The sequence below is a fragment of the Vicia villosa genome, linkage group LG2 (genome assembly GCF_029867415.1).
Source record: "Vicia villosa cultivar HV-30 ecotype Madison, WI linkage group LG2, Vvil1.0, whole genome shotgun sequence".
Lineage (NCBI taxonomy): Eukaryota > Viridiplantae > Streptophyta > Magnoliopsida > Fabales > Fabaceae > Vicia > Vicia villosa.
Genome location: NC_081181.1, coordinates 198,899,501 through 198,971,589, shown reverse-complemented (window position 1 = coordinate 198,971,589; position 72,089 = coordinate 198,899,501). Strand labels below are relative to the sequence as shown.

General features: G+C 32.8%; 5 protein-coding genes and 1 pseudogene across 6 annotated transcripts; all 6 read left to right on the top strand.

Moving 5' to 3' along the window:
• Positions 1-18,129: 18,129 nt before the first annotated feature.
• Positions 18,130-31,486, top strand: LOC131653543 (uncharacterized). Its single transcript, XM_058923717.1, has 5 exons — positions 18,130-18,300; positions 19,175-19,428; positions 19,802-20,013; positions 20,105-20,366; positions 20,464-31,486. Exons 2-5 carry the CDS (start codon positions 19,177-19,179, stop codon positions 20,752-20,754), a joined length of 1,017 nt encoding a protein of 338 aa, XP_058779700.1. The 5' UTR covers positions 18,130-18,300; positions 19,175-19,176; the 3' UTR covers positions 20,755-31,486.
• Positions 31,487-42,274: 10,788 nt separating this feature from the next.
• Positions 42,275-45,777, top strand: LOC131647901 (putative calcium-transporting ATPase 13, plasma membrane-type). The gene is made up of 3 exons (XM_058917717.1): positions 42,275-43,660; positions 43,758-44,444; positions 44,586-45,777. The coding sequence occupies exons 1-3, from the start codon at positions 42,352-42,354 to the stop codon at positions 45,629-45,631; spliced, it is 3,042 nt and encodes a 1,013-aa protein (XP_058773700.1). The 5' UTR covers positions 42,275-42,351; the 3' UTR covers positions 45,632-45,777.
• A 1,472-nt stretch (positions 45,778-47,249) lies between these two features.
• On the top strand, positions 47,250-48,887 carry LOC131651057 (uncharacterized; annotated as a pseudogene).
• A 5,549-nt stretch (positions 48,888-54,436) lies between these two features.
• Positions 54,437-56,309, top strand: LOC131647900 (uncharacterized). Its single transcript, XM_058917716.1, has 5 exons — positions 54,437-54,704; positions 54,788-54,979; positions 55,136-55,347; positions 55,417-55,678; positions 55,821-56,309. Exons 1-5 carry the CDS (start codon positions 54,594-54,596, stop codon positions 56,178-56,180), a joined length of 1,137 nt encoding a protein of 378 aa, XP_058773699.1. The 5' UTR covers positions 54,437-54,593; the 3' UTR covers positions 56,181-56,309.
• Positions 56,310-59,041: 2,732 nt separating this feature from the next.
• On the top strand, positions 59,042-61,257 carry LOC131651056 (uncharacterized). Its single transcript, XM_058920736.1, has 4 exons — positions 59,042-59,296; positions 59,944-60,153; positions 60,262-60,717; positions 60,772-61,257. The coding sequence occupies exons 1-4, from the start codon at positions 59,042-59,044 to the stop codon at positions 61,255-61,257; spliced, it is 1,407 nt and encodes a 468-aa protein (XP_058776719.1).
• Positions 61,258-62,769: 1,512 nt separating this feature from the next.
• LOC131647899 (ABSCISIC ACID-INSENSITIVE 5-like protein 1) lies at positions 62,770-64,977 on the top strand. Of its 2 annotated transcripts, none has more exons than XM_058917714.1 (5): positions 62,770-62,993; positions 63,370-64,166; positions 64,242-64,313; positions 64,420-64,449; positions 64,677-64,976. In XM_058917714.1, exons 1-5 carry the CDS (start codon positions 62,978-62,980, stop codon positions 64,761-64,763), a joined length of 1,002 nt encoding a protein of 333 aa, XP_058773697.1. In that variant the 5' UTR covers positions 62,770-62,977; the 3' UTR covers positions 64,764-64,976. The 2 variants fall into 2 exon arrangements, with proteins under 2 accessions (XP_058773697.1, XP_058773698.1); XM_058917715.1 differs by lacking the exon at positions 62,770-62,993 and adding an exon at positions 63,123-63,276 and having other exon boundaries at positions 64,677-64,977.
• The last annotated feature ends 7,112 nt before the right edge of the window (positions 64,978-72,089 follow it).

Here is a 72,089-nt window from a genome sequence, read left to right as displayed (position 1 = left end):
TTATGTTGATTGTAAGGCCATATAAGGGGGAAAATGCACAACAAAACACTTTGAGTGATTTATAATCATTTAACCTGTTATTTAAGGAAAAGAAATGTGATGATAATTCAAGAAGCAAAGTTGTAAGGAGCATATTAATAAGATAAATAATTGTTATGGAACTACAGTCCAGAATTTAACTTGCAAGAATGTTTGAGAAAGCAAAGGGAGGCCTATTTCAACTACCGGTATGTGCTTTCCCTTAAATGTTCCTTTTTTATGAGAAGTATGAGATAGAATTAGCCTATGCACAATGCAAAGTTCATTAAGATACTTGGTGAAAGTCCTGAACCCCCCCCCCCCCCCCATGTTGGACATGTGACTTCGCTCACAAGACAGTGGTGAATTGTGTGTTTCAGAAAAATTTAAGTTTGAAAATAAATTGGATCAAAATCATAGTTTAAAAACATTTTAGAAAAGTTTTCTATTTAAGAAGGGAAAAATAAAATTACAGAAGATAAAATACGAAAATAAAGAGTTTAAGGGAAGAGAGAAGACACCAGGAATTATATAGGTTTCAGTCAAAAACGACTTAGTCCTGTCCCCAAGATTTGAGCTCACAAACCTAACCTTGGTTTTATACCGAGCTAACCAAGAACCTGTGAGATTTTACCACTGGGTTGATCTTGAACCTAAACAAGCTTTTATCACTGGATGAGGTTTAACCGAAACTTGGTTTTATCACGGACTAACAAAGAACCTATGAGATATTATCACGGGCTAATTTTTAACCTTTGAAAGCTTTTGTACAAGCTAAACTTTCGAGCCTAAATGGAGACTTGATCACACAATCCCTAACTCAAAGCTTTTTATGGGTTTAGATTTGAACCCAAATAAACAATCCCTAAATGGATAAGTTGTTCAACCAAGGTAAAAAAAACTCTTGTTGAACTTTACAAATCTACCCTTCCAGAATCACAATTTCCTCACTCGCAAAATCACTTTCTTGAAAAGGCGCTACTAAAAAATTTTTAGTGAGAGAAAATAAACAAAAGAATTTTAAGAGAGAGAGTGAGAAGTGAAATGAAATCACATTTTCTGGATAATAAAATACGTGGGAAGGGACCTCTATTTATAGCCTAGAGTTTGGCACAAAAAAGGAAAAAGTTTTAGGGCCATTTATGACTTGCCAATCTATTAGCAACATGCACCAATCGATTCGTAAGCCTAAATTAATTGATTACCAAGCTTAAAAAGGAAAGGAAATATATTTTATCCATTGTCCATCATTAGGGCTCTGTCCTAATTGCTTAGGGCTCATTTTTAAATTATCCCAATCGATTGGAATAAGTGTCAATCGATTGGCAAGAGCAAAAACTTGCACAAAACTTTTCTAACAGCTCCCAACTCATCAGGCACAACTACAAGGCATTTTTTGAAATGTTTTCATGCGAAAAATAAGTTTTAAAACTTCTTTATGTGTGTGTGTGTGTGATTAGCCATAGAATTTTACGAGAAAGCCTTTATGACTTTTCAATATGTTGATTCAGACGTGTCGAGGAAGGCTTTCACATACTTCAAGTCTTGTCAGACATTTCTATCTTGTAGACACTTGCTTGAGTTAACTTGAGATAAGGCTTGATTTAGGTTCCATTTGGTTGACACCATCAAAGAGTCAAGTCCATCAAACGCTAATAATTTGGTTTGCATCTTTAACCTTTTTAGCCACTTTATGCTTGACTTTAGTTATTGTCATCAAGGACCAGTTGTCACCATTAGACATTAGTTGTCATCATAAAAAGTTGTCCTAATTAAAGGCATATGGCCTAGAAGTAAGCTGTAAAATAAGATTCCACACCCCATAATCAGATTAGATAGCTTTGATATTGTCATTGAACTAAGTTTCAACATAGCTTTGAAATAATTTGAACGCGGGTAAAACATCAACGTTATATTTGAGTAAATAGATCCAAGTGTATCGTGTAAAAGCATTTACTAAAGTAATATATTAGGAATAGCCACTAATAGAAAGATTAGGATATGGACCTCACAAATCAATATGAATTAGTCCAAAAGAACAAGCATATTTAGTTTGAGACAATAGAGCATGAAGTCTATGTAATTTTCCATGTCAACAAAAACTACAAAATTGAGTAAAGTTTTTTTTATTGCTCAAATGTATATTACACAAGTTAAGTATGCTATGAATAACTCTAGGATTTGTATAATCTAAACTAGAGTGCAAAATGGAAACATTATTGGGAATTAAATCTACATCATCGAAGTTAAAAACAACAGTAGTGTCATTTATAACCGGACCCACATTTTGAGTCATATTTTTATGAGGTTGCTTGAGGGTTATAAAGTTGGATTGGTGAAGAAATACAATCATGTATCATCAATAAATACTTAAAGCAACACCAAGATAGATGCATGTGATTTTACATAACACTTGTTACAATGAAATTCAAAGAAAACATTGTTACCTTTGGCAAATTTAGACACAGAAATTATATTTGTTGTGATTCTAGGAACATGAAGCAAGTTATTTAACTTCAACATAGAATTTGACAAAAGTTTGGATATGAACTTTGAGGAACCAACTGACTTGACTGCCAGTTTATTACCATTACCAACAAGAACTTTATTTGGACTTGCACATTATTGTCTATTTTTTAACTTTAAAGTACTAGATTTAATATGATGAGAAGCACTTAAATCTGTAAACCAGACTTGAGACTTAAGACCTTGAGGCTATGTTTGGGAGTTTGGAGGGGAAGGGAGGGGAGGGCTTTGAAAAATAGGAGGAATTTGGTGAAAATGATAAAAAGAATTTGGGTAGGAGGGTTTTGGAGGGTTTGAGTTTATTCATAACACCAAAAACCCTATAAAATGGGGGAACTAAAAAATTGTATTGAAGGAGGGTTTTGGAGGGTTTTGAAGGGCTTACATAAATTTTCCAAATATCTTTTAGGTTGTTATATACTTTTGAAAATTAAAAATTTAATAATTATAATAACTCTTTTATCATTCTAAACAAATTCATTTTTTCAAAAAATGTCAAATATTTTCTTACATTTTTTTAAAATTTTGATTTTGGAAGCCTTCCCCTCCCCTCCCCTCCAAACTCCCAAACATAGCCTGAGGAACTTAAAGATTGTTTTGATGAGTTAATACTCCAGTTGCTTATGCTGAAGTGTAAGCTTGATTATTATGACTTCATGAGCATTAGTAGAACCATTTGAGGAAGAGAAATGTGTTTGAGGCTTCAGTGGTGGAGGTTCAAAGTGCATATGATATCTTTGCAAGTACTTAGCTACTGAGTGACAATATTAGTTGTCGAGTTGGCAAGATGGTCGACTAGTTGTGCTATAAACCTGTCTACCACGCCTCTGCCTCGAACTTATCATGCTTTACCCCTCGGTTATGTAAAAACCATGGGGTAAAGTTATCTACACATGGGTTTGATCCTCAGCAAAAGCTTTTTTATATTTTCAAAACTAGCGCCATATACCTCTCGATTTATCAAAAAAACTGAGGGGTAAGATAAATTAATAAATTAATTTGTTTACAAACTTCATTGGTTACACAGAATATTACTTTATTTACAAAGATTATTAAAGTAAAAATTAATTTGTCAGTGCAGATAAAATGTTTGATCTTCAAATCATTAAATCTTGGGGAAGATCAAATGCTGGATGAGAGTATATTCTCAATGGCATTTACTTGTATTTGTTTCTGATATAAAACAAAAAAAAAAGTTAGATAAATAAATGATTTTCTGATCTAATAAATGTTTAAGAACACAAACCTTAAACCCAAATAATTTTATGTTCTTCCAATCCATCATAGAGAAATTTTCATGAAAAATGCTTTCCCAAGAAAGAGAACAAGATATATAGTGGTATATGTAGATAGTTTCAAGTACTTCATGTTTCATTATCAATTTTTGTTTTCAGAATGCTTTATAATGGATGTCTTTTAGGTTTTACGCACATCACTAATGGTAGAGTCTTGAGCGTTGATACTAATTAAATGGACGAAAAACATTTGTTTAAGGACAGTGAGTATCCTCAATAAACACGCTTAATTATCCCCTCAATTATGACAAAATCTGAAGTAAAAAGTATTTCTTTCCACATACCCCTCCGTTTCAATTGAAAACTAAGCTTTTATTTTTTTTAATTTTAATTTTAAAAATTACATTGTTTACACAGAATATTAAAATATATTGATTACAACAAATCCCGATTCATCATCGTCGCAGTTATTCTTGGAGAACAATAAATCTTTGATGTAGTCTAGATTTTGTTGCATACCTTTTGTGCGTATTCTTTTCAAGTTCAATTATTTGCATGCATCAGACTTCTAATAACTTATTTGTTCCAACCATTAAAAAATATTTTTCTGCACTTGCAATCCATCATAGAGAACTTTTCAAAGCATCTTTAAGGTCCAAGATCTCATTATCTTGAGCAATGCTATTTTCTTTTATTAACAACATAGGAAGGTTATTTCAAAAATACAACAACCAGGGCCGGCCCAAACAATTGAGAGGCCCTGTTTCAATATTTTAAATAGGCCTCTAATAAAATAAAATATAAAATACATATTAGTATTTCTCTTTAAAAAATATAGAGATTTTATTACTAGTTGATATATTAACATGAAAGAAATTAGATTTGTGAAAAAATCATAAAATTTTATAAATATTAAAATAATTAAGGAAAAAAGGAAATGCACTTGACCGTGTAAAGTATTTTTATACTGTCAACCAATGAGAGACATGCATCAGAATAAATCTCATTTTTAATTTTAAAAAACTGAAATTACATGACAAGTTAAAACATTTTGATTAGCTGTATGTGTAAACTTGTTTTACATTGACAGTGCACTATCTTTAAACTCATTAAATTAAGTTAAATTAAATTATTCAATTTTTTTTAAAGTTATAATTTATTTAAGAGTTAAAAGGTAGTGCACTGACGGTGTAAATTTTTTTTACACTATCATCAATAGAAACATTTTATTATGTCATATCATATCAGTAATTTAAAATTTACAGTATGACTTGGCGCTTAACAACGTCGTGATTGGTTGACAGTGTAAAACTTTTTTACACTTTCAGTTTATCACCAATTTTCTCTTTATTTAATCGTAATGACTTAATTAAAATCAATAATAATTTTGCAAATTTTGTAATATATTATTAAAAAGTAAAATATAACAAAAGTGTTTTTAAAAATAATATATCCTTTTATAAAATTTAAAAAAAATAATAATAATAATAGAACAAACTAGTGTATATAATATAAGAGAGAAGTTAAAAAGTTTTAAATTAAATACATAAATATATACATTAAAAAATATATTAGTTTAAACGGTAAAACTTTTTTTTTCAAACCATAACACTCAATTGCTATGCTATTTTACATGAATTTTTTTTCAAACCATAACACTCAATTGCTATGCTATTTATATGAATTAGTAGTATAACATATATTTTCATTTGGGGCCCTTATAGAGTTGAGGCCCTGTGTTGTGGCTCTTGTTGCACATGCACAGGGCCGGGCCTGACAACAACAACACTATTATGTGAGATACACTGCAAGTGCATAAAAAATGTTTTGTTCGAGATAGAAGAACAACATACAACACAAAACATTGAAGATTTTTTTCTATCTTGCAATTCATCCCAAAGAATGATGCATACGAGTTTGGGAAGACTCTATATAAATTAAGACTAGAGTAAAATCTGTTTAACAAGTGCTTTCATAATAAAATTTGATTATTTTATCCCTGAGTTATTACACAAATTGAAGGGATAGATCATTTAGTTTATAAAAAAAAAGGTTTCACTTATAAAAAATAAAAGCATAAACTGCATAAGCTAGGATGTGAAGCATGTTCCGAATTGTTTTTTCCTTTGATTTTATTAAAAACTGAGAAAATATGTGATTTTTAATTTTTAAACAAATAAAATATGATGCGCTTTGACATTATACCTCAATTTCTTGTTGAATGAGATAAAAAAAATGTCATAAAATATATTATTTATAGTAGGGTATACAAGATCTCCGTGTATTTGGTGAATAAGTTTATTACAAAGTATGAAAATGGATATGTTGCTCTAACTAACTTTATTAAATGATTGTCAACAATTTTAACTAACTTCCCAAGAATCTTCTTTTAAATGTATTGAGAGCTTGGATTGTTGTGTATCATGAGAATGTTTACAATTTTTTTATATGAAATTGTAGTTAATAATTTTATAATCTTTATCATTTAAAAATTATATATTTAAGAGGATTACAAATTACAATTTTAACATAACCCAATTTTACAAAAATAAAAATAAAATCTCAATGACCACAAATTTAATGAAATATTTTTGTAAAGGTTAAAATTAAATAAAAATTTAAAAAGATTAAAACAAAAAATTATTATTATTTTTGTATCACAGACAAAATTTAGGTGATTTGAGTGACGTGGGTTTCATTAACTCACTAAAAAGAGTTGAATTGAACATACGATCTTTTGAGGTATGAGTCAATTTTTTTATCAATTGAATCTTATTTTTTTAACAAAGTATATTTATATACTTTTAATCCATAATTAAACCTTTATTTTTGAACTATTGCTTGACTCTGAGAAATTAAGGTATCAAACGAATATATTCGTAAATCGAAACCGATAGTGATTCCCAAATTTTCTATTATTTCACATGATTGATCCAAAGGGGAAGACAAGGTGAATTTGAGGTGCCAAGGAATAAATTGTCGAATATATACATTTTTCAATAACGGTATAAAAAGGTCAGAACCTTCCTTAACTAAATATATTCATGGTAATGTTCTAATTATAAGGATACTTTAAAGAAGAGTTTGGAGTATAAAGGTATCCCACACTCACAAATTTACAGCCACAAACAAAATCTGAGACTAAGTGGTGGTGCCTTTGAGGTCACTTCATATGAAAGAAGAATCACATGCCAATAGATCACTTTTGATAATGAACTAATGAACTGTATTTGAATGCTACTATAGCAAGAACGTCATGAATAATAATGAAATTATTGTCCTTTTTAAAGTAGCTAAATTTGTTTTGACCATGCTATCAGTTCTGAATTGGACCAAGGCCCAAAATCCTAAGAAATTCAAGAGTTAAACCCATGAGGAATCTATCTTTAGAGCCCACGACCCCATTTACCCCATACTTTTATAATTTTTATAATTGTACTTTTATCAATACAAAATATAAAAAATATAAATTTATTCTTTTTAAATTTAAAGTTATATATCCCTATATTTTCAGGTAATTTTAAAAAAAGATTTCGGAAAATTTACTTGCCGCTTATTCATGGGTAAACCTAAGTATTTTATAGTAAAATTGCTTATCGTAAAATTTGTAAAAAAAAAATTCCGAAAACTTATCTATAGCCAGGGCCGGCCCTAGGGGTAGGCCACCAAGGCTACCGCCTAGGGCCTCATATTTTTATTGTATATTTATATAATTATTTTATTTTATTTTTTAAAAAAAAATAAGTTTTTCAATTATGTTATATATCAATTAAATAATAATAAATTTAATAATATTATTGTTTGATTTGTTAATTTAAATTTCACATGTGTATAAAATAATTTTTGGAGTTTTTTTTAATATAATAGGAGATTTGATTAAATTTTTTTAACAATTTTGACATTGTTTTTAATTATGATTTTTTTAAATAATGAGAAGAGTATTTAGATGAGTTATTTTTATTATCAATTAAAATAAAATATTAAATGAAATTAATTATGATAATTTAATGACTTTATATCTTTAAACATCTAAATTATATTAATTTTAAAAGAATATTTTTATTATATTAAAAATATAAAATTTTGAATTTCGCCTTAGGCCTCGAGATGTGTTGGGCCGGCCCTGTCTATAGCTTATTCATGGGTAACTCTAGAGCTGTCAATATGGACTATCCGGCCTTAAACGGACCGACCCTAGCGGGTTTTGGGTTTTTTAAGACTGAGTCAAAAAGATCCTGTATAATATGAGCTCGAGATTTACTACCCAAGCCCGGCCTTAGAAGGGCTTCGGGCTACCCGTCTTAAATTGGCTTTTTTATTTAAAAAATTAAAATAAAAACTCCATAATATTTATTATAAATAAAATTAAAAATTATGTTATTTTAAACATTATACATTTTTAAGTACTATATTATCTCTTATAAATACTATAATGTGTTTCTAAATACAATATATGTCTAAATTGTATAAAATAATACTTGAATATTTATTATAAGGGAAAAAAATAATATAATATGATGAAAAAATATTGATTATATTAATGTATAATATTTAAAAGAGAAGGATTGAATAAAATAGAGATGAAATTTAGTGAAGTGAAAAAAATCAATATGCTATTTTGGAGTAAGATAATATAAATATTAACATATTTTTTTAAAATTTATAACTATGCAGGCCTATTGGACTACCCACGGCCCATATGGGCTAGCCCTATTGGGTAGCGGACTTTTCAGAAATGAATTAAAAAGACCCTAAAAAATATAGACTCTAATTTTAAGACTCAAACTCTATAATTTTTCGGGCCTGGCGGGCCGGCGCATATGGGCTAATCTATTTTGACAGTTGTAAGTAACTCTATGCCTCAATGGATAAAACTATACATTAAGATACATTTAAAAAGCACTTAAGAAAATATAATAAAATATAAATTTATTCAAGAAAACCACGGTAAATTATTGGAAATCTTTGTTTATACTTATCAGTTATCCGATACACAATTTTAGAAATTAAATAATGTGAGTTATTCTAAAAAATAGAGTTTTACCTTTCGGATAAACTATGGATAAATTTTCGATACACAATTTTATCCACGAATAAGCCGTAGGTAATTTTTTGGAATTCTTTTTTACATGTTTTTTGATAAAAAATTCTGAAAATTTAATCTATTCTGACAGTTCTAAGTAACTCTATGCCTCAATGGGTAAAACTATACATTAAGATACATTTAAAAAGCACTTAAGAAAATATAATAAAATATAAATTTATTCAAGAAAACCACGGTAAATTATTGGAAATCTTTGTTTATACTTATCAGTTATCCGATACACAATTTTAGAAATTAAATAATGTGAGTTATTCTAAAAAATAGAGTTTTACCTTTGGATAAACTATGGATAAATTTTCGATACACAATTTTATCCACGAATAAGCCGTAGGTAATTTTTTGGAATTCTTTTTTACATGTTTTTTGATAAAAAATTCTGAAAATTTAATCTATTCTGACAGTTCTAAGTAACTCTATGCCTCAATGGGTAAAACTATACATTAAGATACATTTAAAAAGCACTTAAGAAAATATAATAAAATATAAATTTATTCAAGAAAACCACGATAAATTATTGGAAATCTTTGTTTATACTTATCAGTTATCCGATACACAATTTTAGAAATTAAATAATGTGAGTTATTCTAAAAAATAGAGTTTTACCTTTGGATAAACTATGGATAAATTTTCGATACACAATTTTATCCACGAATAAGCCGTAGGTAATTTTATGGAATTCTTTTTTACATGTTTTTTGATAAAAAATTCTTAAAATTTAATTATCCAAAAAATAGTTTTACCCGTGAAAATTTAGGTTTACTCATGGATAAACTACAGATAAATTTCAAAAAAAAAAATTTTTTTTAAGTAATTTAAAATGTTTGTATAAGAGTGAAAAAAAAAACTCTAAATTTTAAAAGAGTAAATTGATATTATTTGTATTTTGTAGGAGTGAATGTATAATTTCAGGGGTATAGGATAAAATCTTCACACCATGATCATTTCTAAGCCTCAATGGTTAGAAGCAAACATGAGACGTGGGTTTGACGCATGTTCATTGTGGAGCACATACATTCTTTTTCTTCTTCTTTAAGCAGTCACCTAATATTAGGGTTGAAAATGAATTGACTTGAGACAAATTTAATTTAGTACATCTCGACTTGATAAAAATTGATTCATCTCGAAATTTTATTAGAGATTATTATAAATCCTATAAGGTCATGAAAACAACTCGGGTGAGCTTGATAACTCGAACTCAGTCTGAGCTAAAAAATGAACTCAAAATTTTAAAATTTAAGAAAAAATTAAAAGTTTAACTAGGTACTATATAATTTTCACTAGCTCATTGGACATTTTTCTATAAAAAGAAAATGTCTCAAAACTTTTGGATGTCTTTTATATTTGTCAGCAAACTCTATATATAAGCTCAGGAAGAAAATGTAATGAAGAACCTTTTTCAATGTGGAACTTGAATAGTAAAATTAAGGAGATTTTGTTAAATATTGAATTTTTAAGTGTTGAACTCGTGTAAATAGTCAACTTTAAGTAATACTATGACAACTAAAACAACTAATTTACCTTTATTGCATTCATAAAAATTATAGACAATATTTTTAATTTTAATATAAAACAAGTTTCATTTTAAAAATATTTTTAGCTCAATATCAAGGTATTTAAAACTGGGCCTGAGATTAAAGTAGTATGGGCTTATGTTTATGGTTTAAAGGTTTGACTGAAGTTATATTGGGTTTGACCGATTATGGTAAAATATAATTTTTATGATTTATAAATAATATATAAAATAATTCTTTTTTAAATTATTATCTTAAGGTTTAATGCATCTTTTGATCCTTTAATTTAAGGACTTAATTTGGTCTTTTACTTAATAAAAGTTACTTTTTAGTCCCTCAAAAACTATTTCATTTGTCAACTTATTTATTTGGTTAACTTTTAATTTTGAATGACTTAGGTCGGACAATATTATTGAGCATCCATCATAGATTTTTTATTTTATTTTAATCTTTTGATCTTTTCAACAAATTTTACACATTTGAATCTTTGCGGGCCTATTTATAATAATGATACACCATCCATACCTAACTTTTTTTTTACATATCTTCATCTTTTCCCCCTTCTCCATCTTCATCATTATCTTCATTAAACTTCATTAGAATCCCATTAAATTTCTAGAAAACTTAAAATTAAACATCACAATCAATAGATCCGAAACATAAAAATTAAGGGAGTTGCTTATCATATCCAAAATGGTGGAAAAACACCATATGAAAATTCAAAAATGCACCTCAAATTTCGGAAGTACATTTCCGGAGGCACAATTTTCATATTAAAAATGTCCTAAAGCAAGTCTGCCCTTTTTTCCTCCTAAAATTGAGTCTGGAAATGTATTTTTGGAATCACCTCATATGCACCTCATACATTCCTCATTGAAATACCCTCATTTAGTTAAAACAAAGTCCAAAATATACTAGTCGATTGATCTGGAAATATACTTTTAGAATTTGAACATTTTCAATGTGTCACCAAAACATTGTCTAACCATCTTACAAAGAAACCACAACTTTTGATGATTATTCCAATTTATTATATTTTATAGTCCAAACTAAACTCCAATAACCCAAAAGTTTCCCCAAAATAAGTCTTTTCATTACATTATGATTTTCAATTCTTCTAAGTATATTTCCCCAATTCTAGAGTCACTTTCAACATACGGTGCCTCACCCGATAGGAACAATAAAGTAGGCAATGTATGGCAACTAACTATCACGACGTGAAAAATATCCGAGCGTATCACACGCTCAAAATACAACACAGTCGCCAATGAAATTTATTTATTCCAAAAAAGAAAGAGAAAATATTGATTAATCCCTCAAAGAACCACAATATGGTCATTGCAACCAAATTAGAGTTTGAGAGTCGGTTATGTAAGGGGCAGATATTAGCACCCCTCACTTCTGTTGTATTCAAAGGGAACCATTTAGTTAGTTTTGCGAAAGAATGTTAGCTTATGTTACTTATGATCATTTACTTATCACAAGATATTCACAAGAGAAAGAAAAGATAAACTTTTAGTTTTTTTATTAATGTGCCTGACAAGACTTTGGATCATGCGTATCTCCAGGTGCGATGGAGAACTCAAGGCGACGTAGTTATGGGTAGCAAATGTTTGTGGTTTGGTCAATTTTAGCGAAAGATACTTGGTCTCATTTGAACGAAAAAAACATTGTTTGCTACCCAAAACATGGAGGAGTGAACATTTTCATCGATCAAGAATGGACAACATTATCTGGAATTACACCTATGTATGTTCTCACCATATTCGAGCGGAAAACGTTACTCATTACTCGCACGTGGTAGGAACGGAGCGTTGTTTGCATTGTCTTGGAATAGACGAAACATCTTTCATTTATGAAAAAGATTTGACTTCACACGAAGGCGGAAAATATAGTTTGATTAGTTGAGATTGATTTTAGGTGAGAGGTGATTATTCAAAAGACAAACTATACAATAGGTATACAAATACTAAGGAAAAAGAAGGACATACACCTAACTAGTCTTTTTCATCCCTTTTATTGCAAAAAGTGTTTTAATGAGAATCGAATTTAAGTCTATGGATGAAGGCGAGCATTCAAACGACAAGCAATACAACAGACATCCTAGGACTCAGAACAAAGGGACACACGTTTAATCTTTCCTTCTTCACCACTTAGGGCTCGTGGCATTCGATTGCATGTAGTATGAAAAGATGTGAAAACAACTTGGTGTTGATTAACTGTTTATTTGCGTAGGAAAAGAAACTAGGTGTTGATCAAGGGTTTGTTTTGCGCTTGACTTGAAATTTATTGGAAAAGGTATATGAATTGGCAATGAGATAATTATGAAATCATGTGAGAGTTTGTGAGACATTTTGAAAATCTCTTGATGTTGATCAAACATTTTATTTTTGAGAAAGGTTGATTTTATTTTTTTCTGATTATTTAATTAGTCAATTTAGCTAACTACTATAGGAAAAAAAAAAAGGAAAATAACAAAGTACAAACAAAGGGATGAGGGTACATTTTGTTATATGGGGATGTATAAATTAAAAGCGTAAAAATAGAAGGGAGAGAGCTCACTATCAATACAATATTGTGAAAGAGTAAAACTCTAAATGGACTCAGTGCCCAAGTTCTAAAAAGAAAATAAAACAAAATAAGAAAACTAATAATCGAAGAAACAACTAACAATCCCCAAAACAAGAAATGGCGACAAAAGGGTCCAAGAGAAACATGGGGTGGCATATAAGTAAAAAGAAATAAAAATGGGTTTGGCCCAAAAAAATTAAATGAAACAAAACAAGAGGAAGAGGGTATAAACATACATCATGGGGATGCTAGCTATTAATAAGGCAATTTGTTTATGCACCCATATGTTTTTTTACAGACTCGCACTGAATCTTTAAAATACCTTTATATTTCGGATGTGCATCTCCGAAAAAATATTTTTTTTATAAAAAAAAAGTGATTACGGATATGCACATCCGAAGACACATTTTTTTTTTTTGGAAAAGAGGTGACTTCGGATATGCACATTCGAAATAACCCAATTTTTTGTCTTGGGATTTTTCGGATATGCATATCTGAAAAAAACTTAATATTTGTTAAAAAAATTAAAATCAAGGTGAATAATTGTATTAATAGGATAATTAATTGTATTAATCAAAATATATAATTAAATATATACCATTTTAATCAAGATATATAATTAAATATATACCATTTTTATCAAGATATATAATTAAATATATACCATTTTTATCAAGATATATAATTAATTAAATATTTAAATCAACACATTGTTCTTCTAAAAAATTAATTAAAGAAAAAAATTAATATAAATTAGAAATTATAATGCTTATAAAATAAAATACTCCTATATAAATTAAAATTTTATTTAATCGTTTTATTCCTTATTTATAACAAGTTATTCTTTATTAATAATAATTCACTCTTATTATATTATAATTAAATATTATTTCAAAATAAAATAATTTTTTTTGAAATATTGTGATATTTGGAATATGCATATCCAATTAATCAATATCTCAAATTTCATTTGGGAAGAATTTGTTTGGATGTGCATACCCGAAAAAACACATGATATTTTAAATCGAACGTTTAAATGAAAAAATTCAAAGCGGAGTGATTTCGGATATACATTTCCGAAATCAATAAAAACATAATAAGAATGTCTTCGAAAATGCATATTCCAAGAGTATTTTAGAAATATTATGAGTGTTTTCCACTTATGGGTGCATAAAGAAATTTCCATTATAATACACATAATTGATCCAAGGCCCAAATGATCTTAGCTCTAATTCTATTAGTTTTTAATTAATTAATGATTTTCCTTCTTAGTTTTTAGTTGTTGTATGTAGATGGAAGATGTGTTGAGTGGGTAAGGAGATTTGAGTTGATGCAAGGAGAAGAAGATGAGTTAGTGTGTATTTGTGTTTCTTTACATGCGGAAGAAGATTTGCAGGAAAATATGGGGAAAGTTATCTCTCAGCAAGAGATGAAGGAGACATCCTATGCATCTACGTGTTTTTCTCTTTTTTCATTTTTGAAACTTTCAAATCTCATTGGTCAATGATCATGAGAGAGTACGGGGTGGCGTTGATTATTGGTTGATCATTCGCTGGTTCATTTCTCAATCTCACCATTCAATTTATAACTAACACAAAATGTAAGGCTTTACAAAATTCAAATAATACCCATAATACCCTCATTATTTAATTATTTAATAATTAAAATAAAAATAAAAGTTTAAAATGAAAACTAAACTAACCATAAAGTTTTTTTTGTTTTTTTAAATTTTGATATTCGGCCTTGCGACCGACTAACCATAAAGTTAATTTAAGTACAACTAATTTAAATAAATAAAAAAAGGAACGGGAAAGAACCGAATCAGATAAAAAGCGGGTGGGCACATAATCGAAAATATAAAATGAATTTATCAACGCTACATACGCGTAACGAGTGGGAGATCCTCTCCATTTCTCAAAAGAAATGGAGAGCACAAGTACTAATGTTTGTATTATATACATGTCCAAAATAAATGTCATACATTTCAATATTATATACATTTATACACACATACTTTAGTAATTGTGCTATCCATTTCTTTTGAGAAATGGAGAGAATCTCAACTCACGCGCAACGTAGTTCAATAAAATTTTTCGGTAATGATCAAAATTTCAATTAAAAGTATTTGAATAAAAATGAGATGACTATATAAAATGCGACTGTGCGCGAACTTGAAAAATAAAATGTGCACACCAAAATGTCCTACACGTAACGTAGTTTTGTAAAATTGTCTACTTCATATTAAAACTCAAAACACTTCAGCAGTATTAGGTGGAAGAAGTAGATGAATAATTGTTGAATACTGAAATATACTTTCATGTTAATTCAGAAGTATATTTTCGAACTATTATTTTGATAAAATGAAGGTGTGACTCGCTTATCCATAAATATAGATTAAAATATAATTGAAATTACAATTTTTTCAAAAAAATTTATCTTATAATTAATTTTTATGAATTTTTTCTGAAATGTTTTAAATTTAAACAATTTTTTGAAATTTTAATATTTAAGAAAGTTACAATAAAATGATAAAATATCTAAAATAATAATTTAAAAATAATAAAAATAAAAGGGTGATACAGATTTTACACTGTCAACCAATAACGTCCACGACGTCTATGAATCGCAACACATCACACTTTTATTTTAAAATTTTGCTGACACACATTTGCTTTTTTATTGTATGATATTACACTATAAAAAATAATTTTTTTATCTAAACCCAAATAATAATTTAAATTAATTTTTTATTTAAAGTTTTTTTTTAAAAATGTAACATTATAAAAAAATTATAATTATAAAAAAAAGGGAAAAGAAACTTGCCTTATTTTTTTTAAAGCCAAATATATACTAGTATAAAATAGATTAAAAATTACAAAAGACCGAGGGTCGAAGAACGAAATCAACGCTAAAGGGTATACAAATAAATAAAAAACAACAAAAGTTGGAGTTGGAGTTTTTATCAAAAGAAGATTTTTCTATTCTTTCCAACTCGTTAAGGCTAGATATTTTCTCAATAGTTATTATCTTGATTTATGTATGGCGCTGTTTCAAATCGTGAGTTTGTTTTAAAAACACATTCGTGGCATGACCTTTTTGTCAGCAACTCAATAGTATACATGTGTTTGGAGGTTGTTTTGATTAAGCGTGCATGGTAGGTGTTTGATAAAATGCCTGTTAGAGAGTGATTTCTTGGAGTTTGGTTTGATTAAGCTTGCAAGGTCGCAAGATGTTTGAGAAAATTCTTCAAAGGGATGTTGTTTCTTGTAATGCTATGATATGGGTATGGTAAAAATGGGAAATGTGAGTTTTCTGAGGAACTTTTATGGATATGACTGTAAGAGATGCGGTTAAATGAACAAGTATGATTCCTGCTTTGTTCTCAATCATCAACCAAAAAAAAGTTTGGGTTTGTTCAGAGAAATGTTGAGTTTAGGGGTTAGACTTGATGCCCCTGTACTTGTTAATGTCTTGCTGACATGGGTTTGGTCAAGGAAGGGAAATGGATACATACTTATGTGCTTTATGATAAGATACATCATAGGTCTAGTTTTATTATATCAGCACTTGTTAACATGTATGTTATGTATTTGGTCATGAAATAGGTCGTGAAGCGGTCAAGGTTTTGCTCAATTTGAAAGGGAAGAACTTAAGCTTGCCAATATAACTTTCTTAGGGCTTTTAAATGCTTGCAAACATGGAGGACTTGTGAAGAGGGTCAATTTTATTTTGAAACCATGCAAGTGAAGTACAAGATAGTTCCTTAAATTCAGCCTTGTTGTGGGTGTTTTATTGACCTTCTTGGTAGAGTAGGTAAATTTGAAGGAGCACTTTGGATTACATGTGATATGCCTTGGTGCTGATGTTTTGATTTGGAAGAGTATTCTCAGTGCTTGTTTGAAGCACAATAACTTTGTAATGGGGAAAACTGCTGCCTTACAATCTATAGGTTGGTTCCAGATGATTCAAGTTGTTATGTTTTTTTCTCAAATATCTTTGCTAAAGAAGGTAGATGGGATGAAGTGACTAAGGTTAGATCAATGATGAGAAAAAGGGGTGTGAAAAAAAATTCCTGGATGGAGCTTCATTCTTGTGGATGGTAAAATCCATGAGTTCATTGCAACGAAGGACATGGATATGTGCGGTATGATCAAATTGTTCTATCTAAGTTGGAAGCAATTGTGTCTGAGTTGAAGTTGGGGGAATATGAACTTTATCTACATTTTTTAAGATATCAAAGATGATGAAATAACCGTGCTCATCATTTTGGTAAGAGTTTCTGTTCCTGCGTAAATAATTGGTAATTCTGCCTTATGCTGCGATATCATGATGAGTTCTTAATTCTTGGAAAATTATCATATACCTTATGATGACTTGAAAGGGATATTAATATTACTATTTATTTTAATATTTATAAAGATATTAATATAAAGATATTAATATTTATTTTTTAATAATAAATATTACTAATATTTAAATTTAATAAATAAAAATTTAAATTACTATTAGAAAAATCAATTGACAGTACAAAATAATAAATTTTAATATTAAAATTATGAGTGAATAAATAATTTTATAATATTTATTAGATAACTTAAATAAATATAAGAAATATATTATACGTAAAGGAAAAAATTATTAATAATTAAGAAATATATTATAAACAAATGAAGTTAATATTCATTAATATTTTTTTAAAACTTTAATGATAATTTTATATAATATTAATAATTAAAGTATTTTTTATTAATTTTAATATTAAATTTCTTTTATTTTTTATTTATATTATATTAAATTACTTTTTGTGTCATAGTATCATAGAAGCCACTTTTTGTGTTCATCTAACACTCTTTTCAACATTTACATTTTCAAGATTTGGATCACATGCATTCAAAATTGCATGTATGCAGCCAATACGGAGCTGGTCCTTTAATTGAGATCAGATAGTTTAATTTATTTTTAAAGATTCTTTTAGTCAAACTGCTTTTAATCTTGATCGTTTGATTTTAATCGGACGGCCATATCTATCTTATGTGCTTCTAGTTTTGGCTGCATGCAATCCAAATCCACTCTTTGATCTAATGAAATTTATGAAGGTCTCACCCATCACTTTATGTGGGTCCCATTCCCCAAAAATGGTGAAACATACATCAAATTTTGTGAGGGTTCCATTCTATCTTGTCCTCACTCACTCTCATATTATACTTGTCATCATGTTTATATTCTGAACCTCACCTACATTCTATCTCTCAATTCCAACAGCAGAACTCTGCCTGAAGAATAGTACATCCACAGCCTTTGATTGCAATTGCAGTTACATAGAGTCTGTAACAAGGTATACTATCCTTCTCTTATAAGTCTGTGCTTAGAAATTAAGCTAGCAATTGAAATGGTTTACAAACCAGGTTGAGTTTTCTAGTTTGTTTGAATCTGAAATGTTCCTATTATTACTTTCAGTTTCCACTATACACAGATATATGATGAATTCTAAAATAATAAGACTTAACTCTTATGTTTAGCATAAAATTGACACTGTTAAGTTTGAATCAAAAGTGAAAATTATTGTTTGTGTTTTAAGATTGAAATAAACTTGATCAAGTCCAGAGTTTGTTCACAAAGCAGTTTGAAATTTTAAAAACTGATGGGATCAACTTAAATCTCATAATATGTATTTATATATTTTAGTAACTAATTAATTAAACTTTTACCTGTAGTGGTGGTTTTGTCAATGTATTCATATATTTTAGTAACCAGTTAATTAAAATTTCACATGTAATTGTGGTTTTGTCAATGTAACTAGATTGTAACCACAATTTTGGGCGTAACAATAACATGTTTGGACAATTGTTCCTAACCTTAAGCAACCACAATTTTATTACAAGTTATAACACACATCTAAATTCTTTAGGAAGACAAGTGTTTTCTTATAACCTATTTTTTTTCTAGAACTTTTGATCTGGATGGTAGTTTTAAATAACAATTTTACAGTAAAACCAATAAATAGTTAGAATGCAGCACTTTGATGTCCATATTCTGAAGTGTATGTTCTGTTTCTGGTGTTCATTTCTCTGGATTTCTTTTCTCTGTTCCCTGTTGCTTCTTGTAAATGAATTTAGAATTTTACATTGTTTTCTTGATGATGATGATGATGATGATGATGATGATGATGATGATGATGATATGATTTTTAATACACTTTGTTTTTTCAGCAATGATTAATCGGATAGCAATAGCAGCGGTGGTGATTCTCATAGGATGGGCTTATATGGCCATACAGCCTCCTCCACCAAAAATATGTGGATCCATTAACGGTCCTCTGGTTACTTCACCTAGAGTGAAACTCAACGATGGGAGACATTTGGCTTACCGGGAGTTTGGTTTTCCAAAGGAAGAAGCTAGGTACAAGATCATTGTCGTTCATGGATATGCCAATTCCAAAGATACTCATTTGCCAGTTTCTCAAGTAAGAACTTGCTCCTTTTCTCTAATCTTATGTCTGCTTTAATCACTTATCTGCCATTAGTAATGCTTAATATATCCCGGAGAACTTATGGAAATTTGTTAAAACTAACTTATAGACAAGTTATAAGTTGTTTTCAAATGCTGTCCTAAATAGTCTCACAAGTGCTTATGTTAGTAGATAATCTCAGTGAGTATGTGAATGTTCTGCAGTTTATTGGAGTATGATAGAAACTTGTACCAATAATGTAAATACTTAATAACAAGATTTAATAATTGTTATTCTGTGGTGAATTGATTTTACTCTCGGTCTCTAACTGATTATTTTAAATTTTGATTTTTTTATTTACAGTCATTATGTTTTTGTTTTGATGTAGGAACTTATTGATGATCTTGGGATATATTTCCTCTACTTCGACAGAGCAGGTTATGGGGATAGTGATCCATATCCGTCACGTTCAGTGAAGAGTGAAGCATATGATATTCAAGAACTAGCAGATAAATTACAGATTGGGAATAAATTCTATATCATTGGAATATCAATAGGAGCTTATCCAGTTTGGAGCTGCCTAAAGTACATTCCACATAGGCATGTTAATTTATGACTTGTAGCTTCATTTTGATTTTGATGGTTACTATTATTGTTCTCAGTAATAGAGAAATGACTTGTAGTTCGACAGATTATCCGGAGCAGCTTTGGTAGTTCCATTTGTAAATTATTGGTGGCCTTCTTTTCCTGTTAATCTATCAACAGAGGCATTTCAAATGCTCCCTCAACCAGATCAATGGACATTTCGAGTTGCACATTACACCCCTTGGTTATTCTATTGGTGGATGACTCAAAATTGGTTCACTTCATTGAGTTTCACAAATGCTGAAATGTTCCCTCCGGATGATGTTGAGATCCTTAAAAGCCTCTCAGAAGCCCCAAGCACTGGCCAGGTAGCTTATACTCACAAGACATTCTGTTTTTTGACACTGATATATTGCTATTTGCGAATGATGCTAACTGCTAAGTGTTTTTTTAACCTTCATTCAGGAGAAAATAACACAGCAAGGTGAGTATGAATCATTATACCGCGACATAATTGCTGGTTTTGGAAAGTGGGAGTTTGGCCCAACAGAGATAAGAAATCCATTTTCTGAGAATGATGGTTCAGTTCACATTTGGCAAGGCCTTAAAGATAAGGTGATTCCCTATACACTGAACCGCTACATCTCACAGAAACTTTCCTGGATTCATTATCATGAGCTTCCTGAAGGAGGTCATTTATTTATATTTAAGAGTAATCAATGTGAGTCCATAATTAGAGCACTTATATTATCATAAGGTATTCATATGATATGATAGTGTCTGTTAAAAAACTATTAGTCTACATATTGTCTTGTGCTTTTTGCGTGAAAATGATACTCTTACATGTTAGAAGTTATAATTCAATGTCTTGGATGCAAGCTTGTGTTCGATGTAGGTGTGTTCGGCCTAATCGAAGTAATAGTATTCGACATAGTCGAATACAACATTTTGTTGTTGTGTCGAAGCCAAAATATGTTTTGGGCTTAGGTTGTAAGTTTTGGGCTTAGGCCTTGATCGCTTATAAATAGGCATGCTATTGAATAGTTATATAATTGAACACTTAACAACTTTAGTAATAACAACTTCACATATTCAAAATACATTTTTCTCTCTTTTCTCTTTTCTTCTTCCTCGTCTTTCTTGAAAATCCTAATTGTCCCAACAAATTGGTATTAACAAGCTCGAGTTGTGTTTTAGAGAGAATCTATAATGGCAAACGGGACAACAACATCAACACAATTTCCAGCAAATCTACCAATTTTCAAAGGCGAGAATTATGAGAGGTGGATTGTGCAAATGAATGTCATCTTTTGATTTCAAGATGTGTCTGAAAACTTGAATGATGGAGTACTGGCATTGAAAGCAAATGCAGATGATGAATATAAGGCTGCACACAAAGATAAAGGAAGAAACATGGAAAACTCTGTTATTGATTCATCAACGTGTGGATCCTAACCTGTTCGAGAAGATCATTGAAGAGGAAACGACCAAAGGAGCATAGGACAAGCTGAAGAACGTGTACAAAGGAGATGAAAAACTGAAAAGGGTGAAGTTGTGGACATTGAGAAAATAATTCAAGATGACTCAGATGAAGAAAGATGAATCAGTCTCAGAATTCTTTTCACATGTGGTGCTGTTAACGAACCAGATGAAGGTGTGCGGTGAATCAATCAACGATTTACAAAAGATAGGGAAAGTGTTGAGATCTCTGACTCCAAATTTTGATTACATTTTAGTGTCTATTGAAGAGTCCAAGAACTTAGCTGAGATGAAGTTGGACGAACTTCAAGATTCATTAGAGCCTCATGAGATGAGGCTGAGGTTGAGGAACTAAGAAAAGGATAAGGTGGTTTAATATGCGCTGCAAGCAAGATTCATCAAGAAGTCTCGAAAAGAGAAGGTGAAACATAGAAAGAATCTTGATAGTGATGAGAATTCAAGCAAAAACTCAAAGAATCACACTGATTCAACCAAAAAACACATGGGCAACAAGTACTCGAAAAAGAAAGTTGACATGAAGGAGGTGCAGTGTTACGACTCTCAAGGATTTGGCCATTATGCTCGAGACTATCGAAGAAAGAAAGAAGCAAGAGAAAAAAGATGGTGATGAAGTGAAATATGCTCATGCTGGAGATAGTTATTTTGAGGATGTGCTACTAATGGAAAATACGCAATCGAGCAATGAGCAAACCAAAACGTGGCACCTAGATTCAGGATGCAGCAACCACATGACTGGTAATAAAAACTGGTTCACCAAGTTAGATGAATCAGTCAAGAAAGTGATCAAGTTTGCAGATGGCAGACACGTCAGATTAGGTGGTAAAGGAAACATATATGTGGTTAGAAATGATGGTCGAAAAGCCAACATCATTGATATGTTGTATGTACCTTTGATGACAAGTAACTTGATAACCATAGATCAATTGCTTGCGAAAGGGTACAACTTGATGGTAGAAAAGAATTAGATGAAAGTATAAGATGGTGATGGAATATTGATTCTGAAAGCACCATTGGCAGACAACAAACCTTCAAAGTAGAGATCAACACGGTTGATCACAAGTTTCTTGCTTCAACTGCAGAAGAAAACAAGAATTGGCAATGACATCACAGGTATGGGCATCTAAACTTCAGAAGTTTAGGTATGCCCAACCAGAAAAAGATGGTGTATGGCTTACCTCAGGTGAAGGAACCAAGTCAGGTGTGTGAGGAATGTTGCAAAGCAAAGTAGGCTAGGAAAGCATTCAAGCATGACTTGCCCATGAGGTCGAAGGAAAAGTTAGAGCTAGTTCACTTTGATGTGTGTGGACCTTTTGAAGTAAGGTAACAACTATTTCTTAACTTTCATAGATGGATTCACCCAATACATGTGGATTTACCTTATTGAACGGGAAAGTGAGGTATTCATACGGTTGAAGAAGTTTAAACTGCATGTCGAGAAACAAAGTGGATGCATGTTAAAGAAATTGAGAATTGATGGTGGAGGTGAATACACCTTTAGAGAATTTGCTAAATTATGCAATGAGGAAGGTATAGAGCATGTGGTCATTGCACCCTATACACCTCAGCTTAATGGTATAGATGAGAGGAGTAATCGAAGTATACTGAACATGACAAAAAGTATGTTGAAAGCTAAATAAATGCCAAAGAGATTTTGGGGTGTGTCATACCCCAATTTTTGACCCTAAGATCACACATCATTTGCATACCAATCATCAATCAAGAAGTTTTAACTTAGAGCTCTACTTGTGGTGTTATGCTCAATTCATCTGCAAGGGAATCATCAAGCACCCATGTTTAGTCTTGTATATATTGTCTTACTAACCAAAATACCAAAAATATTGCCTTGTGCTTTTGTATGTTTGTGTTTTGTAGGTACCAAGTCAAAGTATCCTTCAAAAAGAGCATTTTTCAACATTTTCACTATGCAAATCGATTTGCATAAGGTGTAAATCAATTTACACAACTGTTTCTGCACCAAATTTGCTTCTGCCATCAGTGCAAATCGATTTGCATAAGACAGCAATCGATTTGCATAACTGTTTTTGCCCCAGATTTTGCCTTTTTCAGCAATGTAAATAGATTTGCATAAAGTGTAAATCGATTGCACCAGTGCGAATTTGAAAAAATGAAGGCAAATTTCAGATTTTGAAAGTGTTGACATCATTTGCAAGCATGGGAAGCATGACTTAGCTCTTGTATTTGATTACCTACATCATTTAATCATAAACCCTCATGTGATTGCATCAAGACCATTGGATCTCATTTTTGGCTCCAAATCCTTTTCCCAAGCCTAATTCTATTTTCCAATCCTAACTCCAAGCCACAAAATTTCCCAAGCCTAAGTGCTATAAATTGAGGCATTCCCCTCTTCATTTTTCAAGCTTTGATAGCCAAGAAAACTCTTGCTCTTTCTCTCCTCACCTCTTCCAAACCCCTCACTCAAAGCTCTTTTTCTTCCACACAAATTAGTGAGTCACATCTTGAACCTCACTAATTTAGAGCTAAACCTCAACATAAACACTACTTTTTCTTCATCAATTGTGAGAGATCAAGGCTTGTGGTTGTGTGTTCTTGAAGAAGATTCAAAGCTTGTGAAAGATTTGGTAAAATTCTAGATCCATTCCATAATTCAAGATGTGATCTATTGTTGTTTATGCTTGATGCACCTTTGGTGCTACATTGATGAGTTTTGCTTGCTTACTTGATACATTTTTGTGCACAAATTGATCCGAGATCACAAGGTGTTTGGTTTTATGTTTAAACAAGTTTTCTTCTCTTGATTTGCTGTTTTTTTGAAAACTGTGTTGTGCAAATCGATTTACATCTGGTGCAAATCGATTTACACAACTGAAAAACTGCGCAGATTTGAAAACAGAGTTATGCAAATCGATTTACACTCTGTGCAAATCGATTTACATCTGGGCAGAATGCTTGTTTTTGTGGTTTTTGACTTGTTTTTGGTTCTAACTCATCTTCTACTCCATTCTTTTGATATTTTCTTTGAATCACAAGTTAGAGGCCTAATTTCTCTCTAATTTCAATGGACTTAGGGCGTCGATAGGATGAGAATCCAAATCCGCAATATTAAGTGATTGAAATTATGGATGAAAGGAGCTTTTGAATATGGTTCCATCTTTTATTTCTTTTTCTTTTGATCGATGAAAGTCTTTGATACCTTGAGAATTCTTATGGATTCTTGGTAAAGACTAGATCACTCCTTATTTTCTTTTCGTGCGGTATTGCTTTCGGAGAATGATCTACATATCATTTCTCTCGCATGCATTAGCACATAAAGTTTTGACCGGCCTCGTTGTAGGGTGATTTCTACATAAATCACTTGGCGATCTGCTTAACATAGCGCAATATTTCGTGTCCCGAATAGAAAAAGATCAAATATGGAAGAGAATTGTATGCGGTTGATTTAAGACTTATGGAGGTTTTATCGTGTAGTCGCTATGATTTTATCAAGCTTCTGATAAATGTCCATTGAATTTAAATCCGAGAACATCCTTCACTCACCATCGATCTTAATTACTAACTTTGATAACATACTTGACAAGTTTCAAGATGGTTATCTTTAACATCTAACAATTGACTTTAATTTCTGCACTTTATTATATTGCTCTTTATATTTCTCGCTTTATCGCTTTATTTTATCATTTCATCATATTTACATTCTGCTATTTTCTCTTTGTCTATTTGGACATATGTTTATGCTTCCGCTATTTTTCTTTTGTCCACTTGGACCATACTTTACTTTTATGCTAAAACACTAATAATCAACCAAAATCTAAAAAACACATAAGGTTCTCTTTGGACTATTGGTTACTATCCCTAGCATTTTGGAGATTTGGACTTATGGACTTAGTACCTCTGGACCCTTGTTCTGTTGTTACTCTGCTGTTATTCTGTCTGTCTGGCATTGGATTGTTGTCTGTTTGTATGTGCAGGTATTTCCTTGAAAGCCCTTGATGGTTAATTCCAAGGCATTGATATAAGGATTTCACCCGAAAACAGCCGTTACTCTGCCCGATTTCCGTCAGAATTTTAATGTGCTTAATGCAAAGTGGTGCTAAGATAATAAGTTTCATCTGGATCCCCAAGTGGTAATGTGATTGGTTTGGTATTGATAAGTCCAAAGGATGGGAAATCTACCTTGACTCACAATGTCAAGTGTTGGCTTCTTATTTCGGTTAGACCGTTCTTTTCCTTAGCTTTTATTTTACGCAATAGGATAGCCTCTTCATCTCCTCCCCTTCTTTAATTTTCAAAATCTTCTCTCTTTTTCCAAAACATTCTTATGTTTTCAAACCTTTTCAAAACCTTTTTTTTAAAAAAAAAAATCTTTTGCCCTTAGTGACCTTTTTCTCCAAAAGTTTAGACACTGTTAATTGTCGAAACGAGTGGTTATACCCCACGATTTTGAAATTGATTGATATAATGAGATCTTTTCCGCGTGAGAGAGCTAGTGGCATACTCGTTGATTTTATCCGAGTTGGAGCCCTTCTTTCATTTGCGATGCAAAGAACTCGTTTGTTCTCATGATCAAGATCAATGGCTGAGTATTTCTCTCCGACAACGATAAAGTGTTTATTCGTTTTTTTTTAAAAATGTTTTCCCTTTTAAGCGGAACTACATTAGCTCTGACTTCTCCATTGCACCGAAGAGGTATGTAGGCACAAGGCTTAACGCTTTGCCGAACTTATTTTAAAAATAAAACAAACCCTTTTTTAGCACACACACGACACAGATTTTCAAAAAGGTTCCTGTGGAGTACCACAGATATGAGGGGTGCTTAAAACCTTCCCCTCATATAATCAACACCCGTACCTAAGATCTCTTCTTTTTGTTTTTAAAAACAAACTTTGGGTTTTTTTCCGTTCTTTTCCCTTTTCCTTTGGAAACAATAAAGCACGGTGGCGACTTTCACTGAAATATTGAGTCGAGTCAATCCTATGGCTTCGATCTCAGATTTTCCCCGCTACAGAAAAATTCTTCATCACCTCCCCTTCTTTAATTTTCAAAATCTTCTCTCTTTTTCCAAAACATTCTTATGTTTGCAAACCTTTTCAAAACCTTTTTTAAAAAAAAAAAATCTTTTGCCCTTAGTGGCCTTTTTCTCCAAAAGTTTAGACACTGTTAATTGTCGAAACGAGTGGTTATACCCCACGATTTTGAAATTGATTGATATAATGAGATCTTTTCCGCGTGAGAGAGCTAGTGGAATACTCGTTGATTTTATCCGAGTTTGGGCCCTTCTTTCATTTGCGATGCAAAGAACTCGTTTGTTCTCATGATCAAGATCAATGGCTGAGTATTTCTCTCCGACGACGATAAAGTGTTTATTCGTTTTTTTAAAATGTTTTCCCTTTTAAGCGGAACTACATTAGCTCTGACTTCTCCATTGCACCGAGGAGGTATGTAGGCACAAGGCTTAACGCTTTGCCGAGCTTATTTTAAAAATAAAACAAACCCTTTTTTAGCACACACACGACACAGATTTTCAAAAAGGTTCCTGTGGAGTACCACAGATATGAGGGGTGCTTAAAACCTTCCACTCATATAATCAACACCCGTACCTAATATCTCTTCTTTTTGTTTTTAAAAACAAACTTTGGGTTTTTTCCGTTCTTTTCCCTTTTCCTTTGGAAACAATAAAGCGCGGTGGCGACTTTCACTGAAATATTGAGTCGAGACAATCCTATGGCTTCGATCTCAGATTTTCCCCGCTACAGAAAAATGGCGACTTCACTGGGGATCCAGTTTTAAGTGTGTTAAGCCTATTTTTGTTTATCTATGTGTTTTTTTCTGTATATATATATTGTGTGCTTTGTTTGTTTTTTTTTTCTTTTTGGTGCTTAATGGTTCCTCTGTGATGAGATAAAGTTCTAACCCGGACTTTGGTGAGTAACTTGAGATAGGAGGTGGTAAGACCAATAGTCGCATGTCAGGAGCAATCCTTAGCATGAGCGTCATATGGTGGAACCCCAATCAGTGGATGCCTCATGGAAGGTAGTAGATGTTGTTACGAATCATCGTAAGAACGCTATTACTTTCAATAGTGAGTGTCCGTAGAAGCTGAATGGCCTAGAACCCTTTTAACCCATCTAAGCCTTTTTAGGATGTAGCGCAGAAACAAGGTCAAGTACCAATTTGAGCTTGTTGTCATGCGATGCTACGCTCAGACGAGGTCTTTTTAGGCATATTATTGGCGTCCATGAGCAATTGTGCGTGCCGGTAGTATCCGATAGAAGATTGAAAACTCTGGGAACCTTATTAGAACCCGTTCGGCAGGTACAAAATTCCCTAGTACATACCTTTGTGGGTGGTTCTTAATTTTGACTCCATGCTCGTGACGTCGAACCTTTGAACCCTGTTTATGCGACCATGTGTGATCTTAATTGTGATTGATGCATAAACCATGCATCCATGCATTCATTTTATTTCCAAGGAACTCATAGGTCTTCCTTTGTAAACATCATAAGTTTCATCAAACTCAATGGATCTTGGGTGTTGATGGGGTGAAAACTCTAATCCACCAAAATGGATGATTGATCTTGATGATAACTTGATCAAAGCTTTGATCCAATATAGGATTTACCTCCTTCATGTTTTGATGTTTACAAATTAATAACTTGAATTCCTTGAAAATCAAATAAATAAAAAGAAACAACAATAATTGCATCATTTGCATACATACATCCAGGTTGTCCAGAAAACTTATCCTTATCTGTCTCCATCTTCAGAGTTTGTCTGTCTGCTGTCAAGCTGATTCCTCGACACATTGAACTAGAAGCATGTATCTGAAAAGTATGGAAGAACTTCAACAAGACCAAGAGTTTCTAAGAGCAGAGGTCAGCTAGTTGAAAATTCAGATGAATCAAATTATGGAAATCCTGCAAAGTCTTGTCGAAGAAAGAATGCAACATTCCTCCGATTATCACAAAGCAAGTGAATACTCCTTTAGCCTTTTCCGTTGCTACTCCAACTCAGGGGAAACCATATGTTATGTCATGTGATTCATATTTTGAAGTAGAGAAGGAAACACCTGTTTGCTTTCCTCAATCAGTGCTTCATAGGACTCTGCATCAACATCCATTGTCTGTTCCTTCTCAAGGTAACAAAAAGCAGAAACAAGATCAGAATCGCGATAGGACTCATTTTGATCCTATTCCTATGTCATACACTGAATTGTATCCTACATTGGTCCATAAAGGGTTGATCACAACAAGAACCATGCCGCCTCCTCGAAACCCTCCCTCAAAAGGATTCCGACCTGATCTTCATTGTGAATTCCATCAGGGTGGTGCTGGCCATGATTTTGAAGGTTGTTATGCTTTGAAGACTAGAGTTCAAGAGTTGGTGAGATCAAAAATGTTTTCTTTCAAGGACATGGGTCCTAATGTTGTCACCAATCCTTTACCAGATCAGAGTGGCTGAAGACAAGTCAAAGCCCGTTTTTCCTAAAGCCAAGTGTTTCAGACGAGATAGCTCATCTTGGTTGCTGATTAGTCACTAGGCCTTGATTTTGTACTGTTTGTATTTCCTTTATGGTGTTGTTTACTTTTAGACTTTGTTTGTTTTTGAATGGTGATTTTAATGAAATGAGCATTGCATATTTTGAATTCATTCACATCCACTGTGTTTATGTTTATACCTTCTTTTACAAAAACGTTTTCTTCCATTTGCTTTCTCTATCAAACTTGTGTTTTATGCAAAGATTGGAGGGAGGATGATGACAACGAAATACCCAAGTTGTTGAACTTTATGCTTTCAAATAAAACTCTGCTGATGATGTACAGGCATTGTTTCAATTCCAAAACACTGGAGAAATAAGGAAGTTAATCCCTTGTCAACCCCTCTGAGCCTTTGAAGTTGGTGTTTCTTTCTGTATGAAAAAACCCGCATTTTAAACCTGGGGAAGGGTAGTTCTCAACTAATTTGGCTGTGCATTCTATTTTAAGAGAATCATTCAGTACACCTTTCCACAAAGGTTTCAATCACAAGCTTTCCTCCGCATACATCAAAGAAATGTTGGAGATGTCAATCAAAAGCCAATGATGGTTCATCAATCATTAAGCAAGGCAGTCACTATCTTTAAAAGAAAATGTGTATTAAAAAAAGAATCACATAAAAGCCTGCTAAGTCAAAACCAAAAAACGACTTAGGCAAAAATAAGGGCATCCCGCTGACTGTAAGTGAAAAAATAGACAGTTCAGGCAAAAGTTAGGGATATCAAAAGAAAAAGATGAAAAAAGAGAAGTCAATAAATTCCTCAAGCAACAAAATGTTGTGACAACAAAAAGGAAGAAGTGACTGCCATCTCAAAAGTTCTCTTTGCATATGAACTATCATCATTATCAAAGGTGCAATTCCAGAAGCCTCTTGGAACCTGAATGCATAAGCTGAATTAACTGAGTTTTAGGACTGGAGATCATCACGAAGATGGGGTGGGTACAATCAAATTTTGAGCCTTATATCCTTTGTTTCTTAAACCGTGAACCAGGCCACGTTACAACCTTTAAAAGACCTAATTGAAGCAAGGTTTGTTTGAAAGCATACTACAACAAGGTTGCGTAAGCTGACTCCCATGAGATTTTCCAATCATTTGTTTTGATATCATGCCTTTGCTTTATCTTTCACTTTGAATGTCTTAACCTTTATGTTTTGACCAGTGATTCCATTTGCTTTACATCAATAACATCATTCCAATAATGATTTTGATTTCAAAAATATTCTTTGAGCATTGCATTAAAATTACCATTCTTGAATGAACATTTTATTTGTAAGTAAGCACTCATCTTTCAGGAAGTTCAAACAGTCGAGAAACTTGATTAGTGATCCAATCAGGGGCACGTTACTTCAAGATCCTGTTGTTCAGATGTCCAGTCAAGATTTGTTGATCAGAATATCGTTTCAAGACTTATACTGGGGCAAGCCATCCCAACATGCATATCAAGAATTGAAGCCACGATCAGTTCATCCCTAATACAGTTCAGCTGAAGCCATGATCAGTTAACTTGCAACAATTAGTCAATAAGGGGCAATCTTCTTCAGTAATCCCCAAGCAACTTTATCAGTCCTTCTCAGAGGATCACCAGTCTGATACAGTTACCAATGTGACAAGAAGTGTGTCCAAGCATCTTCTTCATAAGCAGAATTGGCAGGGTTCCCGTGTTGAGGAATCGAGTTCCTATCGTGCCTCACAAAAGAGTCTCCCTCAGTTGTAACAAACAATTGCATTGCATTGATCATATATCATGCATAGAAAAATTCAACATCATGCATTGAAACAAATTTCATACTCATTTGCATTTTTCGAGGTTCTGTTGCTATCAACATCTTCACCTTGAGATCAAAGTCCAACTTACTTGGCACCTATCCAAAACAGATACTTGTTTGTCTTGTCCGTCTATTGTTGTTCCTTGATGTATCCTTTCTTCATTTAGTGCCATTCCTGGATGTTATGATTTCTCCCTCTTCTTTCAGTGTCATTCCTGAAAGATTTCGACCATGTTTTATCTTGATTGTCTCTGATCATGCTTTATCCTGATCATTTACACCATGTTTTATCTTGATTCCCTTCAATCATGTTTTATCTTGATTGTCTCTGATCATCCTTTATCCTGATCATTTACACCATGTTTTATCTTGATTCCCTTCAATCATGTTTTATCTTGATTGTCTCTGATCATGCTTTATCCTGATCACTTACACCATGTTTTATCTTGGTTCCCTTCAATCATGTTTTACCTTGATTGCCTCTGATCATGCTTTATCTTGATCGCTTACACCATGTTTTATCTTGTTTCCCTTCAATCATGTTTTATCTTGATTGCCTCCAATCACGTTTTACCTTGATTGTCATTCGATGTTATCCAATCATGTTTTACCTTGATTATCCCTTAATGACATCCAATCATGTTTTACCTTGATAGACCTGTGATGATTATCTAATCATGTTCTACCTTGATTATCCATTAATGACATCCAGTCATGTTTTACCTTGATGGACCTGTGATGATTATCCAATCATGTTTTACCTTGATTGTCCGTTGATGATTATCCAATCATGTTTTACCTTGATTGTCCGTTGATGATTATCCAATCATGTTTTACCTTGATTGTCCGTTGATAATTATCCAATCATGTTTTACCTTGATTGTCCGTTGATGATTATCCAATCATGTTTTACCTTGATTATCCTTTGACGATATCCAATCATGTTTTACCTTGATTGTCATTCGATGTTGCCCAATCACGTTTTACCTTGGTTGTCATTTGATGTTGTCCAATCATGTTTTACCTTGATATTCATTTGATGTAGCCACATTCATGTAGGCCTCAGATACTCTCTTCTCGAAGTTCAATCATGTTTTATCTTGAAAGCTTCTGTCGACTGTTTCTTTCTTTTGTGAAGTCCGATTCTATTCCTAGATGACGTATACCTTTTCCCCAGTGGAATCCTTTCTTATCTCCCCAGTGGTGTTATACTCCGCTCTATTCTATAATCATACTTGATGCATCCATAAGCATCGCATCATACCTTAGGTTCAAAAATTGTGTGTTTTATATTTAAGTCTCTTCAATTACGTCGAGCTGAGGATTTTAACCCTCACATCTCCGGATAGAAGAAACTTAAATAGGGGAATCTGTCATACCCCAATTTTTGACCCTAAGATCACACATCATTTGCATACCAATCATCAATCAAGAAGTTTTAACTTAGAGCTCTACTTGTGGTGTTATGCTCAATTCATCTGCAAGGGAATCATCAAGCACCCATGTTTAGTCTTGTATATATTGTTTTACTAACCAAAATACCAAAAATATTGCCTTGTGCTTTTGTATGTTTGTGTTTTGTAGGTACCAAGTCAAAGTATCCTTCAAAAAGAGCATTTTTCAACATTTTCACTATGCAAATCGATTTGCATAAGGTGTAAATCGATTTACACAACTGTTTCTGCACCAGATTTGCTTCTGCCATCAGTGCAAATCGATTTGCATAAGACAGCAATCGATTTGCATAACTGTTTTTGCCCCAGATTTTGCCTTTTTCAGCAATGTAAATAGATTTGCATAAAGTGTAAATCGATTGCACCAGTGCGAATTTGAAAAAATGAAGGCAAATTTCAGATTTTGAAAGTGTTGACATCATTTGCAAGCATGTGAAGCATGACTTAGCTCTTGTATTTGATTACCTACATCATTTAATCATAAACCCTCATGTGATTGCATCAAGACCATTGGATCTCATTTTTGGCTCCAAATCCTTTTCCCAAGCCTAATTCTATTTTCCAATCCTAACTCCAAGCCACGAAATTTCCCAAGCCTAAGTGCTATAAATTGAGGCATTCCCCTCTTCATTTTTCAAGCTTTGATAGCCAAGAAAACTCTTGCTCTTTCTCTCCTCACCTCTTCCAAACCCCTCACTCAAAGCTCTTTTTCTTCCACACAAATTAGTGAGTCACATCTTGAACCTCACTAATTTAGAGCTAAACCTCAACATAAACACTACTTTTTCTTCATCAATTGTGAGAGATCAAGGCTTGTGGTTGTGTGTTCTTGAAGAAGATTCAAAGCTTGTGAAAGATTTGGTAAAATTCTAGATCCATTCCATAATTCAAGATGTGATCTATTGTTGTTTATGCTTGATGCACCTTTGGTGCTACATTGATGAGGTTTGCTTGCTTACTTGATACATTTTTGTGCACAAATTGATCCAAGATCACAAGGTGTTTGGTTTTATGTTTAAACAAGTTTTCTTCTCTTGATTTGCTGTTTTTTTGAAAACTGTGTTGTGCAAATCGATTTACATCTGGTGCAAATCGATTTACACAACTGAAAAACTGCGCAGATTTGAAAACAGAGTTATGCAAATCGATTTACACTCTGTGCAAATCGATTTACATCTGGGCAGAATGCTTGTTTTTGTGGTTTTTGACTTGTTTTTGGTTCTAACTCATCTTCTACTCCATTCTTTTGATATTTTCTTTGAATCACAAGTTAGAGGCCTAATTTCTCTCTAATTTCAATGGACTTAGGGCGTCGATAGGATGAGAATCCAAATCCGCAATATTAAGTGATTGAAATTATGGATGAAAGGAGCTTTTGAATATGGTTCCATCTTTTATTTCTTTTTCTTTTGATCGATGAAAGTCTTTGATACCTTGAGAATTCTTATGGATTCTTGGTAAAGACTAGATCACTCCTTATTTTCTTTTCGTGCGGTATTGCTTTCGGAGAATGATCTACATATCATTTCTCTCGCATGCATTAGCACATAAAGTTTTGACCGGCCTCGTTGTAGGGTGATTTCTACATAAATCACTTGGCGATCTGCTTAACATAGCGCAATATTTCGTGTCCCGAATAGAAAAAGATCAAATATGGAAGAGAATTGTATGCGGTTGATTTAAGACTTATGGAGGTTTTATCGTGTAGTCGCTATGATTTTATCAAGCTTCTGATAAATGTCCATTGAATTTAAATCCGAGAATATCCTTCACTCACCATCGATCTTAATTACTAACTTTGATAACATACTTGACAAGTTTCAAGATGGTTATCTTTAACATCTAACAATTGACTTTAATTTCTGCACTTTATTATATTGCTCTTTATATTTCTCGCTTTATCGCTTTATTTTATCATTTCATCATATTTACATTCTGCTATTTTCTCTTTGTCCATTTGGACATATGTTTATGCTTCCGCTATTTTTCTTTTGTCCACTTGGACCATACTTTACTTTTATGCTAAAACACTAATAATCAACCAAAATCTAAAAAACACATAAGGTTCTCTTTGGACTATTGGTTACTATCCCTAGCATTTTGGAGATTTGGACTTATGGACTTAGTACCTCTGGACCCTTGTTCTGTTGTTACTCTGCTGTTATTCTGTCTGTCTGGCATTGGATTGTTGTCTGTTTTTATGTGCAGGTATTTCCTTGAAAGCCCTTGATGGTTAATTCCAAGGCATTGATATAAGGATTTTACCCGAAAACAGCCGTTACTCTGCCCGATTTCCGTCAGAATTTTAATGTGCTTAATGCAAAGTGGTGCTAAGATAATAAGTTTCATCTGGATCCCCAAGTGGTAATGTAATTGGTTTGGTATTGATAAGTCCAAAGGATGGGAAATCTACCTTGACTCACAATGTCAAGTGTTGGCTTCTTATTTCGGTTAGACCGTTCTTTTCCTTAGCTTTTATTTTACGCAATAGGATAGCCTCTTCATCTCCTCCCCTTCTTTAATTTTCAAAATCTTCTCTCTTTTTCCAAAACATTCTTATGTTTTCAAACCTTTTCAAAACCTTTTTTAAAAAAAAAAAAATCTTTTGCCCTTAGTGACCTTTTTCTCCAAAAGTTTAGACACTGTTAATTGTCGAAACGAGTGGTTATACCCCACGATTTTGAAATTGATTGATATAATGAGATCTTTTCCGCGTGAGAGAGCTAGTGGCATACTCGTTGATTTTATCCGAGTTGGAGCCCTTCTTTCATTTGCGATGCAAAGAACTCGTTTGTTCTCATGATCAAGATCAATGGCTGAGTATTTCTCTCCGACGACGATAAAGTGTTTATTCGTTTTTTTAAAAATGTTTTCCCTTTTAAGCGGAACTACATTAGCTCTGACTTCTCCATTGCACCGAGGAGGTATGTAGGCACAAGGCTTAACGCTTTGCCGAGCTTATTTTAAAAATAAAACAAACCCTTTTTTAGCACACACACGACACAGATTTTCAAAAAGGTTCCTGTGGAGTACCACAGATATGAGGGGTGCTTAAAACCTTCCCCTCATATAATCAACACCCGTACCTAAGATCTCTTCTTTTTGTTTTTAAAAACAAACTTTGGGTTTTTTCCGTTCTTTTCCCTTTTCCTTTGGAAACAATAAAGCGCGGTGGCGACTTTCACTGAAATATTGAGTCGAGTCAATCCTATGGCTTCGATCTCAGATTTTCCCCGCTACAGGGTGAAGCAGCTTCGACAACACTATACATTCTAAACAGATGTCCAACGAAGAAGATAGTCGAGAAGACACCTTATGTGGCTTGGACAAGACATAAGCAAAATGTAAGTCATCTTAGAGTTTTTGGATCAATGTGTTTCAGGCATGTTCCTTAAAAATTGAGCAAGAAGTTTGATGATCAAAGTTAGACCGTGGTGCTCATAGGTTATCATTCGACTGATGCATACAAGTTGTATTCACCAAACGATGATAAACTAGTGGTTAGTAGAGATGTTTTAGTGGATGAAAGCAAAGGGTGGGATTGGAGTCATGGGTAGTTTGACAGGAGTCAGATACAACCACAACTGTGTTTGATGAATACCAACAAACTGAAGTCACAACTAATCGAAATGAAGAACCACCTGAGTAGAATGTCAGAAGATCGATTAGAATGAGAACTGAATTGACAAGGATAGATCAAGCAGTCGGTGCAGAGGGTGACTTAATAGAATAAATGACGATGATGGCTAAAGTAGAACCAATCAATTTGGATCACGACATGAATGATTCGAATTGGTCAGCATCCTTGATTGAAGTAGGTTTCACAAAGTGTCTCTGAACATGGAGTGTATGTCAATGATACATACAGGGTCAGTCGAATTATTTTATGCCTATATGTAGATGATTGTTGATTAAGTGTATCGTTTAATTTATAAAAAAATTATTGTAATAGCATAGTTATAATACATAGTCTATTACGTTGGTGTATTTCTAAAAAAACTCAAAATTTACTACGTACAAGGAGAATACGAAAGTGTATATCCGTATTTTAGCACGTAGATGCATCACCGAACAAAATTATGTCAAAATGAAAGTGTCTCAGTTAGAAATGGATGTGCTGCATATATGATGAGTATAGAAGTGCATATCTGGACAAAATCATGTCAAAAGGAGTGTCTTAGTTAAAAATGTATGAAGTGCATATAAAATGTACGAAAGTGCATCTCCAAATTAATTTCTGATAAATAAAAAGATATGGTTCGTTTACTCGTGAATTTGATATAAAGAGGTACATAAAAAAATACTTTCAGATTCATAAAAGTATTTTTGAATTTTCATAAAATGCTACTCCACCACTTAAGATAAGAGGGAAGTAATTAAAAAAGTAATAATAATTCACCTTGTGTAGTAAGTTTTCTCGAAATAATCCATCTAATTTTGAAACACACATTAATGGCCTACAAATGACTCATTGGAGTTTGGGTGTGGTAGATAATGTAAAAGGTCATTCTCAAACACTCCCTCCGTTTTTTTAACCGTCGTTTTAGCAAAAAGTTTTTCAACCAAGATAGTGAATTATTAGAGTTATTCTTCTTATTATACTCTCATTTGTTTTTCTCTTTTCAAATAAATTCAATCATACACTATTTTTTTAATAATTAATTGAAAAAATAATTAATTTTATGGAAAATGTCAAATGAAATTATTGAGAAAGTAAGAGTATAATTGACAAATTATAACATTAAACTATAAAAACGACACTTAAATAAAAACAATTTTTTTTTTTAATTTTTAAAAAAGAACAGAGAGAGGAGGGAGTAATAAATAACTCAATGAATTATTGTCACTGTCAATATCTCATTGACCAATTTCCAATTCAATACAAGAGAGTTTTAAAATATTAGGTTAGTAAAAAAAAAATACGTTTATTTGATCTTAATTTTTAATCAAATACTTCATCAACTTCTTAAATACAATTTGTTATGAATAAATATTATTGTGGATGTCCATATATATTCTTATCTTTCATCTTCATATTCCCTATTAAGTGGTATAGTAAGGTTATGATTTTTCACCTTCCTAATATCCTATAAATAGAGACCACTTTGCAATGTAAAGCTATCAACTTGAAAGAAGATGATAATACAATATTACTTTTTCTCTCATTCATCTTTACTTCATCTCTATATTGTTTTGGTTAATTTCATAACACGTTATCAGCACGATACTCTACAACGCGAGTGATGATATAGCCAGGTTCTACGTTATTTTTCTAATCTTAATATATTTGAACCAATATAATACAATTCATGTTTTTGTTACTATTTTTTCCTTCATATAAATATGTTTTTTTTAATATATTTTGTAGAGAAATTGATTTACCTTGTACAATAATATTAGATCTCTTTAACCTCTCTGAAGGATTGCACAAAGAATAATTTTTCTTGACCGTTGTTTATGGAAATAGTTTGTGATGTGATATTTGTAGAACTAAAGATTAATATTAAACTATCTCCAAATTATTGATCAAAGATTGATTTTAATCTATTATTGTGTTTATTAATAATTGATGAATTCCAGAAGAATTCAACGTCCAATCCCCTTTAAAAGGTCGTATCTATAATATTATTGAATCCAAGAAGGATTTCATTTTTTTTGTATCGATCTGAAAATTCATAATTTGTAATATGCTCATTAAAAGATTGTCATTTGAGAAAAATGACACAAATAATTTTAATGCATCCCAGGAGGATGGTTATATTTTTATTAGATTATTGTTTATAACAAATTATTTATATAGTTCCTGAAGAACTTATCAAGCATCCCTGAAGGATAGAAAAATAAATTATTTTTATAGTTCCTGAAGAACTTATCAAGCATTCCTGAAGGATAGAAAAATAAATTATTTGTATAGTTCTTGAAGAACTTATCCATCCCTGAAGGATAGTAAATCAAATTAATTATATGACGATATAATTTTAGTGATATAATATTGTATGATTAAATATGTTTAATTTTATAAGGGGTAATTGTTTGATAATTATATGATAATATGTTCATATGAATGTGTTTGATTAAAGTGTTTAATAATGAGATACTATTATATTGGTTTTGAATTATATTGGAGGTATCAAATATATTTGTATTACACAACACAATTTGGACAGAAAATGTGTAATAGAAAAGCTACCGTCTTTTTTCCCTCGGGCTTGTACTACACTTATATTAGTACAATTTAAGCACATGTAATTGTAAACCAGTAGTTTACAAATTACACTTAAATGTGTCGTTGGTAAAATCGGTTGGGTCATCTCGGATATAATATGATGCGAATAATTTGTATTGAAGAACCAGAAGTTTCTTCAATCCATTAAATTTTTGTGTGTTTCTAAAGGAAAATAAAAATTTGAGAAATTGCATTTTTATGACATTAACTGTTGCATCGACTAAAATATCATGCATATGTCTCTATTCACAACCAGAAGTTTGTGAAATTATTTTCTCAACTAATTAGACTAAGATCTTATTTTCTGGATTTTTTAGAAATTCATGTATAAGTATCACATATATTATTAAAATTAATATTAAATATCATATAATATATGTTCATAAAAAGAAAATGGACCCGAAGATCCATTCTTTAGACGTCTAAAGTTAATTATATGGTTGATACTTATGAGATCATCAATTCTAAATTATATATTTGAAACACCCAAAGTATGATATTAAGATATTTATTCGCATTAAGCCAACAAGATACTATATCTTACTCCTCCCTATTTATTATAATACTTCTCATCTAAGTGAATATTTGGATGTGTTGTGTATATTCCAATTGCTCCAATACAATACATTAAGATGAGTCTTGAAAGAATATTGGAAAAATATAATTAATATGAATCTCAATTTTGAGGATATAATTTGAGAAAATAATCAAATACTTGATTACAGCCCAGTAGGCTGATTATCACTTGATAAATTAATTTTCCCAATATTAGGGGGAGGGAATAAGCAGCTGAAATCATGAACAAGAAGTTCAAATGAACAACTAAAATCATGAACAAGAAGTTCAAATGAACAATTTAAAATAAATTGTTGTCTTGATCCTCGTACAAATCAATATAAACCAAAAGTTCAAAATATTATTCATTTGCAAAGTTTATGAAATAAATTATCAGCTGATAATACTCCACTCAAAGTGGATTCTCCTATTGGATAATATAATATTGCAAATGAGTTGTTGCTGCGCCTGAAGCGTGGTATGAAAGTCGGTTCCAATGTTAAAAGTCCTCTACTAAGAAAAGAAACTAAAGATGACCCAAGTGAGGATATGAAAATGCTAAGAGCACTTTGATCTAATTTAATTTCCAGTTCCAGAAGAACAAATCAAGTACTTGAAATATGAAATAAAGAGATCTCGATAAATTATGTCATGGATGAAATGGAATGGAACCGGAATTGAGATAACCAAATAAAGTCAATATTGACAATGTCTTTGTATACAATATAGCGCTAAAAGTGATCAATGATAACGAGGATCATGAGTCAAAGTCTATTAAAGATTATAGACTAAGTGAGAATTGGCCAAAATAAATATATTCAATTGAAGAAGAATTAAACTCACTTTACAAGTGACTCGCTTTTGGACCTGTAGTCCGAACACCTCAAGGTGTGAAACTAATTGGATATAAATGAGTTTTGTGAAAAAGAAAAATAAGAATGATATAAAGTTTGATTTATTGCTCAATGATTTTCACAAAGACCTAAGATTGATTTTGATAAAACATATTCACCCGTAGTGGATTCAATCGATTTTTGATGATTAATTAGCCTTGTAACACATGAAGGGCTTAATTTGAACATGATGGATGTAATGACATCTTATTTATATGGTTCACTTAATAGTGACATTTACGTGAAACTCCCTGAAGGGTTCAATATACCAGAGGCACGTAATTGTGGATCTCTACAAAACTACTACATCAAATTGAACAAGTCTCTCTATGGGCTGAAAGAATCTGGATGCATGTGGTATAATCGCCTCAGTGAATGTTTACTAAATGATGAATATACTAATAACTCAATTTGTCCTTGTATTTTCATAAAATACTATGGAAAAGTATTTGCAATAATAGTTGTCTATGTGGATGACATAAGTATTATTGGAACTCCTGAAGAGCTTCCAAAAGCTATAAATTGTTTAAATAAAGAGTTTGAGCTGAAGGACCTAGAAAAGACAAAATATGTCTAGGTTTGCAAATTGAGCATGTGGACAAAAGAATATTTGTACATCAATAAGGCTATATAGAAAAGTGTTGAAATGATTCTATATGAACAAATGTCACATGTTGCCTACTCCAATATGGTTGTTAGATCATTAGATGTGGAGAAAGATCTTTTTAGGCCTCGAGAAAAGGATAAAAATTGCTTGGTCCGGAAGTACCATATCTTAGTGCAATTGGAGTACTAATGCACCTTGCTAAATATACACATCATGATATATCATTTGCGGTCAATCTATAAGTAAGATAGAATTATTCACCTATACGAAGAAATTGGAAAGCGGTCAAACATATACTTCGTTATCTTAGAGATGCAGGTTACTTGTCTGATTCTCACAATGGTAGATCAGAAAGAAGTTATTTATTTACATGTGATGGTACAACCATTTCATGGAGATCTATGAAACAACTCATGGCAACAACTTCATCAAATCCTGCATAACTATTAGCACTACATGAAGTCACTTCGAAGAAGACATTTTAAGCAACGACTACAAAGAATATCGTCACACATATAAATGTTTGCATGAGGGGGAGATATACATATGTTTTGCACTCTTTTTCCCTTCACCATGGTTTTGTCCCATTGGGTTTTCCTGGTAAGGTTTTTAACGAGGCAATTCACATTCAAGGGATATTGTACTCTTTTTCCTTCACTAGAATTTTTCCCACTGGGTTTTCTCTAGTAAGGTTTTAACGAGGCATATCCTCAATGGACATCCAAGGGGGAGTGTTATGAATAAATATTATTGTGGATGTCCATATATATTCTTATCTTTCATCTTCATATTCCCTATTAAGTGGTATAGTAAGGTTATGATTTTTCACCTTCCTAATATCCTATAAATAGAGACCACTTTGCAATGTAAAGCTATCAACTTGAAAGAAGATGATAATACAATATTACTTTTTCTCTCATTCATCTTTACTTCATCTCTATATTGTTTTGGTTAATTTCATAACACAATTTTTTTTTTATGTCTTGGAATTTATCAAGAAATTATTATAAAAATCATTTAAAAAATATAAATTAAAATATTTTATTTAAAATCCATAATAAACTGGAAATAGTAAATAAGCATGGTGAGGAAATTTCCTTGACCAACTAAAGTGGAGAATCCTGTTCCGAATGCTTTCCATTCATTTTCCCTGAATCCTAGGATTGTTTTACACCTGAAATTTCTAATAAAATATTTCTCCGTTTTACAATGAGTGGTCCAACATATCATTTCGCACACATTAAAAAAAGTGTATAAAAATAAAAGAGAGAATAATATTTTTACTATAGTACCCTTATCATGTATTAGAAATAATAAAATTTTTATTAATTAAAGAGTAGAATTGAAAAAAATATATTGGAAATTAAAATGAATCACTTGTTTGGAATACTATTGAAGTACTCCTGCGAATTTTCAAAATATTTATGAATGAAAAGTGATAAAATAAAATTATAAAGTAACTTTACTGTTATATTGGACTACCTGTCGACAAAAAGAGGAAACGCAGCTTCATCATGGTTGCTGACTATGTTGTCAAACATATACAAAATTAAAGCAATATCCCACCACTTCCCAGCAACATCCTCCTTCCTCAAAATAATAACATTATAATCTTCGTCGACAATGTACATATAAAAATCATATCATATCCATATATATACTTACATATTAAGGAATATATTTCATTCATAAGTTACCGCGTAAATTGATACGTTACTCATCTATATATGATATATTACACCATCAACTGTTGTACTTTCACAATTCATTCATTTTCTTCTATCATTCATTATATTCCCTTATTGTCAAACTAATTGCTCTTTTGTTCTTGAAATCATGACATTGACCTTGTTCACTAACATGAACCACATTGACACACTTCTCAATGCACCCAACACCTATACAACACACAACCAAAAAAGATGGCACAATGCTTTCATCACAATCTATTGCTCTAGAGCTTTCAACAAACCTAAAATCACACCTATACCGACTTTCACTGTCCTTGATATCAACTCACCTCACTCTTTCACCATTGATCAACAAACTCTTATTCATCTTGTCAAAGACAAAAATATTGAAACCCTTCATGCACATGCTGGAGGACTTGAAGGTATTGCTTCATCTCTTCAAACCAACACTGAGTTTGGTATCAATCATGATTCTGAAGACATTGCAATCAGAAAACAAGTGTTTGGGTCCAACACATACAAAAAACCACCTTCAAAAAGTTTCATTCATTTTGTTCTTGAAGCATTTAAGGATGTCACAATTCTAATCCTTTTAGTTTGTGCTTCTCTTTCACTTGGCTTTGGTATCAAGGAACATGGAATCAAAGAAGGTTGGTATGATGGTGGTAGCATTTTTCTAGCTGTTTTCATTGTTATTTCAATGTCATCCATAAGTAACTTCAAGCAAAACAAACAATTTGATAAATTGTCTCAAGTTAGCAATGATATTCAAATTGAGTTGGTTCGAAGTGGTCGCAGACAAAAGGTGTCAATCTTTGAGATTGTTGTAGGTGATATTGTTTGTTTGAAGATTGGAGATCAAGTACCCGCTGATGGATTGTTCGTAGATGGACATTCACTCAGAGTTGATGAATCCAGCATGACCGGTGAGAGCGATCATGTAGAGATTAGTAAACTCCATCATCCTTTTCTGTTTTCCGGAACAAAAGTTGCCGACGGATATGCGAAAATGATAGTTACATCGGTCGGTATGAACACAACATGGGGACAAATGATGAGTTCTATAAGCAATGACAATGATGAAGAAACACCTTTGCAGACAAGGTTGAATAAGCTAACATCATCCATTGGAAAGGGTGGTTTGGCTGTTGCGTTTTTAGTCCTTGTTGTATTGCTGGTTCGATATTTCACCGGGAACACAGAGACCGATAACGGAGTTCGAGAATTCAACGGAAGAAAGACTAGTTTTGATGAAGTGATGAATGCAGTGATTGGAATTATTTCTGATGCTGTTACTATTGTTGTTGTTGCTATCCCGGAGGGTTTGCCATTAGCTGTGACATTGACACTTGCTTATTCAATGAAAAAAATGATGGCTGATCAAGCTATGGTCAGAAAACTTTCTGCATGTGAGACTATGGGATCTGCTACTACTATTTGCACTGATAAAACAGGTACTGTTAGAAAATATAGAAGTTAGTTACAATTTGTTACAATTCTCAGTTACCAACTTAAATAAAAGCTAAACCTATTTTGTGTGATTTTTAACAGGTACACTCACATTGAATCAGATGAAGGTGACAAAATTTTGGCTTGGTCTAGAACCATTGGAAGAGGGTGCATACTTAAATGTTGATCCATTTGTTCTTCAATTGATCAAAGAAGGAGTTGCTAATAATACAACTGGTGGTGTTCATGAATCTAAATCAGACTCTGATTCAAAATTTGAGTTTTCTGGTAGTCCAACAGAAAAGGCAATATTATCTTGGGCTGTTTTGGAATTGAATATGGAGATGGAAACTTTGACAAAAAGTTGTTCTATTATTCAAGTTGAGACTTTCAACTCAAAGAAGAAAAGAAGTGGAGTTTTGTTGAAAAGAAATGTTGACAATAAAATGAATGCACATTGGAAAGGAGCAGCAGAGATGGTACTAAGAATGTGTTCAAAATACTATGATGCTAATGGTATTGTGAAACATCTTGATAATGAAACTATGTCGAAGTTTGAAAGCATTATTCAAGGTATGGCAGCTAGTAGTCTTCGTTGTATCGCTTTCGCATATGCTGAAGTTGAAGTTCAAGAGCTAGGAGATGAAGGAGAAAACAGCAAGATAGTGGTAAAAGACAATGGTTTAACATTGTTAGGACTTGTTGGTATTAAGGATCCGTGTCGTCCGGGGGTGAAGACAGCGGTGGAAGCTTGCCAACATGCTGGTGTGAATGTCAAAATGATTACAGGTATTTCAGAAATATCCCATTTATTGATAACTTGCTCAACACTCATAGTTATAACAGCTTGGTTCAGTTTTATCGAACAGTTGTAATAGACCGGCTTAATTCGGTTAACAAACTATTAACTAACTTTATCTCGAATAACAGGTGACAATATTTTCACTGCAAAAGCTATAGCATTTGAATGCGGGATTCTTCGAGCTAATCAAGACACAGATGAAACCGTGATTGAAGGGGAACAATTTCGCAACTTCACGCATGAAGAAAGGTTAGAGAAAGTTGAAAAAATATGTGTGATGGCAAGATCATCTCCATTTGACAAACTTCTAATGGTTCAATGCTTAAAAGAAAAAGGGCATGTAGTTGCTGTAACAGGAGATGGTACAAACGATGCACCGGCATTGAAAGAAGCTGATATTGGACTTTCAATGGGAATTCAAGGTACAGAAGTTGCAAAAGAGAGTTCAGATATTGTTATATTAGATGACAATTTTGCATCTATAGTAACAGTTTTGAATTGGGGAAGATGTGTTTACAACAACATCCAAAAATTCATTCAATTTCAGTTAACAGTGAATGTAGCTGCACTTGTTATCAATTTTGTAGCAGCAGTTTCAGCAGGTGAAGTTCCATTAACAGCAGTTCAATTATTATGGGTCAATTTGATTATGGATACATTAGGTGCTTTGGCTCTTGCAACTGAAAAACCTACTAAGGAATTAATGGATCAAAAGCCTGTTGGTAGAACAAAACCTCTTATTACCAACATTATGTGGAGGAATCTTCTGTCACAAGCTTTCTACCAAATAGTAATTTTGCTGACTCTTCAGTTTAAAGGGGAGGCTATTTTTGGAGTGACATCAAAGGTAAATGACACATTGATTTTCAATACATTTGTTCTTTGTCAAGTGTTTAATGAGTTCAATGCAAGGAAGTTGGAGAAGAAGAATGTTTTTGAAGGGATATTTAAAAGCAAATTGTTTATGGGAATTGTTGGTGTGACATTGGTGCTTCAAGTAGTGATGGTTGAGTTTTTGAAGAAATTTGCTGATACAGAAAGGTTGAATTGGAGAGAATGGATTATCTGTATTGGTTTTGCTTCTGTTTCTTGGCCAATTGGTTTTGTGGTGAAATTGATACCTGTCTCTGATAAACCACTACTCGATTTTCTCAGTTTGAAGAAGAGATTATGAAGATTAGTCCATATTGTTTCAGATTAATTTTCTAGTTAGTTTTTGTGTTTACAGTTAGTTAGATTAATTTCCTTTTTTTATTTGTTGTCAGTTAGGAATGGTTTCCTCTTATATAAGGAACCAATTTTATGTATTTTTTCATTCATTCAATAATAATGGATCTCTTTCTATTTCACAAATATGTAATATGGTATCAGTAGAAATTACCAAACAATCTTCTTATGCTATCCAGAATGTCAAATTGCATTTTAAAGTTCTCATTTCTATACCTTAACAATGTGTTTGGATAAGGTAATGAAGAATGTTTTAAGAATTTTAATTCTAAGCAATTTAAATGATTCAATTAAAATTTATTCATTTATATATATTTTTTGTTTGGATGGAGTATTAAAATGATTGTCGAATTTTTAAGGTCATTTTCATAAATTTTAAAAATTTTGGGCCATATTTAAAATATGAAAAATAGAGACCCATTTACAATTTTTAAAAATTGAAGGGACCAACTTGTAAAAATTTGAAAATTATTAGAGATTTATTTGAATATTTTGAAAATTTTGGAGATAAATTTGAAATTGTCTTAAAATATGAGAACCATCTTTCAAAATTTTAAAAATTTATAATAAACAATTTAACATTCGGATTATAGAGTGAAAAATAATTTTAAATTCTTAACTTTTTGGTTTCATTTAAAATTCCTTAAATTTAACTTGAATTTTTTTCATAAATTACATCATTTTAACAATTCTCCATTTTTTTTTATCTAAATAATGAATTTTGATCAAATTATTTCAAATTAGTTCAAAAAAACTTCATAAATTACATCATTTTAACAATTCTTCATAAATATGATGTTAAAGGTAGTGCACTGTCACTGTAAATTAGGGTTTCTTTGTTTTCTCTATTTAGAGACCTTTGGCGTGACCATAAGGATTATCTTTCATTAAAATAGAATCCAAAATTTTCTTTATTCGTAGTGAACTCCAGAGCTTATCTGACAGGTTTTGCTCTTGCAACCCTGTGTTTTATTATAGATTTGCGCTTGCAACCCTTTTCTTTATTCTAGGTTTAGCGCTTGCTATTTCCTAGGGCTTTCGACTGCGTCAGTTGGCATCAGAGCAGGTTTTCTCTTGTTCTTTTCGTAGTTTGACAACTATGGCAGATCAACTAGTGACCAAAGCAGATATTGACGGAACTACCACCCTTTTTCTACGACTCTAACTGCTTTGACTGAACAGATGAGAAATTCAGCAAATCAGGCGAATGATGAGAGTGGATGAGTTTCTTGATTGGCAGATCGACGTTGGCATGTTCTTCGACGTTATGGGCGTCCCCGAGAACAAGCAAGTCAATATGGTTGCGATCAAGCTTAAAATTACTGCCGTTGTCTGGTGGAATATTGTTGTTCAAAGGCAGAGGCAAAGGAAGGGGTTACACATAACTTGACGAAGAATGAAACATTCTTTATAAGATTTACATCGAGTGTGTTCAGGACAAGAGAACCGTGACTAAATACACAACTAAGTTCGTGCGGTTTTCTAAGCGCAATGAATCGGGAGAATCAGAGAGTCAGAAAGTGGCTCGATAAATCAGTGGCCTAAAGGGATCCTTGCAGGAGAAGATGGGTTTACAGACTTTATGGACCGTAGCTGAAGCATCCAGTTTAGCGTTGAAGGAAGAATTTATGGAAAAATCTCCTCGAAATTTCTCTTCTATTAGAAGGTACTCACCCCAAAGTAACTTTGAATCCGCAGGTGTCAAGGAAAAGAATGCAACATACCGGGATTCCAACCCTGGGAATAAAGGGGCTAGCAACTATAGTAGTGTGCAGCAAGGTAAAACACCAATTTAGAGGCCGAATAATCCTTATACTAGACCCACTATAGACACATGTTATCGTTGTAATGAGAGAGGCCACAAATCAAATGTTTGTCCGACAAGGAGAGTCTCCGCTGTTGTGGAAGAGAGGGAGGAAGATGAGGAAAGAGAAGATCCTATAGTTGAGTACGATGAATATGTCGATGTTGAGTTTGCAGAGGAAAAATATAATGAAAGGGTAAATTTTGTGTTGCAGCGAATGTTACTAGCATCCAAAGACGAAAGGCAACACAACCATTTGTTTAAAACACATTGTTCTATCAAGAACAAAGTGTGTAATTTGATTATGGATAATGGAAGCATAGAGAGTCGGGTGTCGTAGAAGTTGCTAAATTATTTGAAGTTGTCCACAGAACCCTGTGAGAAGCCATACACCATCGGTTAGGTAAGCAAAGGCTCCCAAGTTCGAGTTACACTAGCCTACAAAGTTCCTATCTCCATTGGAAAATATTATAGAGAAGAGGCATTCTGTGATGTTCTTGATATGGATGTTTGTCATATTTTACTTGGTAGACCTTGGCAATTTGATAATGATATCACTTATCGAGGACAAGATAACGTGATCATATTTACATGGGGCACACATAAAATTGCTATGGATCATGTTTTACACTTTGATAAGAATCTAAGAGGAAAAAAGTCTAGTTTCTTGGAGATGACGAAGAGTGAAAAGGAGCTTGATGAGGCTATAAAAGAAACTGAATGTTTCTGTCTAGTGGTGATAAAAGAGTTGATGAATTTTGTAAAAGATGGAATAATGATTCTAGAAGAAGTATTGGAGATCCTTGAGGATTTCAAGGAGTTGACTACAAAGGAATTATAAAATGATTTTCCTCCCATGCGAGATATACAACTTCAAATTGACCTCATTCCGGGATCTAGCTTACCAAACCTTCCTCACTATCGTATGAGTCCCAAGGAGAATGAGATTTTAAGGGAGCAGAATGAAGATTTGTTGAAGAAGGGATTTATTCGTGAGAGCATGAGTCCATGTGCAGTACCAAAGCTTTTAGTCCCTAAGAAAGGAAATCAATGGCGAATGTGTGTTAAAATTCGAGTCATTAATAAGATAACTATTAAGTATCGATTCCCAATTCTCTGTTTGGAAGAAATGCTTGACGATTTGGCCGGTTCTAAGGTGTTCTCAAAGATAGATTTGTGTAGTGGCTATCATCAAATCGGAATCAGACCTGGAGATGAATGGAAAACAACTTTTAAGAGAAAAGAAAGATTTTATGAGTGTTTGGTGATGCCCTTTGGTTTGTGAAACGCCCCTAGCACCTTCATGCGGTTGATGAACAAGGTTTTACGCCCGTTTACTGGTTCTTCTGTAGTGGCTTATTTTTATGATTTTCTGATTTATAGTAAGACCAAGATATAACATTTACAGCATGTGAGGCAAGTGTTGCAAGTCTTACAGAAGAACCATTTGTACATTAATCTGGAAAAAATGTACATTCAACACCTACAAGTTACTTTTTCTAGGCTTTATTTTTTTGGAGAAGAAGGAATCCAGGTTGATGAAGATAAGGTGACTACTATAGGGGATTGGCCTGTACCTAAATCTGTGACTGAGGTATGTATCTTTCATGGTCTGGCCACCTTCTATAGGCGGTTTATCAAATATTTCAGTACTATTACTGCACCTATTACCGTATGTTTGAAGAAAAGGAAGTTCAATTGGGGGTTTGAGCAAGAGCAGAGTTTTGCACTGATTAAGGAGAAGCTATGTACCGCACCGGTATTAGAACTTCCTGGTTTTGACAAGTTGTTCCAAGTTGAATGTGATGCTAGTGGAGTGGGAATAAGAGCTGTGTTATCTCAGAAGAAGAAACTTGTAGCCTTTTTCAGCGAGAAATTAAGCGACGCCCGCCAAAAATGGAGTACTTATGATCAAGAATTCTATGCATTCTTTAGATCCCTACATCAGTGGGAACATTATTTGGTTCAAAGGGATTTCATTCTATTCACTGACCATCAGGCTTTGAAGTTTCTACATAGTCAGAAGGTGATAAGCAAGATTCATGCTCGGTGGGTGAGTTTTCTACAGAACTTTCCTTTTATTATTCAGCATAAGTCCGGGGCTCTTAACAAGTGAGTGAATGCATTAAGTAGGAGGGATATTTTCTAATTACCTTAGCGTATGAGATAATAGGTTTCGATTTCCTGAAAGAGCTGTATGAAATTGATGTTGAGTTCAAGGAGTCATGGGCCAAGTGCAGTGGAAAACATCCTTGTGCAGATTTTCAAATTCGATATGGCTATCTTTTTAAAAGGCGATTGACTATGCATTCCCTGTACCTCTTTAAGAGAGAATCTAATTCGGGACCTACACATGGTGGTGGTCTTAGCGGTCATCTGGGTAGATACAAGACTAGTGGTGTTCAAAACCAAACCGGCCCAATAGAAAACCGCAAAGTCGAACTAAACCAAACCGAAACTATAAAAAACTGCATTTGGTTTTAATGTGTTTGGGCCATTTTTTAATAAACCGCGCGGTTCGGTTTGGTTTGCAGTTTGAATTTTACAAACCGAACCAAACCACATTATGTTACAACCCCAAACTCCACTTAACCTATATCCAACCCAAACTCAAACCTATTATGTCTTAGCCTTACGATTACAAATGATTTTCTCTTCCCCACACTTAAGGTTTTAGTTTAAGTCTTCTCAAATCTCTCTTAGCGGTATTACGCATTCTTCTCATCTTTTTTTCCAAGTACATATCACCTCTTCTTTTCTAGTCTTTCATCTCTTAAGTTCTTTCTTTTTCATCTTATTATTTTTATTCTACTGTTCTCTCTTCCAATTATGTTTTTAATGTCCCTCTTCTTATATAATCTCTCCTCTCTTCTGCTCTTTTTTTTCATCTTCTCTAATCTTTCATCTCCTCTTTTTTTCTATTTCATTATAATGTTTTTTATATTGTTTTATGCTACTATTCTATATTTTTTATTCCACTTTTATCTAATCTTATTTTTGTATATTAAATAGAAAGTTTTTATCCAAATTTGATGAATTTTGTTGTTAATTGATAACGTATAAATGACTAAATACAAAGTTATGTTGTCATCTATCTGTGTATGTATGGCTCAATAAATATTTGTAAAAAAAAACCGAACCAATCCAAACGACATTGATTTGGTTTGGGTTGGTTCGGTTTTATTTTTAAAAGTCAACCGAACCAAATCAAACTGCACACTTTTTTTCTCTTGCGGTTCGGATGATTTTTTAAGTCAAAACCGCCCAAACCACACTGCAAACGCCCCTAGAAAAGACCATTGTTAGCCTGTAGGAGAGATATTATTGGCCACACTTGAGGAGGGACGTTGGTACTATAGTCAAGAGGTGTTATACTTGTCATGTTTCTAAGGGTCAGTCTCAAAATACTGGTCTTTATATGCCTTTACCTATTCCTGATGATATTTGGCAAGATTTACAATGGATTTTGTGTTGGGCTTGCCTCGTACACAATAAGGTGTAGATTTCGTGTTCGTTGTAATACACAGATTCTCTAAATGATCCACTTCATTGCTTGTAAGAAGACTGCTGATGCGTCTAACATAGCCAAACTGTTTTTCAGAGTGCGTCTTCACGGGGTTCCTAAGTCAATTACTTCAGACAGGGACTCTAAATTTCTCACTCATTTTTGGATTACTCTTTGGAGATTGTTTGGAACCGTGCCGAACCGGATTTTTACAAATCATCCTCAAACAAATGGACAAACTGAGGTAACCAACAGAACTTTGGGAAATATGATTCGGAGTGTTGGTGGTGATAAGCTGAAATAGTGGGATTTAGTTTTGCCTCAGGTTGAATTTTCTTACAACAGCGCTGCGCATTCAGCTACAGGGAAATCACCATTCTCCATAGTCTATACTTATGTTCCTAAGCATGCGGTTGATTTGGTTAATTTGCCTAAAGCGCATGGAGTTAGTGCGGCGGCAGAGAATAAAGCCGACGAATAAAGTAGTTGCCGAAAAATACAAGAGAGTCAAAGTTTTCAATTTAGGAGATGATGTGGTGGTGTTTCTCCGCAAAGTGAGGTTCCCGGTTGATACTTACACCAAGCTGCAACCACGCAAATATTGTCTGTTGAAAGTAACCTGAAAGATCAATGATAATGCTTATGTAGTAGCTCTCCCATATGCCATGAATATATCTAATACCTTTATCGTTGCTTACATTCATGAGTATCAAGTAGATAAGGATATTTTTTTAGAAATGTTGCACGTAATAGGAAACGTAATGGAAACAAGTTATTTGTTTCCCCTAACACATATAAAAGACATTTTTCAATCCTTTTGGATACGAAATTGAGAGAGGTGAAATCTTAGTGAGAGAAACTTAGAGTGACAAATTGAGAGATTCTTTGGATTCATTGTTTTAAGAATTTGAAGATCTTTTGAGGTATGTAAGGAGATTGAAAAACACTTCTAAAAACCTTGTATTTTTGTGATTCATATATTGAGAGGAAAAGGGATTGAGAAACATGCAGGTAAAGAATAAGAGATGTTCTTATGAGCTTGAGAGACTAATTTCTTGCAACTTATTTTATAATCTCTAATTACAACTCTCAAATTATGGTGGCTTAAGCAATTGCTCACTTCTATAGTAGATCGGTTTGATCGAACTAGATAAACAAATTATATGGGTGGACTCACCACTTTACGCCTTCTTATTTTCTTCTTGTGCTTTACTTACACTATTTGACATTTATTTTTGTTTTACCCCATTTATTTTGGTTCTCATTGTTTTCTATCTCACACATCGAAATTTCTAATGTGATTGAAAATAGTATCTAGTTGCGAAAGTAAGAATGTTTGCACATGATCAGGCATGGCAACGGGGCGGGTCGGGGACGTTACCTCCCCCAAACCCAAACCCGAATCCCCAATCAATCCCCGTTACCCGCCCCAAACCCAAACGGGGATGGAGAACTAAAACCCAAACCCGTCCTTAACGGGTTCGGGTTGGGTTCGGGTATCCCCGCCCCGCCACCATGTATTTCGTAAAATCAATTTTTTTAATAAAAATATTTACTTTTTCAAAAATCAAATTACATTATAAATAACAAAATAAAACAATCTCAAAAAATTTCATACATATATTTCAAATATTTAAAATAATAAATACAAATCAAATTATTAAAACAATATCCACATATTTAATAATATAAATTTTGAAATATAAATAATAATGTACATATTGAAATAAACGGGGCGGGTTCGGGGTGGGTACTAGTGTCCCCATTACCCGACCCATCCCCATGTTTTCTAATCGAGGAAAACCCAAACCCAGTCAAAGCGGGTTTTCCCCGTCAACTTCGGGGCGGGTTCGGGTGGGTACCCGTGGGTCTGGATTTTATTGCCATGTCTACACATGACACTTTTTAAAGTTTTTGGATTTTCATCTCTTTTAATAAATTTCAAAAAATTCAAAAATTCATATTGCAGTATTTAATTCAGAAACTATTTATATTTATATTAGTGATCGAAATATACGTTTCTATTATAATAATTTATTAATTAATTAATTATTATTATATAAATAAATTTTAATTTTTTAATTTTTTTAAAAGACACAACATATTTCTTGTCACTGTTTCATTTAAGCATGACAATAAAACTCGTACACGTGGGTATCCATCCAATCCGTCTTGAAGTTGACAGAGAGAACCCGCTTTAACTAGATTTGAGTTTGTGTTTTCTCCGATTACAAAATATGGGAACAGGTCGGATAATGAGGACATTAGTACCCACCCCGAACTCACCTCGTTTATTTTATTATATATATTATTATTTATTTTTGATAATTTAGAATATTAAATATGTGGTAAATATTTTGATATTTTTATTTGTATATATTATTTAAAATATTATAAATGTATGTATGAAATTTTTTGAAATTATTTTATTTTATTATTTATAATGTGATTTGATTTTGAAAAAAATAAGTATTTTTATAAAAAAAACATTGATTTCACTAAAGGATGGTGACGAAGCGAGGATACCCGAACTCAACCCAAATCCGTTTGGGTTAGATTTGAGTTTTAATTTCCATTCTCATTTGAATTTGGGGCGAGGAACAAATATTGTTTGGAAATTCGGATTTGAATTTGGGGGAGATAATAACCATTCTTGACCCACCCTATCGTCATTTCTAGTATTCTGACACCTAGTGAAATTTAATTTGTCAAAAAACTTTAAATAATCGTTATTCAAAAAACAATTTGATGGGGTTAAAATTAAATATTTCAATAGAAGTTAAAAATTAATTGATTTTTTCATATTAATGAGCTCAATTGATAGCTGTATAGACATAGCTTATTCACACTCTCACGACTATTATACAAAACAATTGATTGATTTTATTTTCAAATTAAATAAAATAAAATTTAATAAATGATTTACATTTTAAAGCGTGAAAAGAAAAAAAATGCATTTATAAAAAAAGTATTTAAATTAATCTCATTTAACAATTCATTTCAATACTCAATATGTGTTGGAGCAACGTTGTGTCCTATAAATACAGTAGCTTCGGACCATACTATTATGAAAGAAAAAACATAAGGAATATTCCTCTCCAAAAAAAAATTTCAGTGAGCTGTTATTAGTATTAATAAAGTCACACACAAAAATACAAAAAAGAATATTCTTAATACATCTGGGTATAAACCCAGAAACAATTATGAGCCTCAGAATTTACTATTCATGAATTGTAAAAATTGATATTTACTATAAAAAATTGTTAAAGTGGATCATACAACATGAAAATAAAATAAAAAATCATTAATCAAATCCAAAAAAACATCATAATCAAAGTAATAATGAAGTGTTGAAATAACATAACGTACACGGAGTCCTAATTTTGAAGAAGTATAAAAAATAATGCAAAGTTCAAATCTAGAAAACAATACAAAAAGTTATCTAATTGGTAAAGAATATAGAAAAAAAGATGCTTCTATCTGATGGAACCTTTCAAAGGATATCCCCTCAAAATGAAATAACATGATAAAGAAAATGCAAACTTCTCTGTTTTTATAGCTAAATTCACCTCTCATTTCATTTATGTGCATAAAGACTATATGCTAAGGTTCATATTTCAAGAGAAGATGAATAGAATGAGACATTTTCTTAAGCTTTTAACTCAAAATCAACAAGGTCAGACACGTAAATTATGCAGATGTTTCTGTCAGGTAACACATGATCTCACTATTGTTAATTATATGTTGTTCTTCTTGCATATCTATGTGTTCATTTTTCTTCATGGTTTTATTAGGGTACTCAGCTTGCTCCAAACAATGATGATTCAGTTGATGATTTATCTGTGGTTTCATCAAGAATTAGACTGAGAGATGGTAGACACTTGGCTTATGTTGAAAGAGGTGTACCTAAAGATAAAGCAACATACAAGATCATCATTGTGCATGGTTTTGGAAGCTCCAAAGAGATGAATTTTCTAGCACCACAAGTAATTAACTCAACCTCTAATCAATTGCGCTAATAATCGTACTGCCTGTTTGTCTTCTATTTCTGAATAATCTTTTACGTGATTTTAGATCTAATTATCATAATATTATAGAAACAAATTCTTTATTAGGATATGATTCAAATATTCTTTATATAGGAATTGATAGATGAGTTGGGTATTTATCTTCTGCAATATGATCGAGCCGGATATGGAGAAAGCGATCCGAATCCAAAGCGTTCGTTGAAAAGTGAAGCCCTTGATATTCAAGAGCTTGCTGATCAGCTACAAATTGGAGCACATTTTTATGTAATTGGAGTCTCAATGGGCTCATATGCTACTTGGAGTTGTCTAAAATATTTGCCTCACAGGTACATTATACATTCAAGATTATAGTGATACCGTCTCGCGCGCATTTAAGCATCGAGAAAATTGTGCAGGCTTGCAGGGTTGGCATTGATAGCACCAGTTATTAATTACAGATGGCCTTCTCTTCCTAGGAGTTTGATAAGAGAAGACTATAGAAGGAGGTTTATTAAGTGGGCACTGTGGCTTGCAAATCACTGCCCTAAACTATTGCATTGGTGGGCTACTCAAAAGTGGCTACCTTCAAATGCTGTCATAGAAAAAAATCCAACATTCTTTAATAAAAACGATATCGATATTTTGAAGACTATTCCGGGCTTTCCGATGTTTTCAAAGGTAAAAAGTTACTCCAGTGTTAACATAGTTACGGTTGGATCAAAATCAGACAGTCTAAATTTCAGTGCGTACTTTAAGTGTCTCAAATGTCTGCGATATAATTTCTCTTAATTAATCATGATATGTTTCTACATACATACAGGATAGGTTAAGGGAACAAGTTGTTTTTGACACACTTCTCCATGATTGGAAGGTAGCTTTTGGAAAATGGGAATTTGATCCAATGAAACTAAACAATCCATTCCCTAACAAACAAAGTTCATTTCACATTTGGCAAGGATATGAAGATAAAGTTGTGCCTTCTGAAATCCAAAGATTTGTTTCATCACAACTACCCTGGATGCAATATCATGAAATACCAGATGGTGGTCATTTAATTGTGTATTATAAGGGCTTATGTGAAGCCATTTTGAAAGCACTTTTACTTGGACAAGAAAATCATGCATTTAAACCTAGATCATCTTTGTTGTTCAAAGATGAATGCTATCAGGAAACAATCTAGCACACTTTTTTGTATACATTTATTTATTGTTGCAAGAAATTCATTTAGATGGGTCTAAAAGTGTGCTAGAAAAAATGCTGTAAGTAGCACTTTTTTTATTTGGGATGATTTCATACTTTAATATGTTTATTGTTGACATTGTTTTAGAAGAATGTGAATTGTATTAACTACATTAGTTGGATTGAAAAATTGACCAATGTTAGTGTGTATACATTCAGTTATTGGTAGTGCAGACTTGAACTGCTAGTACTTAAAAAAACTAACTAACTGACCTAACTAACCACCTATAATTAGTTACACTGATTTGGTTTTTTATGAACGTTTCTAGAGATATTCATTTACAAGATTTTCATTAGACGAAATAGTGAAAAGTCCAAGTTCAGTTCCCATTCCATTGATGCACATAAAAATTCCATGCAAGATCTAAATTACGGGCGAAGATGAATGGACTAAGTCATCATCTTAAGCTTTTAACTAAGATTCCACAAGTTAATCTGACACTGAAAATCTGCAAATGTTTCTGTTATGTGAGGTATCTCATTTTCGTATAATCTTCTTTTTCTTGTTATCTGTTTGACTAAAATAATAATTCTACTAATCAAAATAATAGGCAAAACCATGATTCAAATTAAAATGATCAAGAGGCTAACATTACTCATTGCACAGATTAAGTATCCCATGTGGATTTACCTTTGAACTTGGTGATCAGTCAAATTAACAGTGACTCTAATTAGGAAAATAGCTAACCACTACGAAGAATAAGCACAACCGTGTCTCCTTATGCCTACACCAGGGTTTGTGCATGCCCTACAGAATCAAGGTGAAATTACTAAGAGAAAAAAAATAGTTGAGTTGTCCATGATATCTAATAAAACCAGGAATTACATTTGTGGATAGAGTAGTAGCATTGGTAGGATGTGCATCAACTTTTTTTATCCTTTTCTTCAAAGCTACGAAGTCTGGACTCGGATACAAACACGGGACACAACACTGAGACGGACACGAAGACACGGCTAAAGTAAAAAATATAGGACAAAGACACGGCTATATATTTTATTAAAATAATACAATTTATTAGCACAATTTATAAAGAATCTAAAATGAGAACCAAAATTTATGTATATTTAAATTTAGTACTTTCAATAAAAAAAAAAACTTAAATTGAGTACTTTCAATTAAGAAATAAAAGGAATGAATATTGGAAGAGAAAAAGTGGAATATCAGCGGTGGCGACAGTGAAATATCGGCGAGTGGTGTAGATGAAAACAAAGAAGATAAAAACAAACAGAAAAGATGAAAAAATAAGGAATACGAGATGTTTTTCGTAGTGAGGAAATGAAATATGAAAGGTAAAAAACCTTTTTATTTTTTTAAATTTTGAGAATTTGAAACGTTGCAGTGTCTGTTATTTTAAATAGTGTGTTGTATCCGTGTCCGCTGTATTTTTAATTTTTTTCTTCTGTTGGACACTTCAAAAATGTATTTGATACGTGTCGTACATGTATCGTACGCGTGTCAGTGTCTGATACATGTCCAGTGCGGGGACACGCCCTCTATTCCATATTTTCTATTCTGAGAAATGAAGATTCGTCATCGTGTCAAGACATATGTAAGAAAAAAAGGTATCAAATAAATAAATATATAATCTGGAGCTTTGGAAAAATTACCTCTAATTGATTTATTAGGCAAAGTTTAAACCTTTTTCTTCTTCTTGTATGAATCATTGCAGACTTTTATGTTAGGACATCCAATCAAAAGAATAAAGTGTGTTTATGTAAATTGAACATGTATAACAAGGTTTTGATGATGACAAAGAGTTTAAATAAAATATATTAAACATCATCACACTAAGAAGAAAGGTTGAATCAAATTAAAAAGTGAGAAATTTTTTATAATTTGTTTAAAAGACTCAAATGTTAAAGAACATAACCAAGAAACAGTGTCATATGTTAAAAGTTCGTGTAATCATGTGCTCTGTTGTTTATTGGTTTATATAGGATTGTGTTAGAACAATAATCCGAATACAAGTCAAAGTAGAGAGAAACACACAAAAGCCTTGTTCACGCAGGTGCTTAACTCTACTATAGAGTAAATATAGTTCTCTTTATTTATGTCTTGTGAATTAATTGGATTACAGTGTTACAAGCCATATATATAATATTAGGGTTTAGTTTATCTAAAAACCGTAATCTCTAGTTTCCCTCAACAAACAATTATCTCTATCTATAATTATCTCAACAACTATCATTATCTCAACACATAATTATCTCAATAATACATGAGTTGTACCCTCAACAACCCATAGTCATGCGTTGAATTTTACTCCAATACTTATTTTATGCCCTAAAAATATTTGTTTGCATGAAAATTAACCATTCCATTTTTCAAGAGATATGCAACAAACTTATTATGGGGAACTCAATTGTTAATAGTAATAGACGAAATAACAAGCAACAAAATACTCAAACGAGATAGGGATACCCTAGAAGTAATTTCAACATAGAATTATTGTTTGTCAAACTGGATTGATTACAAACATTGCATGGACAACAATATATGTGTTTATTTAATCTACACACGAATAAAATCATAAACTAGAGAACCTTCCACCTACTCTGCAAGCTATGATTGATGAAAACTTTAGAGAAAAGATGAAATCATGATCCTATTCTGGTTAAAATTTTGAGAATATGCGAATGAGTCACTATCACTCTAACATAAGTGTTTTATCGATAAAACCACATATGTGGATTGTAACTTACAATATCCCGTATTTCTCTCGTTTGTGTTGATGTATTGTAAAAACACACCACTGAGTTCCATTAAGTCAACTCAGTTGTGTAATACAAGTGGATGGGGAAATGTTTGTGGAACATGATGTTTGTGGTATAGAAGTGACAGTTAGGAGGCTTAGGTGTGTGAATGAAATGGTTGAGTTAGATGTAAGTGATGAAGAGGAGAGAGTTAAAGGGTTGAATGACAGTGAGGCAAAAAGAACCACTGCTATTGCAGATGGATTCGATGGAATTGATGTCACTATACCAATTAGTGAAGGTCCAATAATAGTTGGGTTGTTACCTTGTCCCCTAAAGAGAAAATGTGAAGATGATGACTATGTTAGTGAATAGCTAGACAACTATGATCCAGATAAATCTAAAGATGAAAAGGGGCCTAAGTTTGAGAAGTTCAGGAATGAGCAATTTAATAAGAATTTTAAGTTTAAGTGGGGTGTGCAGTTCAATTCCCTATATGACTTTATGGAGGTCATTCGTGAGTGGACAATTTTAAATGGTAGGGAAATAACTTTTGTGAAAAATGAGGGATACATGGGAAGGGTAGAATGCAAGGCTAAATGCGGTTTTTTAATGCTTTGCTCTAGGGTGGGCCAGAAGCACACTTATGCCATTAAGAATATAAATGAAACCCACATATGTGCTAGGGTTTAAATTCATGGTGGGTGGCGAAGGCAGTTGTGAAGAAAATGCAAACATCTGATACAATGAGAATTTGTGATATAATTCAAGACAAGAGACAAAATTATTTAGTGGGAATAACTGTGGCTCGGGCATGGAAAAATAATCTGATAGCAAAGAAGATAATTGAGGGAGATACAGACAATCAATATGTTATCCTATAGAGATAAGCTGCTGAGTTGCAAAGGGTAAATGCTGAGAATACTGTGAAGATTAACATTGATAGACCAATCCCAATAATCCTGCCAAGGTTTGGTTCTTTTTACTTTTGTTTTGATGGATGTAAAAAGGGGTTCATAAATAGTTGCAAACCATTTATTGGGGTTGATGGGTGTCATTTGAAGACCAAATATGAAGGACAACTCTTAATAGTTATTGGTAGGAACCCCAATGACCAATATCTTCCATTGGCCTTTGGTGTTGTGGAAACAGAAACAAAGGATAGTTGGAGGTGGTTTATACAATTGTTAATGGAAGATGTTGGAAAAGACAATAGATATGTCTTTATTTTAGATTAGCAAAAGGTCATTAGTCATTAATTTTCAATATATTGTCATTTTCAAATGTTTGTTGTGTTAAAAATTTACTCTTTTGCATCACTGTTACAGGGTTTGGTAGCATTATTCGAAGAGATGTTTGAAAGAATTGAGCATAGGCTCTGTTTGCGACATTTGTATGCAAACTTCAAGAAGAAATTTGGAGGTGGATCATTGATAAGAGATCTAATGATGAGAACAGCCAAAATAAGTTACCATCAAGGCTGGATGCAAAAGATGAATAAATTAAAGCAAATAGATCAAAAGGCTCGATCATGGCTAATGGGAGTACCTCCTAAGTGTTGGTGTAATAATCCATTTAGTTTTTACCTTAAATGTGATTTACTAATGAATAACATTATTGAGTATTTTAATGCCACCATTTTAGTAGCTAGATATAAACCAATACTAATAATGTGTGAATGGATTAGAAAATATCTGATGAATAGGTGCAGTACTTCTGCCATGAAACTTGAAAAATGGCCTCACAAGGTTATGTCTATTCCTAGAAAGATATTAGATACCGAGGTAGCTATGAGTGGTCATTGGTTGCCAACCTGAGCTATGGATGACAAATTTTAGGTCACACATTCTTATAACAAACAGGAGTTCATTGTTGATATAGCCAAGAGATCTTGCACATGTAATTTATGGGAATTAGTAGGCATTTCATATAGGCATGTTGTTGCGGCACTAGGTTTTAGGCAACAGAATCCTGAAAGTTTTGTTGATGCATGTTACTCTAGGGAAAAATATGCCCTTTGGTATGGATTTGTTGTGAGTCTTATTAATGGACAAGAAATGTGGCCTGAGGTTGAAAGTGAAGAGCTTCTACCTCCTAGCTTCAAAAAAGGTCCTGATAGATCTAGAAAATTAAGAATTAGAGAGTCTGGTGAGGAAGGTGCTAGAATAAGGCTCCCTAGTGTATCTTATAGGTGCACTAAGTGTGATAAGATTGGACATAATGTGAAGTCATGCAAGAGCAAGAAACAAAACCCAAATTCCTTGAAGAGAAAGGTATTTTGTAATGACTATTGCACACTTTTGGTGCTATTTAGTAATGACTAATCCACAATTTTCGTGCAATCAATTGTTTGACAAAAAAGTTATGACTTTCATTAATACAGAAAAGTTGCAAATACATTACAATACAAAAATTTATGAGTTCAACAACAACATTACAATATTTTCAACCTACGTAAAACCACATAAATTACAATAAGTTGTACAACAATGCAAAAAAAAAAAAACAACCAAGACATCACAAGTGCCATCATCAGCTTCACATTTATCTTCCTCTAAACTTCAACCTTCACCTTTGCTTTTTCTAATTTCTTCAATGCGGTTTCTAATTTCACTTATGCCTTGTCACACTTTTGGCAAAATATTTAAATATTGCTATTCCCTTTCAGTGTGTCTCCAAATTCATCATCCCATAATAACAAGTCATAGCTATTCTCATTATGCACATACAAATTACACATCTGTTATTGGACCAACTGGGTAAACAAGATCTAGGTTAACAACATCTGGAAATTCAACAAGAAACTTACCCTAGCATTGCGACATTCCAAAACTTCCGATTACGATTTTGCGCTATGTTGGATACCCACATCTTTATTGCATGGTCACAACCGCATTTGGGTAGACCTGGAATTCCAACAGACGGTGTACAGTCCTTCCAACTGACTTGCCACCCATGCCTCCGAATGTGTGCAAGACTGAGTTCACTTTAATGGCCGCGTGAGAAGACGAAGAATACAATGAATGATGAAGAAGGAAACAAAAAAAAGAGATTTGGGAAACAAAAACTCTATTGTGACATTATATTCAATTCATTTAATCCAGTCAACAAATAAAAAATTGCCAACAAGGATACATAATATGCCGAGTCAGCAAAACATGAGAATAGGGTTGAGTGAAACTGAAATCTGAGTTTTATAAATGGGAAATCTAAAAATAAAAATTAATAGGGATGTAAAACAATATCCGCTCTGATGGTAGAGGGCAACATATATTTATCCCTAATATTTATAATGAGCTATTAAAGAGTAACTCTAAGTTAACACTTTGGATCATCTCCTTCATTTTTCTCTCATTTCCTCTCCATCCTCTCTATCTCTCTCTTAATTTCATTCTCTCTCTTGATTAAATATTATTTTTTAATGATAAGTGAGAGTGAAATTAAAAGAGAGATAGACAAGATGGAGAGAGAAGGAGAGAAAAATGAAGGAGAGGATCCAAGTCCCTAAGTTAATCCTTCTTTATATATACCATCACTGTAAAACCTTTTACACATCTATCAAATTACCTTTTAATGTCACTAGTTAGATCTTGAAATATTTTAATAAAAATTTCTATATGATATGATTTGACCGAATGCATTTTGTTAATAAAAAAAACTCAATTTTATTGCAATCCTATCCATATTGATATGGTTGATTGGTAAATTGAGAACCAAAGTAAACCTTAACAATTGTCCAACCAACCTCACGGTTACAATGGTTAACTTAACTTGAAGAGTGGAGTAAGAGTACACTCCTCTTGGCAATGGCATGCATCACAAAACGTGTCAACAAATATTCATAACTCATCCATAAAAAGGGCACCACTTTCTCAATCACAACAAAATTTTGATTTAATATGGTGACTAGCATTTAAGGTTTATGTCTCTATGCACTGAATGTCCTCTCCTTTCTCTTTCATCTAGTGCAGGCCTTATCTTATTCCTTTTCTCTCATATATACCTTTCCTATATTTCTCATCACAATTCCCTTCCTCTAAATTGATGTTTATATATTCAGGTACTGATCTATATTCCCTTTAATTCTTTTGTTTTTGTATTGATTTTTTGTTTGTCTTCTTGAAGTTCATATAAATCACATTCATATGCATGTTTGCATGTTGCATGCAACTAAGGGATGCAATTGAATCCATTTACATCATCTAAAAATTTTAGTCACAATATGCTTCTGGTAAACTTTAATATATCGTTAGACCGAGATCAGACAATTTATGATTTTAATTCTAAACCCTAAATTACAACACAAAAATCATAGGTCATAACGATCTGATCTTTAGCTTAAAGTTGAGTGCGCCATTTTTCGCAATATTTTTATATTTGTTTTTTTAACAAATGTTTTGAAGGAAACTCATTAGCATTTTTATTTCATGAATTAGAATCTTCAGAAGCATCCATGGCTCTACAAGAAATAGATCAAGAGGTTTCAATGCAAGAAGAACAAGTAGAAACTCCAATTCCTCAACTAAGCAGACAAAACTCAATACTCTCACTCACCCTTGACGAGTTCCAATGCAAGAGTGGAAAGAGCTTTGGTTCTCTCAACATGGAAGAATTCCTAGCCAGCATTTGCAATTCCAGTGATGAAGCTACTGCATCTCACAACAATACTAAAAGTGTTGCAACAGAAGAAGAACACAACATTTCACAACATGATAACTCATTTTCTGTCCCTCCTCCAATTTGCAAGAAAACTGTGGATGAAGTTTGGTCTGAGATTCATAAAAACCAACCACAGTTCAAAGAAGAAAATAGCCTTAAGAAAAACGAGTCACGCAAGAAGCAACAAACACTTGGAGAAATGACTTTGGAGGATTTCTTTGTGAAAGCTGGTGTAGTGCAGCAACAATCATCATCATTGTCCTTTCAGAATCATAGTGGCAGTGTTTCAAGTAATACGAGACCATTGAATGTCGCAAGTTATGGTTTGAGGCCTTCAATTGGAATGGGATATTCTAGCAATGGTCTTGTACCATACCAAATGATGTCACAGAATAACAACTCAGGAGTGCCGGACCGCGCAATTGGGAAAAGTCAAAACTTGCCTGAATCAAGTGGATGTAGTAACAATAGCAAGATGATAATTGATGGTCCTTCCGAAGTTGTCGTGGAGCGAAGGCAACGTAGGATGTTGAAAAATCGAGAATCGGCTGCTCGTTCTCGAGCAAGAAGACAGGTTTCGTGTTCATCATTCCCTACTCTTTGTTTCAATTAGTGGTCCTTTACCTAATGGCAAATTCTTGTAATGCAGGCATACACTGTGGAGCTAGAGGCAGAGCTGAATCACCTAAAAGAAGAGAATGAAAAGCTAAAACAAATTCTGGTAAACAATACTGAAATTTGATATTTATGTTCTTATTTTTTTAATTGTGTCATGAATTATGTTTTCTGATACTTAACATATATATCTATTTTTGAGTTTGAAATAGGCTGAAGCAGAGAGCAAGAGGAGACAAGAGGTAAGTAATTAAGTGCTACGAAAAAGAGACAACCGAACACCAGATACCGTTGACACTAATAATAACATTATCTGTGTTATGTACTTGTGTCAGAAACCACCAAACACGCCTTCAATTTGAAGCGGCGTTGCTACATAGATTTAATGTTTCAAATATAATTTCTCTTTATTCCTATTAGTATTTTACTAACATCATTGTGAATGAGTGTTTATCATGTGTTGCTGCAGCTTTTACAGAGAACAAATTCACCAAAGGTTCGAAAGGGAACAGAAAAATTAAGAGGAATAAGAAGGCCTATAAGTGCAACCTGGTGAATAAGCCTCAACAAGAACTAAAAAAATTAGTGTAAATATGAAGAGAAGAAAATGTGTCTGTACTCATGAGAAATTCTACTTGTGTTGTACATTCTAAAGTAAGGACAATTGAAAAATGTTCAGACATATGAATGGTGCTATTATTGTCTTTGAGTGTGACATATCTGCATTTTCTTGATTTAGCTTTAAGCTCAATAAATTTGGATTTGTCACTTGTTATATGTCTATATATTTTTTTGATGTAGTTGAAAAAGATATGGTCCACTTTAAAATAATACTGACAAGTGATTGTAGAAGCATGAGTGATTTGAGATTGATTCTACTTTAAGAGCTTGAAGGGAAGTTGTTAATGGTGGTATGCGCAGAAGGATCAAATTTGAAAGTGAAATATCTTAATTATGAATTAAGCTTATATTACAAGTTGGGATGATAGTTCAACGCCTATATATATCAAGAGGTTGAAGGCAACAAAATATAGTAAAAAGCTAGCTAACTTCCTGATTAATTCTAACAAACTAGGAAAAGAGAAAATTGGGCCTTAGGGCCAAAAGAAAAAATGGGCCTAAAATGAAATGGGTCTATTTTATGAAAATTTCTCATTGCATCCATATGCTCCCTATGTTCCATAATATTTGTCACAATTGAACATTTCACACAGATTAAGAAACGTAATAAATGAAATAGAGAGAATAGTGACTTTACCAAATTATCATTATTAACTATTGGTGTATTCAAATTAACATTAATGTTAAGTGAGAAAATAATAAATTAAGAGTATTTATTAGATGGTACAATTGGAATATCAAATATAAGAGTGAAGACCCATTTTAGTCCCTCACAAATATTATACGAGTCAAATTATTCATTCACAATAAAATAGACCCAATTTAATCTCTTATAAAATTTAACTGGATCATATAAGTTCTTTTGTTAATATTTTTTTCAAACCGGGTTTTTTCCTAGTTTTATACCGTGACTGGACTGTCAAGTTGAATTTTATTTATTTTTCATTTTTTAAATACTAAATTGATTTTTATTTTTAATTTTATTTTTAAAAAATTATAAATTAATAATATAAAAAAGCCAAAATAAGGAATTGAACTCATGCCCATGTGGTTAATCTTAAACAATTCTAAATTTAAAATACAAAATACAAAATTTGTATCAATATGGTCTCGAACCTAAGTCTCTTCAGATTAAATGACAGTCAATTTAATACAATAAAAATTGATTTGTCTATTTGTAAATGATAGACACTTTACTAACAATAGAAATTGATTTATCTAGTTGTTATTGATAGTCACTTTACTAACCGTAGAAATTGATTTGTCTAGTTGTAAATGATAATCACTTTATTAACAATAGAAATTGATTTATCTAGTTGTAAATGATAGTCACTTTCCTAACAATAGAAATTGATTTGTCTTATTGTAAATAATAGTCACTTTACCAACAATAGAAATTGATTTTCCTAATTGTAAATGATAGTCACTTTATTAACGATAAAAATTGATTTGTCTAGTTGTAAAGTGAAAATCATTTAACTTGAAGGGACTTGGATTTGAGACCTCATCGGTAAAAATTTATGTATAGAATTTGTTAATATTAATAGAAATCATGGAAATGACTTGTTTAAAAATTACTTTATAAGAAATAATTTTGGCTTTTTTGATATTATTCATTGATAATTGTTTAAAAATGAAATTAAAAATAAAAATTATTTTAGTATTTAAAAAATAAAAAATAAAAAAATTTAACGTGTCAGTCCAGTCACGATTTAAAAGTATGAAAAGAATCGATTTAGAAATAAGAAAAAACCGATTTGAAAAAAATATTAGTAGAAGGACTAATAAAATCCGGTTAAATTTTGTAAGGGATTAAGTTGTGTCAATTTTTTTGTGAGGGACTAATTTGACTCGTGTAATATTTGTGAGGGACCAAAATGGGTCTTCACTTTAAATGTAAAATTGTATTGATAATCTAAAGTGACAAGTATTTTGGGACAATTTTTTTCTTATAAATGTGACAATTATTTTGGGACGGAGAGAGTGTTAAAGATACGCACATATTATTCACATTAAAGAAGGTCAAAGCAAATATCAAGACATTCAAGTATAGACAATTATAGACTAGACAAAGTATATTATATCATAATTGTATTTAAAATAGGATTTCTATTATAGGCAATTATAGACTAGACAATTATAGGCAATTAGTATACAGATCCTTGTACTCTTATATTTATATATATATATATATATATATATATATATATATATATATATATATATATATATATATATATATATATATATATATATATATATATATATATATATATATATATATATATATATATATATATATACTCCCTCCGTCCCAAATTATAAGAGAAAAAAACAAAATCACGTTTATTAAGAAAAGTAAAAACACAATCATTTAATTTATGGTTTTCTTGAAATAAAGTGTTTTGAAAAATGTAAAAAAAATTCTAATTGGTTGTTGGTTATAGAAATGATGAGAGAGAATGTAAGTTAAATGCAATTTGCATTTAATTTTACCTTGAAAGAAATGAAAGATGATTTCTTCTCTTATATTTTGGGACAAGAAAAATGCATTTTTTTCTCTTATATTTTGGGACGGAGGGAGTATATATATATATATGTACATCATTACAAGAATAATATATAACAAAATTCCTTTTATCATATGGTATCAGTTTTTTCTCTCGTTAATCTCCCTTAGTTTGTGTTTATCATCCTGTTTCAATCCTTCTTCATCGACTCACTCACTCACTCGCATCATCATGTCTGATGTTCCACCACCTTCACAAAACCCGCCGACCCATGATCAACCCGCCGATCCATGCGTCATCCATCATTCCGACAACCCTGCAACTGTCCTTGTTACACCTCTACTCACGGTCGACAACTATGGTTCATGGAGCCGAGCCGTAACAATGGCACTTCGTGCCAAAAACAAATTCGGGTTTGTCGATGGAACCCTAACCTGTCCAAAGAAGGCCGATGATATCTCTAAGTGGCGCCGCTACAACGATATGGTTGCAAGCTGGATTCTCAACTCGGTTTCAACCGAGATTCGCCCTAGCATTCTCTATGCTGAAACGGCGGCACAAATCTTGACCGATCTCAAGGATCGTTTCTCTCAGTCCAACGCTCCAAAAATCTATCAATTGAAACAATCTATCTCTGCCCTAAAACAAGAGGGCATGTCTGTATCTCTGTATTTTACTCAGTTGAAATCTCTCTGGGATGAACTCCATTCCATTGCACCTATCAATCCGTGCATCTGCGGTAATGCCAAGAGTATTATTGATCAACAAAATCAGGATCGGGCCATGGAATTTCTTCAGGGCGTCCATGACCGATTCTCGACCGTCCGCAGTCAAATTCTCCTCATGGATCCTTTTCCTTCAATTCAGCGTATTTATAACATCGTACGCCAGGAAGAGAAACAACAAGAGATTAATTTTCGACCCCTCCCTGCTGAGGAATCAGCAGCGCTTCAAGCTTCTAAAGTGCAGTATCGCACTCAAGGCAAACGGCAGCGTCCGTACTGTGAGAATTGCAATAAGTATGGTCACACTATTGCTACTTGCTATCAGATTCATGGCTTTCCCAATAAGCCACCAAAGAAATCTGAACCATTCTCATCTACTTCCGCTACTCAACTCTCAAGCGCACAATACCAAAAACTCCTATCTCTCTTAGCCAAAGAGGACACTATAGGATCATCTGTGAATTTAGCAGGTACCGCTTTTACTTGTGTTCCTTTTTCTTGGATTATTGATTCTGGCGCTTCAAATCACATATGCACATCTCTTTCTTATTTTTCTTCATATTCACTTGTTCATAAAAATATACTTGTTCAATTACCCGACGGCTCTCACGCGTCCGTGAAACACATCGGCAATATTCATTGCTCGCCGTCACTTACACTCACGAATGTTTATCACATTCCATCTTTCAAATATAATCTATTATCTCTTTCACAATTAACAAAATCAATACATTGTGATATTATTTTCTCATCCTCTGGTTGCATATTTCAGGACCGAGCAACGAAGAAGACGATTGGTCGGGGTAGTGCTCGGATTGGACTCTTCTATCTGAATGAAGAACCACCATTAAATAAAGATGACAAGGATCACTATTGCCTTGACCATCCATCAAGTTCTTTTTTTAGTTCTAAGCAATGTAATAAGGCTGACCTATAGCATTTACGCCTCGGTCACCCATCTATTTCTCGCTTTCAATTTATTGTTAAGAACTCTCCAAATATTAATGCGAATAAAAATTTTGTTTGTGACGTTTGTCCGCGTGCAAAACAATCACGTTTACCTTTTTCTTCAAGAACATCATATTCATCTCATTGTTTTGAGTTAATTCATGTCGATATTTGGGGTCCATTCTCTACTCCATCACGAAATGGATCACGATATTTTTTAACAATTGTCGTCGATTATTCACGATGTACTTGGTTATATCTCATGCAACATAAATCTGAAACATTTACTACGCTAATTCATTTTTTTATCAAATCAATCGCCAATTCAACACTAAAATTAATAAAATTAATTCCGGCGATGGGGGCATCTTTCTTCCCCAACTTCAAGCTATTCGTTCCGACAATGGTTCAGAGTTTTTGTCCAAACAAATCCAAACATGGTTTCATGATCATGGCATTATTCATCAACGCAGCTGCGTTGCAACCCCTCAACAAAATGGCGTTGTGGAGCACAAGCATCGTCATCTTCTCGACGTCGCAAGAGCATTACGTTTCCAAGCAAAATTACCCCTTTCCTTTTGGGGTGAATGCGTGCTCACTGCCGCTTATCTCATAAACAAACTTCCTACTCCCATCCTGAAATATAAATCTCCTCATCAAATTTTACTCGGTTCTCGTCCTTCATACTCATCACTACGTGTGTTCGGATGTCTCTGTTTTGCCAAAAATATGAACATTCAACACAAATTCGATGAACGAGCCAAACCTAGTATTTTTGTCGGTTACCCTTTTAATAAAAAAGGATACCGCATCTACGATATGCACACTCGCAAAATATATGTCTCTCGCGATGTTCAATTTTTTGAAACCATGTTTCCATATCACGACCTTCAAACTCTTTCCATCGCTAACGACATAAGCATCAACACTCAAGTCCTTGATTGAGAATTTGATGATTCCTCTTCCAACTTATCACCTGCATCAAGTATCTCTCCCGACATTAGTCATCATGATGACACAATTGTGCCCATTCCCACCCCTCAGGATGATAACTCATCAAATATTCCATCCAATATTCCATCCATTCCTGTAGAAACTCCCCAACAACATTCACCTACAGCGATCAATCCTGCAGAACGTCGTTATCATCAACGTCTTCGTACTCCTTCCGTTCGCCTCACGGACCATGTATGTGACATTAATAATGTCACATCACAGAGTGCCTTCCCATTAAAGAATTATTTCTCTTTATCCAATTTGAGCAATTCTCATCGAGCTCTTCTTGTTAATATCATTGAAAATAAATAACCAACATCTTATTCTTAAGCTATCAAATCAGCTGAATGGCGTGACGCTATGACTAAAGAAATCCACGCCCTTGAATCCAACAACACTTGGGTTTTATCTCCTCTCCCGAGTGGCAAAACCGCCATAGGTTGCAAGTGGGTATACAAAATTAAATATCACTCTAATGGTACCGTTGAGCGATATAAGGCTCGTTTAGTCACCAAAGGCTACAATCAAGTACATGGTATTGACTACCATGAAACATTTACACCGGTTGCCAAACTTGTCACGGTTCGACTCCTTCTCTCCATTGTTGCCATTAAAAACTGGCCGTTACATCAGCTTGATGTTAACAATGCTTTCCTCCAAGGAGATCTTAATGAAGAAGTTTACATGAAATTACCACCCGACTTCTCTCATAAAGGGAAATCATGTGTTTGCAAATTAAACAAATCCATCTATGGTCTCAAACAGGCATCCCGTCAATGGTTCTCAAAATTCTCCACCACCCTCATTCAAAAGGGTTTTCATCAATCCATCTCTGATTATAGTCTATTCACTTTCAAAAGTAATCACACGACTATATTTGTACTCGTTTATGTAGATGACATCATCATCACTGGAAATAACGAAGACGCTATCTCCGACATCAAGAAATTTCTCGCCCAAGCCTTTTCCATCAAATATCTTGGAAATCTTTCATACTTATTAGGTATCGAAGTATCCCGTTCTAAAAAGGGAATATTCTTATGTCAAAGTAAATATACACTTGACATTTTATCCGACTCTGGTATGACTGGTTGCCGGCCATTAGATTTTCCTATGGAGCAACACCTCTGTCTACGGCCCAATGAAGGAAGCCCTCTTCCTGATCCGACAATCTATCGTCGCCTCATTGGTCGTCTATTATATTTAACAGTGACACGGCCTGACATCCAATACGCTGTTAACACTCTCAGTCAATTCATGCAATCTCCATGTACAACTCATCTCGATGCGGCCACACGAGTTCTCCGATATCTTAAAGGGAGTGTCGGCAAAGGCTTATTTCTTTCGGCTTCTAGCTCCCTCAATTTAGTTGGATATGCCGACTCTGATTGGGCTGGTTGTCCTACTACTCGTCGCTTCACTACCGGCTATTTTACTATGTTGGACTCTAATCCTATATCATGGAAAACCAAGAAGCAACCAATAATTTCTCGTTACTCTGCTGAAGCAGAATATCGTTCCCTTGCAACTTTATCTTCCGAGTTACAATGGTTAAAATATCTTCTCTCGGATCTCGGCATTGATCATCCTCAACCAATCACCGTTCATTGTGATAGTCAAGCTGCTATTCACATCGCCGAAAACCCAGTTTTTCATGAACGCACAAAACACATTGAAATTGATTGTCATTTCGTTCGTGAGAAAATTAAATCAGGTCTTATCAGCCCTTCTTATCTCCGATCTTTTGACCAACTAGCTGACATATTTACTAAAACTCTTGGAGGCGATACTTATAAACGACTACTCGGCAAGTTGGGCGTTCTTGAGATCTCAATCCCACCTCCAACTTGAGGGGGGTGTTAAGGATACGCACATATTATTCACATTAAAGAAGGTCAAAGCAAATATCAAGACATTCAAGTATAAACAATTATAGACTAGACAAAGTATATTATATCATAATTGTATTTAAAATAGGATTTCTATTATGGACAATTATAGACTAGACAATTATAGGCAATTAGTATACAGATCCTTGTACTCTTATATATATATATATATATATATATATATATATATATA

Bases quoted from the DNA above. Each gene is read 5' to 3' on its own strand.
- LOC131647901 (XM_058917717.1), top strand. From the start codon at position 42,352: ATGACATTGACCTTGTTCACTAACATGAACCACATTGACACACTTCTC. The intron at 43,661-43,757 runs GTACTGTTAGAA...GATTTTTAACAG, and splicing joins TATTTGCACTGATAAAACAG to GTACACTCACATTGAATCAG. The intron at 44,445-44,585 runs GTATTTCAGAAA...CTCGAATAACAG, and splicing joins GAATGTCAAAATGATTACAG to GTGACAATATTTTCACTGCA.
- LOC131653543 (XM_058923717.1), top strand. From the start codon at position 19,177: ATGATTAATCGGATAGCAATAGCAGCGGTGGTGATTCTCATAGGATGG. The intron at 19,429-19,801 runs GTAAGAACTTGC...GTTTTGATGTAG, and splicing joins CTCATTTGCCAGTTTCTCAA to GAACTTATTGATGATCTTGG. The intron at 20,014-20,104 runs GCATGTTAATTT...GTAGTTCGACAG, and splicing joins CTAAAGTACATTCCACATAG to ATTATCCGGAGCAGCTTTGG.
- LOC131651056 (XM_058920736.1), top strand. From the start codon at position 59,042: ATGTTTGTGGAACATGATGTTTGTGGTATAGAAGTGACAGTTAGGAGG. The intron at 60,154-60,261 runs GTCTTTATTTTA...TCACTGTTACAG, and splicing joins TTGGAAAAGACAATAGATAT to GGTTTGGTAGCATTATTCGA. The intron at 60,718-60,771 runs GTAGCTATGAGT...GACAAATTTTAG, and splicing joins GAAAGATATTAGATACCGAG to GTCACACATTCTTATAACAA.
- LOC131647900 (XM_058917716.1), top strand. From the start codon at position 54,594: ATGCTAAGGTTCATATTTCAAGAGAAGATGAATAGAATGAGACATTTT. The intron at 54,705-54,787 runs GTAACACATGAT...TGGTTTTATTAG, and splicing joins TATGCAGATGTTTCTGTCAG to GGTACTCAGCTTGCTCCAAA. The intron at 54,980-55,135 runs GTAATTAACTCA...TTCTTTATATAG, and splicing joins TGAATTTTCTAGCACCACAA to GAATTGATAGATGAGTTGGG.
- LOC131647899 (XM_058917714.1), top strand. The intron at 64,167-64,241 runs GTTTCGTGTTCA...CTTGTAATGCAG, and splicing joins GTTCTCGAGCAAGAAGACAG to GCATACACTGTGGAGCTAGA. The intron at 64,314-64,419 runs GTAAACAATACT...AGTTTGAAATAG, and splicing joins AAAAGCTAAAACAAATTCTG to GCTGAAGCAGAGAGCAAGAG.